At 42.2% G+C, this 72,089-nt stretch overlaps 1 long non-coding RNA gene and 1 pseudogene across 2 annotated transcripts; both read right to left on the reverse strand.

The window, feature by feature from the left end:
* Positions 1 to 10,453: 10,453 nt before the first annotated feature.
* LOC133737791 ((-)-kolavenyl diphosphate synthase TPS28, chloroplastic-like) lies at positions 10,454 to 41,932 on the reverse strand (annotated as a pseudogene).
* Positions 27,620 to 32,482, reverse strand: LOC133738062 (uncharacterized). 2 transcript variants are annotated; one of them, XR_009859952.1, is made up of 8 exons: positions 31,918 to 32,482; positions 31,042 to 31,319; positions 30,130 to 30,183; positions 29,951 to 30,046; positions 29,703 to 29,831; positions 28,857 to 29,042; positions 28,477 to 28,600; positions 27,620 to 27,945 (listed from the first exon to the last, which is right to left on the reverse strand). It is a non-coding gene; the product is annotated as an uncharacterized LOC133738062 (long non-coding RNA). The 2 variants fall into 2 exon arrangements; XR_009859951.1 differs by having other exon boundaries at positions 30,134 to 30,183; positions 31,918 to 32,478.
* Positions 41,933 to 72,089: the final 30,157 nt, after the last annotated feature.

A 72,089-nucleotide genomic window follows, 5' to 3' on the forward strand; every position in this document is an offset into this window, starting at 1 on the left:
TCAACAGTCTACGACGGCCCTGATCAGGCACGTTGACCCCCGTCATTTGGGTACTAAAGCTTGGGCTCGCTACCCAACACCCTCTGCTCCGTGCAGCTCCCCCTCAACAAACAATTTGCCGACCATCCGGAGGTCTATCTTAGCCGGGGAGTGGGGGACTCCCTGGGGGGCCTAGCAGGGGCCCACCCGAAAGGGTATAAAGCGTTTGCTCAGTAAAACCAACGGTTGACAACGCACTGACGCTAATTATGCTCTTGCAAGTCTAGCAGAAGAAAACGCTTCAAACCGCCGAACAACTCCCCAACCAAGATTGCCCTCCTTGACTGGGGACTTGGGGGACTTGTACATACATGTACATTTGCAAGCATAATTAGCTCTAATAGGCTACGCTCATTGTACCGCCAATTGTACATTCCAACCAAAGGAATGACATGCAGACACACCGCCAGGCGGGCTACAGCCCAACGTTGGACCACCTCCAGATCGGCGGCGACGCGCCGCCACGCGCCACGCCAAGATGGCATCAGAAGCTTCTGTAACTGGGAACTGAAGCATATCAGTCCCACATCGAAAACAAAGAGAAGATCAACCTCTTCCTCACCTATAAAAGGTTCTCACCTCTCTCCTCATTAATGACGCATTCAATACTTACCTACTGTTACTTTGTCAACATAAATACATTGACTAACTTAGGCATCGGAGAGTCGAAGACCGCCCAACGCGGTCTCCCTCTGACGCCCTTTGTATTTTACTTGACAGGTAACGGAGGCTTTGAAAACACCACAAGTATCGATCCGCTCACCGGATCAGCGTTAACTAAGGTTCAGCTACCGCCGGACTTTTAGACATTAACATAATCAATCCCATAGCGTTGTGTATATCCTTTGGCAACCAACCTCGCCTTGTATCTATTAATAGTTCCATCTGCATTAAGCTTCACAGTAAATACCCAACGACATCCTACAGTCTTCTTTCCAGCCGGCATAGATACTAGCTCCCATGTTGCATTCTTTTGAAGAGCTTCCAATTCTTCATTCATCGCCTTTGTCCATTTCGGATCCATCAATGCATCCTGCACGTTACTAGGAATAGATACAGTAGATAATTGATCAACAACAAGTGCATGTGACCCAGAAATCCTATGGTTAGACATAAAATTAGCTATAGGATATTTAGCTTTGGCTTTGATATCTGGTTCATATTGTTTCTTAGGAATTCCCTTGGTAACCCTTTGTGATTTCCTAGGTTCGATACTTTCTAACCCAGAAGACTCATTAAAGTTTAGGGGTACCTGAGGTGGATCATTCTGACCGGGATCTTCAGTTGGTGATGCAGAAGGGGGAATATCTTGTGTGTGAGCTTCAGATACATCTTGATTTTCATTCAAACTATCCAGAAAAGTCGTCTCTTCTATCTCGGAATTCACAACGCTCTGTTCGGCAGTTGCATTCTCTGTTTCGAAAGTTACAACACTCTGTTTGACAGTCGCATTCTCTGTTTCGGAATTCACAACACTCTGTTCGGCAGTCGCATTCTCTGTTTCGGAAGTCACAACACTCTGTTCGGCAGTTGCATTCTCTGTTCCAGAATTTCTACCTTCAAATTGTTCCTCCAAATTTTCCAAGTCTTCAAAGACATCAAAGTCAATAATAGAACAAGGATTCCCTTCACAACCTTTCTCCCCCTGAAGGGAAGACTGAGAAGCTCCCCCTGAGTAATATGGCTCAGATTCACGGAATGAGACATCAAGAGATATATGTATTGTATTAGTGAGTGGATCATAACATCTGTAGCCCTTCTGGAAGTCAGCATAACCAACAAATATACACTTACGGGCACGGGGATCAAGCTTGCTGCGTTGAGGCTTGGGAATATGAACGTAAGTTGTGCACCAAAACACCCGGGGCTCCAAATTAGGCATAGAAGGGATGGTCAAAAGTGTATGAAGCTTCTGATGAGGATTCTGAAACTCAATCACCCGTGAAGGAGTACGGTTGATAAGATATGCTGCTGATTTTACTGCTTCGCCCCAATAGGACCGAGGTACATTCATGCCAAACAAGGAAGCACGAACAACTTCCATCAACTGCCTGTTCTTCCGTTCTGCTAAATGATTCTGTTGAGGAGTATAAGAATTCACTAGTACAAAATCGAAAATAGATAACGGTTCTGCACCGTTGTCTGATAAAATATATTTTCGTTGTCTAGGTGAGTGTTGTCTTTTTACGTTTCACTACACAACGGTACTTCACCGATGTTGAACATAATAAAGTACAACGGTTTTTAGTCAGAAATCGTTGTAGCTATACTTAGCACATACCGTTAGCACTAAATACACCGTTGTGTATGTAATTATTCAATAACGGTTTTTGCTTAGAAATCGATGTGGTAATATAATTTACACATTACTTTTGGCCTTCAACTACTTTTATATACAACGGTTCTTACCAAAAGAATGTTGGCTTTGAGGATTGTATACATCAGTTTTTAGTTGAAAAATGTTTTCCAACTTCACTACACAACAGTTTCCGGTCAAAAGCGTTGGCTTTGAGAAACTGTTGCATCGGTTTCTAAATTGACAACGTTGTCGGTGACGATGAAGATAGTAATTAAATTACAATCATTTCTATAATAAATCCAGTGTCTACTAGCCAAAGAGACGACGATTTTTTTCAACCATGATCTAATGCTTCAATTCAAGAAATTGAAATGAAATTGCAATATATTAATATATAGAGAACTACTTCAAGTAATCACATTTACAATGCTTTGGCAGTTGAAATTTTTTGGGTGAATTTTATAGAATTAAAAGAAACTTATATAATACTAGTTGTCATAAAGGTACTTAGCTCTGATATAAAGGAAAATTTAAATTTTGCTACAAATTAAAGAAGTTTCACTAGGTACATAGTTAAACCATAGAACTAAAGATCCACATTGCAAAAGTCTAAAGGTACTTATCGCTAACGAATTCTGCCCACTCATCATGGACTTCATCGATTTCTTCTTGAAGATATGTGATCTCCATAGTTCCTTCCCACTAAGGAAAAAAAAAATTAATAAACATTGGAGCATAAAACCATATGAATTAGTCATCAGTCTGCTAAATCAAAAAAGTATTGTGAAATTCAATTGTGAATGCACACATCGGTCATATGTTTCACTAAGAATTGATTAGAAGGAATCTGCTCACATGCTAAAAACATCCAACTTTACAAAAATGTATATTCTGTAACATGAAACAACAAATACCAAAATCATGAATACCGTTTACACATAAGAATTTCCAGCTACCCAGTAGTTGGACATGAACTCATCAGTCTCAGACTCTCCACAACACGTTCTTGTCAAGGTTAAACTTGTTAAACTTTCATTGTTACCATCACTGATCCACTGGAGACAGTGACTTAGCTAATAATTCAGTAGTTTTTTTTTCCCAGATTTATATATGTTCTCAGGTTGATATAACTAGCAAGATAATGGTGCCCATTGGAGTAGTGGTATGAGGACCACACATATATCACATATGCACTTTGCTTAGATAAACTTAACAATACTCCATATTAATTTCCTTCTTTCACTTCCAAGGGCCATAGATATATGGAGACCACGGTATAAACCAAACCACAAGAATCATATATAGACCTTCCAAGAAATGATGATATCCATATCCAACCTAAAGGGACACCATTGAATGCCATAGACATAGATGTTAGTTTTTTCAATTTTGCACCATTCCTCACCAAAATTAAAACAAATGCATGTGCTTTGAGCAAAAGGCATTTATCAACACATTAATTTTATGTCCATGAAAAAAACAAAGGATTAATGTTACTGTAACCAGTACATATATGTCAATGGCATTGTGGATTAATGTTTGTGTAACCTATACATATATGTCACTCTCTGCCAACTATTTTCCCTAAAGATTTTATTTTATTTTCGCAGTTGTTTAGAGCAGAATTATTGTCGCTAGGAAGGGTGAGCAATCAGAAAAAGAAAACTTTAAAATCATGAAGCAGCTAGATTACCACAAACTATAGCTAAATTGTTGAAGCTGAGAATTGCTTAAAATTGCAGGGCTACTGGGCATATATATATTTTTTTTTGGAACATGGTACAAGGTATTTAATACAATACAATACGATGTTATATAAAGTAGTGGGTAATTGGAAAATGCACTTCTAAAACTATAACAGGACAAAAATTACATGCAAACACCTTTCCTAGATGAAAACTGTATATTTACTAAGCAGCAAAATATAGTCATTAGACTAGACTATGTTCAGTGTTTTAAGAATCAGTACCCAAAATGTTTTCACCTGAAGCAAAAGCGAAGTAAGTGATCCAAATCTTTTTACGAACCAATTAGCATCCCCAAATAGCAGACCCAACAGATAAGAATCATACCTGCCCAAGACAAAGTGAATTGATCAATTCCAACAACAACAAAAAAGATAATCTATTTCAATGTACAAAGAAAATTATCAAAGAGAGAGAGGGCCAATTATTAAGGAAAAACAATCTCAAGCTAAGTACTTCCTCTATGAATACATAGAATATGTTCCAACAAAAAAAAAAATCTGGTTAAGTGTTATGGATTTAAGCTTTCGAGTTTCAATAAGAATACACTATAATAAGAAGTTGATATTCCCCCAAACCATAATCTTATATCTTTCTTATAAAATCACTAGGATTACCACATAGATTACTATCCCAACCCATAACCTTATATCTTTGTGTTGCTTTCACATTAGCTTGACCGATAAGAGCTAATATATAACTAAATAGTTTTACTAAATGCAAAAACTGAATTCAGCCGCTGAAAAAAGCTAGTATATATCTAGGGTTTAATAATAATATTAATGCAGTCATATGAGTCATCTCTACCTCATGAGTAAGACTGTCTAGAAGCTAAATGAGGCATATAGGATCGTGGGCAGTTAGTCAATTTCAGAATCAATTAAACTTAATTAATCAAGCTTTGCCATTTAATTGCTTGGTTAAGGGAACCTCTCTCCTGTTGTTCTTTTTCAAACTTGAGGTTTAGGATCACTAAGAATAATTAGTCGACTAACAGAGGCATACGTATAAGTATATAATCTAGTAGCTTTATGAGTTTTTACTATTTTGGCCATTAGAATTATTAGAGAGGTGTTTGATGCTTGCATTGCTATAGAGGTGTATTGAGAAAATAAAGGATTGGAATTAGAAGCAACACAGAAAACAATCAAAGTAACACAGAGCTCTAGCTAGATCAAGCTAAATCAAGCTTTTGCCTTGGATTATAACTCGTAATTTTCAATCGAGTATATATAATTAAGGATTCTAATTAAAATGCACTTCATTTCATCTGATATTTGAAAACAAAGGTATATATTTTCTCGTTATTTTTGTAAAGGCCACATGTTTTGTTATGATAATAAAGGTCAACAATATCAAGCACGCCATACCTACCTGAAAACAATACCAGTTTGTTCTAAGTTTGTAAAACCTTGAATTATGAACAATGAAAATAAGGACAACTTAAAATATCATTGTGTAGTAGCTTACAATGGGTGTTATCAAACCAGTAAGAGACGAAAAATTAGCCTCAGAGTACAAAGGCTATTAGCCTCCAAGTAAGCGATGTAACCCACTTAGAAATGAAGAGACGAAATAATGCTCTCCACACTCCCAAGAAGATTGACATATCATTATATTTCAATTTTTCACCTATGCTTAAAATGTATCCAATAGATAATATTAAAATCTAAAAGATACTTTAAGGCTAAAAATTTATGCTGAAGTGGCAGTATGAAAATAAAACATAAGAATAGTCCAATAAGAAGTTAGTCACTTTGACTGGCTTCAAGGAAAGCATATTTATTATGTTTAGTTCTGCTATTAACAGATTGTTTGAATCACACCTCTGCACCTTAAGCCATTCGCTAGTAAGATTCCATCAATTCATCAAACTAAATATACAGCTGTCATATCTCTAGATACACACATCTTAGTTATTAAAGAAAAAAGGTTTACTTATTAGTTTCATCAGTTAAAATCATATTTCAGATGATTTTGGAGTGCTTTAGATTAAAAAATTTCTATGAAATTTCTATGCAGAACATAACAGTAACAGCCACGCAAAGAGTATGTAATGTAACAAGGCAAGAGTTATCTAGAACTTCTTTTCATATTGTTACTGCTTACTGTAAAAAGACAGGTAGGATAACCAAAATAAAGGTAAAGTCAATAGACCTCAGAAGTCCATCTTGTACTGATGGGCATTCTAGCCAAATTTACAACACCCGTTGAACCTCGAATTCTATCTTTCCACTCTGGCTCCTCTGCAATTACGATTCCAGGAAAGTCCTTGACTACAAATAGCAAGGAAACATTCATGAAAGAAACCAAATTAATCAAAAAAGAAGCTACAGACAAGACTAGATTCATATTACCAGAAAAATAAAAGCGGTGACATTTAACAAAGGTACAATACTTTTATTGTCCCAGTAGTTTAGACAATACTTTTGGGCCTAAATGTCCAGATCACTGGACAACTAAATTTTATAACTTGTATCCAAACTGGTACCTCCCTTTTCTATGTCATGAAAAGGGACCAAACAGCCACTCAAAACTCTTTCAGTTAAGTTTAGTTAAACACTCTATAACCAAAATGTACTTTGGACTCACTTCTGCCAGGTATAAAAAAAAAGATTACAGCTTAAATTACATAATCAAAGGTTAGTCACTGATAGCAGGCTACTCAACAATTAGACTACTATGGACAAACTTTGAGAGAACAAAACAAAACTTATCCCAACTACTGCACAGTACCTAGTTGATTTCGATGCTCATCAAATAAAGATGAGTGACACTCGTGAATAGGAAAAGGTCTGATATATAAATATAGGTCAATTTTCAACAGAAAGAGAGAACATCCTTTGCCCCAATCTTGTTCGGCACTACTGTAAGTCAGTGACTACATTAAAATTTCCAACCAAACAGGTTTGATCAAAGAAAAAATTATCACCAGCCTTCATAGTTAACATAAGATTATTAATCACACACCAGTATATTCTGCGCATAGCTACATAATCTTATAAATCAGAAATCTAAGAAACACTCCTTCAATTGCAGGGGATTTCTCATGACCCACTTCAACTGAAAAGCTTTATTAAAGAAAGCTAATAATTATTAATGAGCAATAATCTAATAAACGGTTTAATCATTAATCTAACTACTCGCAAGATGATTCCTATTTCTACTGAAAACTAAAACAGAAGAAGACCTACCAAGCTAGCTTTAATGAGTGTATATTGTAAGTGAACTACTCTTCAGTACTTCAGTCACAATCTACCACATACAACGTTAATGCATTATCCGTACAATTAATAGATTACAATTACTTCTGATATGAAATTTATGAAGTGCAAACCTCAAGAAGGCAATATAGGATCTTACAAACACACAACCAAAGAACACAAGGACAATAAGAAATCCGAAAGCAATTGCAACAGTTCAAGAAAATATGTCCAGACACAGTGCCTATGGCTAAGAAAACAATCAAAAGCAAAACTGAAGGGAAAAAGTTCAAGAAAAAAAAAAAAAAACAGTCATCAAAGCATCAAAATTGAATCACAAACTCTAAACATAAATACCCAATCCCAGATTAGCCTTCAATTGAAATACAATTACTCGGGTCTTGAAGAAAAAGTAGGGAAGAACTTTTGGTTCAGACGATAGATTTTTTTTTTTTTTTCCCGTAACTGACAGACAAAAGGAGCATAAAGAGTAGTACTGTGTTTGATCGTGTTTAGAAACAGGGAACGGAAAAAAAGGGAGGGAACTAAACAGATGTGGAGGGAAAATTTCAGTATATATATATATCTTCAATCAAAACAAGTTTATATAAGTATTGCCTCACATTTCATAAGAAAGCAATTGACCAAAAAAAATTTGAGAAAGCAAAAATTCTTACACAATTAGGGAGGTCTTGCAGGCCAGTGGCTGACCTTCCATGGCCATTCCTCGAACATTAGATAACGAATTCCCAACCTCAGCCCTGAACCCATCCTTCTCTTTAACGACGTCGTCCAATTGATTCTTAATCTCATCCTTCTACTGCAAAGCCTCGTCTTTTGCTCTATTAGCTTCGGCCAATTTCACCGCGACCATCTCGATTACTGGCTCTGGAAAGTTCTTCCTTCTCATGCAAGGGCCTCGTCTCTATGCACCCGCAATCGTCGTGCTACTTAATCTTAACTTGCAGGTCCGATTTCAAATCTTCCACCTCCTCGAGGATCTAGCACGGCGAGGAGCTGGCGAAATCGGTCGCCTAAGAAGGAAATTGCAGCGTCTGTTTTGTTTTTTGTTTTTTTTTTCTTTCTAATTAAACAAAACGCAACACTTCCTTGGCTTTGATATATGAATTAAAATAAAAGCTTTTAAATAAAAAACATTTCTAATCAAGGACCCACCTTTTAATATTTGTAGATCGATAACGGTTTTGACTGTACCGTTGTATAAGTTAAATTTACAAATTTCTAACAAAAGGACCAACACTTTGTTACTATCTATTCATAACGGTTTCAACAACACCGTTGTACAAATTAAATGAGAAAACTTCAAACCAAGGGGCCAACACTCTGTTAGTATCTATAGATAACGATTTCGACTATACCGTTGTAAAAAAAAAATCACAACGTTTTTCATAAAACCGTTATCTAAGTAACGTTGTCTATTTTCGATTTTGTACTAGTGATTGGAGGTTTGATGACGAATTCCATGTGACCGGCAAAACTCAATCATAGGGCCATTTACAAACTCTCCACCATTATCAGACTGAAACACTCTGATGGATTGTTGATACTGAGTTGCCACCATTTTGTGAAATTCGGTAAACATTCCAAATACATCACTCTTATTCTTCAGTAATGACACCCATGTCATGCGAGTGCAATCATCAATAAACGTTACAAAATACCGAGCTCCAGAAAGAGAAGGAATTTTCGCAGGACCCCAGACATCGGAGTGAATCTTCATAAAATGAACAGGACTTTTATTAAGACTTGGTGAATATGAAATACGGTGACTCTTGGCCAGTTCACAGATGTCACAGTGGAAATCCAAATCACTAACAACTGAAAACAATTGAGGTTGCAACTTCTTAAGATAACGAAAGGATAGATGACCTAAACGGCGATGCCATAACCATACAGCTTCCTTCGCATTCTCGACCCCGTTGATCTGATTAGCTTGTCCCAAAAGATGCTTCTGTTTCTTTCCAGTCTCGGTCAGATCCAGATAATATAATTTCCCCCTTCTAACACCATAACCAAGAATCTGTCGAGTCAGAATGTCTTGAAACACACAGAAAGACGGATAGAAGGTCACAATACATGCAAGAGCTAAAATAACTTGACCAATAGACAGGAGATTATAAGCTAGTGATGGAACAACTAAGACAGATTCAAGGGTTAAGGTATCAGATAAAGCAATAGAACCTTCTCTGGTGACCGGAGTTGGTGTACCATCAGCAGTAGAGACAACGTCTTGAGGAGAATGTCTAAGGTTTTTCACAAGACTTGGGTCATTGGTCATATGGTCAGATGCACCTGTATCAATTATCCATGTACTATTAAAAGTAACCTTACCCTTCATACCTGACTGCGCGACATTAGCGGAGGCATTGTCTAAGTAAACTTCCTCTTTAGTAGCAACAGCGGCCTTGCCCAGATTCTTTCGCGGTTTCTTGGTGAAGTCCCACCAATCAGGGTAACCAATCACTTCATAGCACCGCTCCTTGCTATGACCTAATTCCCCACAGATAATGCACCTTGTGTTTGCATATGGATTTGATTTACCTAGAGGAGGGTGTGGAGAAGGTCCTGAGAAGCCTGGAGGAGGACCCTGTTTGTGTTGAGCCATAACAGAAAATTCGGTAGTTACCGAATACCCCATAGCCTGTTTCTCTGATTGCATCATTGAGGAATTCATGATTTTCGCAGGATTGAAATTTCAAGGGTTTCAAGATGGATATGAAAATTTTTTTTTTTTTTTTTTCGAAAAAAAGGTAGGGTGATGGTGGTTTGAAATTCAGGATGGTTTGATTTCAACGGTGGTGATACGCAGCGGTTTGTGGTGTTCTTCGGGATTCAGGATTCAGGATTCAAAGGATGCAGCGCAAGTTCAAAGGATTGAACCTGCTCTGATACCAAGTAGAAAAGAATACTTCAATTCAGGGTTAATTCAATTATTCTATTCATCCCACAATGAGTGTATATATACAAGTACAAATGAGTAGTCTAACTCTAATAGGAAACAATCTTTCTATAATTGCAGGATATCCTAATTAAATAAAATCCTAATTATATACTGATTTACAGCGATTCTACAATCGCGGGAATAATCGAAGACATGCTTTCTCCCTATGAAAGATCAGACGAATGCAAGAATTCAAAATGTGGTATTATTGAATGATCCAATTTAAACAGAAAGATACATGTAGAGTCTTGCCAATCCAAACACCATCTTCACCACCATATTGTTCAATGTAATATCTAGCCTCTAGTCGAGGTAAGCTCGTATACCATGGAAAATCCAGCGCGTAACCCACCTGTACAGTGTGTTTTACAATATTTCCCCTCTCTTTTTAGAATCTCATTTACAATCACAATATTTAATTGAACAGGAGGAGAGCCTGTCCTTATGATATGAGGCGAGGGACCATGAATGTGTCTCTGTACATACATGTACATTTACAAGCATAATTAGCTATAATGGGCTACGCTCATTGTACCGCCAGAGGTACTAATTCCCGCCAAAGGAATAACATGCAGATACACAGCCAGGCGGGCAACAGCCTGAGACTCGGATCACCCCCAGATCACTGCCGACGCGCAGCCACGCGCCGCGCCAAGATAGCATCAGAAGCTCCCAGAGCTGGGGACTGAAGCACATCAGTCCCACATCGAAAACAAAGAGAAGATCAACCTCCTCCTCACCTATAAAAGGTTCTCTCCTCTCTCCTCATTAATTACGCATTTAATACTTACCTACTGTTACTTTGTCAACATAAATACATTGACTAACTTAGGCATCGGAGAGTTGAAGACCACCCAGCGCGGTCTCCCTCTGACGCCCCTTTGTATTTTACTTGACAGGTAGCGGAAGCCTTGAGAGCATCACAAGTATCGATCCGCCCACCGGATCAGCGTTAACAAATGTTCAGCTACCGCCGAACTTTTAGACATTAACATTGGCGCCGTCTGTGGGAATCCTTGAACAAAAGGTCATCCCACCACAATCACCATGACTAGCGGTAGCTGGGGAAACGCTGAGGAGCAAGCAGATCAGTCCGCCATTCCCCAACCCCCCGACCCAGCGGTAGGCGTTAACCGCGCACTATTCACCACCCCAGCCAACAACCTCGGCGGTGAGGCTAATCCAAGCAGCAGCCGCCCGCCTGGCCAAGATCTCACCACTATGTACGAGCTAGCACTGGCGGATCTTCATAAGGCAAACAGAGAACGTGAGGAGGAGCGCAAGGAGAAGGCTGAGGCCCAAAGACAGTTGGCTACGCTGATGTCACGTTTTGAGGAACTGAAGAGGACGCTGGAGGCCACCGACAATCCAGCGCAAAGCGAACAGTCACGTAGCACCAGGCGTAGTCGACCCGGCACTGGCACGTTGGTACCAGGGCCAGTCATACAGATGCAGGTACCGCTGGACCCACCTGAGTTGTTGGGGATGAGACCACCGCCCATCCCCCAACTAATGTTAGAGCAGGAGGCGAAATCACTACCGCACACTGACCGCTCGGAAGTTAGAGCGAGGACTGAAGGCAATCCGCCTGCGCCGAGATTGAAAAGGATGCAACAACTGGAGCAGAGATTGATCCGGGCGGAGTCGGGCGCCCCAGCGCCAACTCAAAATCCACTTTTCACTTCCAGACCTGGGCCCTTCACCGCTGCGATTCTACAGGCTATCAGACCAGCGTATGCAAAAACCCCAAAGATGTCACATTACAGCGGCATGTCTGACGCCTTCGTCCATATGGACACCTTCAAGAAGGTCACCAACAACAAGGGATTTGACGACGCCACTCTGTGCCACTTATTCAGCGAAACGCTGGATGGTGAGGCAATGAACTGGTTCTTCGAATGTCCGTCGGGGTCCATCAGCTCATTCCATGCACTATCACACGCCTTCCTCTCTCGGTTCATCTTATTGTCCGCCGGACATCACAACACAAGTCAGCTGTTCAGCGTCAAGCAGGGAGAAGACGAATCACTGAAGGCATTCGTCACGAGATGGCGAGCGGCAGCGTCTCAGTGCTGCGACCTAGACAAAACAATGGCATCGGCGACCTTCAAGCAGGGACTCCTCAAGGGGCCATTCCTCTATCACCTCAACTACAATCATCCAAATGCGGCATATGACCACGTCATGAGTGAGGTGGTCATTCACGCCCAGGTGGAATTCATCACATATGGAGAAACCCCACCACCACCAGTAATTGCCAACGTTGAGACCTTGGGCCGCATCAACACCATCGATGGCGGTGCTCCAATCACCAGCATGTCTCACAGGGCAAGAAAGCGCTATGCACGCGCTAATCATCCAAATGAGGTCTACAATATCCGCTACGAGAGGTCCGCCAAGCTCCCAAAATCAGGTTGGGAACCTAGTACCTTCTCAGAAGAGGAGGAGCGCGGGGTGCATCTACCACATGACGACCCATTCTTGGTCGATGCCATTCTTGGCAAATTCTCAGTGGGGAGAATCTTGGTGGACAGTGGGTCCGCTGTCAACGTCATCTTCAGCGGGTGCTACAACCACCTCAAGCGGAACAAGAAACTACTCCAGGATCACGAGCCACTGCTCAGCTTCTCCGGCGACGTCACACAACCGCTGGGGTCGGACTACATGCGGCTGGTTATTGGCACTAGTCCATGTATGGCGGAGGTACACACGGAATTCATAATTGTCGATTGCTTCAGTTCGTATAACGCCATCATTGGACGGCCGGCACTCAACAAGCTCAAGTGCATCATCGCCGGATACATGCTTCTCATGAAGTTCCCTACGCCCAACGGCACGGGCTGTGTGAAGGGAAGCCAGCAGTTGGCACGAGAATGCTATTCAACGACTATAGCGCGGTCAACACGCCGCCATGAAATTCTGATGGTGGGTAATCAGGCACCGCCACCAAACATCTTTAAGGATCCTAGAGATGAGGAGAAGAAGTATGTCAAGAAGAAGTCGGTCAACCCGGAGACGTCGTTGAAAGTTGTCTGCATCTCGGACGAGCACCCTGAGCGGACGGTCCGCATAGGCGCCCAACTAGACCCAAAGGTGGCGGCAGAACTCACTCAATTCCTGCGCGATAACGCCGCCGTCTTTGCATGGTCCTACGGGGACATGCCAGGTATCTCTCCTGAAATTATCACTCACAAGCTGACCATCAAACCCTCCTTTTATCCCATCAAGCAGAAGCGGAGGGCCTTTGATGAGGAAAAGTACCAGGCAATAGGAGAGGAGGTTGCCAAGCTCCAGGGCATTGGATTCATCCGACAAGTCATCTATCCCCAGTGGATCTCCAATTTGGTAATGGTCAAGAAGCCCAGCGGCAAGTGGCGGATGTGTGTCGACTTCAAAAATCTCAACAAGGCATGCCTAAAGGATAGTTTCTCGCTACCTCGTATCGATCAGCTAGTCGATGCAACTGCCGGACATGAGCTCCTCAGCATGATGGACGCTTTCTCCGGATATAATCAGATCAAGATGCACACCGGCGACCAGGAGTGCACTACCTTCACCACCGACAAAGGCCTCTACTGCTACAATGTCATGCCTTTCGGTCTGAAGAACGCCGGTGCAACTTATCAGCGGTTGATGAACGCCATGTTCGCTGAGCATCTGGGAAAAATCATCGAGGTCTACGTGGACGACATGCTAGTTAAGAGCATAAAGGCCAGCGGACATGTGGCAAACCTCAAGATCATAGTAACCATTCTCCTGGCCTATGGTATGCGCCTCAACCCAGAAAAATGTTTCTTTGGAGTAACCGCCAGCAAATTTCTGGGTTACATCGTCAGCGAGCGAGGCATCGAGGCTAACCCGGACAAGGTACAGGCCATCCTTGACCTGGCGAACCCCGAGTATAAGGTGGACGTCCAATGCCTCCAGGGCAAGTTAACCGCCCTTTCTCGATTCATCTCCAGGCTCACTGATAGGTGTGCCCCATTCTTCAAACTCCTCAAAACGACTCACAAGAAAGTCATCAACTGGAACCCAGAGTGTCAGGCGGCGTTCCAGGGCCTAAAGGAATATCTAGCGGCAGTCCCTCTCCTTTCTGTCCCTGTGCAAGGAGAGACACTGTTCATCTACCTAGCGGTCTCTGTATCGGCGGTAAGCTGCGCCATTGTCCGGCGGGAGGGCCAAGACGAGCTCCCAGTGTTCTACGCCGGCAGAGGCATGAACGGAGCAGAAACAAGATATCCTTCCTTGGAGCAACTAGCCCTCGAACTCATCGTTGCCGCCAGGCGCCTCCGCCAATACTTTCAGGCTCACACGATCCATGTGTTAACCAATCAACCGCTGAGGCAAGTGATGCAGAACCCTGAACACTCGGGGCGCCTCAACAAGTGGGCCATTGAGCTCAGTGAGTTCGATATCGATTACAAGCCAAGAACCGCCGTGAAGGGCCAGGCAGTGGCGGACTTCATCGCTGAACTCACCGAGCGTCAGCCAGAACCCGGTACTGAGACAGAACCCGGAACAGAAATGGTAACCGCTGAGGAAGCAACTCCCCCACACTCGGATTGGAACCTGCATGTGGACGGCTCCACTAGCGCCAAGGCCAGCGGCGTCGGAGTCATCTTAACAGGACCCGGGGGACTGAACGCGGAATACGCGTTGAAATTCAACTTCAAAGCTTCAAACAATATGGCGGAGTACGAAGCACTCATCGCCGGCCTACTCCTTGCCATCGACTCAGGTGCTGACAGCGTCAACATATTCAGCGACTCTCAATTAGTCGTTAACCAGGTCAACGACAGCTTCCAAGCCAAGGACCAGTAGTTAGCGGCATATTTGGGGTACGTCAAAACGTTGCTCAAAAAGTTCAAATTTCACACTATCACACAAATCCCCAGGGAAAAGAACGCCAAGGCTGATTCACTGGCGAGACTGGCAACCGCCCAACCACATCAAAGTCCAGCAGACACAAGAGTGGAGTGCCTTGACAGACCAAGTATCACAAAGACCCTGGCGGAGATCTTCAACATTGAAGTCAATCCCAGCTGGATGGACGAGATTATCGCATACAAGCGCAACGGGACATTACCGGCAGACAAAACCCAGGCGCGACAGCTCAAGCGTAGAGCAACCCGCTACAACATCCAGAATGGCAAGCTTTACCGCCAAGGATTCACCCATCCCAACCTCCGCTGTCTAACCCCAGAGGAGGGAAAGGTCGTCCTAGCGAAAATCCACGGCGGAGAATGTGGAAACCACTCAGGCGCTAGATCCTTGGCCAATCGTACAATGCGACAATGCTACTTCTGGCCCACACTCGGTGATGACGCCCGGCGGATATCGAGATCTTGCCACAAATGCCAACAGTACGCTGATCTCCCACATGCACCGGCAGAGCCACTGTCAATCATCATCGGCCCATGGGTTCACTCCACGTGGGGCCTCGACTTGATGGGAAAATTCCAGACCGCCAAGGGCCAGTTCAAATACATCATTGTCGTTGTCGACTACAACAGCAAGTGGATAGAGGCAGAGCCACTGACGGCAATAACCACCGCCAAGGTAATTCACTTCCTCTGGAAGAACATTTACTGCCGCTATGGTGTCCGGCATACAATCATCACAGACAACGGCACGCAGTTCAACAACAAAGAACTCATCTCTTTTACCGCCAACCTTGGCACCAAGTTGAGTTTTGCGTCTGTCGCCCATCCCCAAACCAACGGCCAGGTCGAAGCAGCAAACAAGATAATCAAGAAGCTTTTTGATGGAGAAGCTTCCAAGAAGTTCTATGGGCCATCCGGACAACTCCAACTTCCGCCACTGGCGAAACCCCTTTTTGTATGATGTTCAGAACATAGGCTGTCCTACCTGTTGAAGTAACTCAGCCTACAGCTAGGATCGAAGGCTACTGCCCAGAGACCAACAGCGATGGCGTCAGCCTAGACAAGGACCTCTTGGAGGAAAAACGACACAAGGCCCATTTGCACAACTTGCAAAACAAACAGCGGGTATCGCGTTTCTACAACGCCAGAGTCAAAGCCCGGAACCTCCAATTGGGGCACTGGGTAATGAAGGAAGTCATTCCACCGCCAACAAAACTTCGCCCAACTTGGGAAGGTCCATACAAAATTGTGGAAGTCGTTAGCCCAGGCACCTTCTACTTAATGGGCAAGGATGGCGTCACAACGACCCACCCTTGGAATACCGAACACCTTCGGTATTACTACAAATAGTCATGCCGCTACCCAGGAGCATCTTGACTTAGCTAAATTTTTGTTCAATATTTAGCTAAGGGAAGCTACCCAACGGGTACTACCCCACTTTTGTACACGCTGATCAATCAGCTATCAATGAAACGAGGAATTATTTAAATCATTGTTCCCAAGTCTAGCACCGAGGGCAACTGGCAACGCCAGCAATCGTCAGCGGACCACGTCCGCTACGCGGTGCACTTGGACCAATCTTAATCCCTTTAATGTTTCATTGATTGGCAAAAGAAAATCCTAAGTCAAGACCCTAGCGGTACAGCCATATCATGACAAACACCAAAATTCAAAATTTCATTCCATATAAAAATGTTCATTACAAAAATTTGTTATGCCTCAGCGGCTACAAAATAGGAGGGAAGTTCCAACATCTCAAGGGTTGGCCTCAGCTTCTTCACCTTCAGCGTGCGGCGGCGGGTGCGTGCGGCTTGTTTGGTCAGACCCTCGGGCGGTGGGACTGGGAGTCTCTATGGTACCGTCCACCCGAGTATGAGCCGCCAGGAAACCAGCACGGGACACCTCCGACTGGGTAGGAGGAGGAGTCCGCTGGGAGCCATCCGCTGGACTTGCGCTGCTCTCCCCACTTCCCGAGCGAGCGCCTTCCGCTGGGACAGGAACCACACCCTTCGCCGGCGGGGCATTCTTGGCTGCCGGCACAGTGGGCTGGGCCGCCTTCACAAAGTCAATGGTGCCCTTCTGCTTCAACATCTCCACATTTGCCAAGGCCCCAGCCTTCATCGCCTCAGTCATGGCCTTGTTATACTCCGCCGACTGTTTGAATGCCTCAACAGCGGCGGCTGCAGCACTGCTCCCTTCAGCTTTCAGGCGGGCGACCTCACCCTCCAGCCTCTTCACCTCGGCCAGTCTGGCGGCGGACTCCCGCTGCAGGATATCGATCTTCTTATCCTTCGCGGTTACCCGCTCCTGCAGCAAGGCCTTGTCCTGCTCCAACTTGGAGACGCGGTCATTCCTCTCCAGGTCCCGCTTAATGGCCACCGCCAGCTTACCGCGGGCGTCCGCGGCGTCGCAGTCCGCCTTTGTCAGGCACCGTTCCACCTCCGCCAGCCTGTCTCTCGCCTCCGTCAACTCCCTCTGAAGACTTTGCACCTCCTCCCTGAGCTCCCGCTCAACCCGGGGCTGCTTCGACGCCGCCAGGAACATCTCATGCAGCCAAGCTGACAATTGACCAATGGCCGAGTTATAGGGCGACTGGTCAATAGCCGTAGGCCGCGAAATCCCCGCTAGGCCGCCAAATCCCAGCCGCTCACAGAGATGGTAGAGAAACTCCCGTTCACCATCAGTCATGAATTCGACATAGGCGGCGAAAGAGTCCAGATCACTCGCGGGCGTCTCTCTCTCCACCGCAGGAGCCTTGGGCGGAGCTTCCCGAACCTTCTTCTGCTGGCGGACCCTGATGGTCTCCACATCGTCCTCCTCTTCCTCGACGGGGGAGTCAACCTGCCAGCGCTTTCTCTGGAGCACCCCTGTGTTCCCGGCAGTTGCTTTCGATCCCTTCGCCGGCTGATCCTCCCTTGCAGTGGTGACAGTCTCCGCCGGCTGCACCACTCTCTCCTTTTGAGCACCACGCCTGATGGCAGGCACCCACTCCTTCTGCGGCGCGGCAGTAGCGGATCCCTTCTTCCCGCCAGCCATTTGGGCCCCCGCCTGAACGACCGGCAGGCCGTCATCTCCAAGATGGGAGTGGTGCGGCATGGGTAGCACCACCGGAACCTCGGACGGGCTCAGCGCCAGCGTCTCGGGGTTCACAACAGTCTGCTGGGCCGCCAGCCCCTCGGCGTACATGGACTCCAGGAAGTTTTCGATCTCGGCGCGGTCCATGGCCTTGTCGAAAGCGTTGCTGCTCGCTTTGTTACCTGGCAGAGTTTCTAAAAAAAAATAAAAAATTATTATATACAACCAGTTAGCCTGAGATACTCTGATCGAAGGAACAATGTGGCAGATATTTCTTACCAAAGGCGCGAGTTAGTCGTTGATCGACCAGCAACTCCCAACCGGTAAGAAGACGGAAGTCCAGCAAATTGCGATTCCGCCAGCAGCCTCTTATATGTGCCACGCGGCACTCTTCTTCACGCGTTAGGTTATACCGCAATCCCGCTACACAAACACAATAATCGTTAGTAAAATTTTAGGTCTACTCGTTGGAGATACCGCCAGCTATGTTCAGCGGAGTCCGGTAGACAACCTCGGATGTGTTGAAACTCCGACTTAATTCTAAACGTCGGCTCTCCCTCGTTGGACCCAACTTGGTACTCCCACCCCTCCGTCGCAACGCAGAAGGTTCCCCGCCAATAGGACATGGAATCCCGTAGGTTCTCAATCAGCTTGGGTGCTCCTTGGCGGCGGCTCAAATTCACCTGCCCTCTGCAACCCTGGCGCTTCACATACACCAGCTCGTAGAAGTGAAGCACCTCCGCCACAGTAGGTCCCTCACAACCGGACAGCCGCCAAAGTGAGTTCAGCGCTAGCATTAACCGCCACATATTGGGGCAAATTTGCCCAAAGGAAAGGTCAAATTCGCACACCAAGATCTGAAGATTTGGCACCAGCGGGAGTGTCACTCCTTGGCGAAATATCGCCTCATGCACGGCGGCAAACCTCTCCGGGAGAATTGACGTCTTCTCATCCACCGTCGGCGGGCGCAACTTCACCGAGCCCGGCAGCCGGAACATCTGCTTCACCCGATTAACGGCGGCAACATTCATCCGCCCTCCTGCCTCGTCAACAGGGGTGCCATCCTGGAGGACCCACGCTGACTCGTCATCCTCCCCCGCCATCTCTCCCCCACCAGCGGAGCCACTGGCGGCACTGTTACTTGCCAACCGCTCATCACGCCTATTTTTGGCAGCGGCGGCCTCTCCGGCCCTAGAACTCTCCGGACGTGCGGCACGACCCATAACTACTTCCCAAGGTATAGTCTGTAGCGGTTCAACCTCTAGCAGTTCTGGCAGTGAGGTTCCTGCATGGGCAGACGGACGCAACGAGTCAATAAATATTCTATCCGCCACGCCGAACGACACATCAGACCCGGAATCCTCACTGCTCGAAATCTCTACGACGCTAGCCATCCCAAACCCTAAAACCCAAATCAATTAGCTCAAACAAAGATCTAGCCCAGGCCCATAGCAGTTATAGCCAAGAACACCAAGAACAGTTTACCCAGAAAAAGCCAAAACAAGAACAAACACACGCAACCCAGATTCGACCATCTGCCAAACACCATAACCCACCCCCAATCGCACTTCACACCCTCAAAGCATACCAAAGAAGAGCAGAAAGCATCCCAAAAACCAGAAACAACAAAACCCAGAAAGTATCAGATCCAATGAAACAGGGAAAAGGGAATCTAAGTACCAACCTCAGTGGTGAAGCCTACAGTATGATGGTGCGCAGTAATCTTAGGTGGGTGCGATCGTCGTGTCTCCGGGAACGATATCTCCAGACTCCGGCAGACTCTTTCTTCAGTATCGGACGAACAGAGCGTGAAGACGACGACTGTGAGTTTGAAGCTTTTGGCAAAGTGTCAAATCTCGCTGAGTTCCCCCCCCCCCCTTTTATGTCAACATCAGCGCATTCTAAGCCGTCCACTCAAAAACGACATCGCCCACCAGCCGTACACGTGTCCCACGTCTCCACTTACTCTCCGGTTACAAAATCCATAATTACTAGCATTTATGGCGAGAAGACGGCTAGACTTAAGAGACAAAACTACAGACGCTAACCCTCTAGGGGTTGGACACGTGTCGACCAGCATCAGACGAAGCGTCTAATGGAAGTAACCACTTGGGAAGAATTCGCCAAGCGGCGAAGTCTCCGCTGAGCGAAACCCCGCCAGCGGAACTTCTCCCTTGTCATCTTCCAAGAGTCGAAGTCTCCGCTGAGCGAAACCCCACCAGCAGAACTTCTCCCTTGTCATCTTCCAAGCGGCGAAGTCTCCGCTGAGCGAAACCCCGCCAGCGGAACTTCTCCCTTGTCATCTTCCCAGAGTCGAAGTCTCCGCTGAGCGAAACCCCGCCAGCGGAACTTCTCCCTTGTCATCTTCCAAGAGTCGAAGTCTCCGCTGAGCGAAACCCCGCCAGCGGAACTTCTCCCTTGTCATCTTCCAAGAGTCGAAGTCTCCGCTGAGCGAAACCCCGCCAGCAGAACTTCTCCCTTGTCATCTTCCAAGCGGCGAAGTCTCCGCTGAGCGAAACCCCGCCAGCGGAACTTCTCCCTTGTCATCTTCCAAGAGTCGAAGTCTCCGCTGAGCAAAACCCCGCCAGCGGAACTTCTCCCTTGTCATCTTCCAAGAGTCGAAGTCTCCGCTGAGCGAAACCCCGCCAGCAGAACTTCTCCCTTGTCATCTTCCAAGCGGCGAAGTCTCCGCCGAGCGAAACCCCGCCAGCGGAACTTCTCCCTTGTCATCTTCCAAGAGTCGAAATCTCCGCTGAGCGAAACTCCGCCAGCGGAACCTCTTCCTTGTCATCTAGCCAGCGGGGCAGCTTCCGCTACACACCTCTAGCGAAACCCCTTTCCAGCTTGCCAGCTGCGTACTTTGTTCAGCACAGTATCGCTCAACAACATACCGCCAGACAGGTCTACTGGACACTGTCTCCTGCTACAGTCAGCGGGGGGATATCCGCCAGCGGCGAATCTCGAGGCCACGCCTCACTCTAACAACGACCGCCACGCGGCGTTACCGTCAGACCGTCCCTACGGGACACGGGGACTTGTCAACAGTCTACGACGGCCCTGATCAGGCACGTTGACCCCCGTCATTTGGGTACTAAAGATTGGGCTCGCCACCCAACACCCTCTGCTCCGTGCAGCTCCCCCTCAACAAACAATTTACTGACCGTCCGAAGGTCTATTTTCGCCCGGGAGTGGGGGACTCCCTGGGGGGCCTAGCAGGGGCCCACCCAAAAGGGTATAAAGCGTTTGCTCAGTAAATCCATGGTTGACAACGCACTGACGCTAATTATGTTGTTGCAAGTCTAGCGGAAGATAACGCTTCAAACCGCTGAACAACTCCCCAACCAAGATTGCCCTCCTTGACTGGGGACTTGGGGGACTTGTACATACATGTACATTTACAAGCATAATTAGCTATAATGGGCTACGCTCATTGTACCGCCAGAGGTACTAATTCCCGCCAAAGGAATAACATGCAGATACACAGCCAGGCGGGCAACAGCCTGAGACTCGAATCACCCCCAGATTACCGCCGACACGTCGCCACGCGCCGCGCCAAGATAGCATCAGAAGCTCCCAGAGCTGGGGACTGAAGCACATCAGTCCCACATCAAAAACAAAGAGAAGATCAACCTCCTCCTCACCTATAAAAGGTTATCTCCTCTCTCCTTATTAATTACGCATTTAATACTTACCTACTGTTACTTTGTCAACATAAATACATTGACTAACTTAGGCATCGGAGAGTTGAAGACCGCCCAGCGCGGTCTCCCTCTGACGCCCCTTTGTATTTTACTTGACAGGTAGTGGAAGCCTTGAGAGCATCACAAGTATCGATCCGCCCACCGGATCAGCGTTAACAAAGGTTCAGCTACCGCCGAACTTTTAGACATTAACAGTCTCTCTGTTAGCTAAATTGATGATCGTTAAGGCATTCATAACTGTGATTTACACTTATAAGCATGAACGGTTCAAGTTGGATAGATTTGATTCATCATTTGATTTAATCTAGTTTGATACTTTAACGGTCATCTGAACAGTCAAAATGCCCATATGTGATAAAAAAAAAAAAAAAAAGTGGATTCCACAAAGGATTCTCTAAAATGACCCAAAAAAATGATCCCTTACAGGGCGGCCCTATATATATACCTCTCCCAATAAGTCCTTAATTATCATCCAATATTTGTACAAAAGCTCATTGCAAGCTTGTATCTCTCTAAGGAATTTAGTAGCAAACTCTTTAGCATCCCCAAGGATCTTCGCTCCCAGTAATGCCACCTGACTTGCCCTATATAAGCTGTATATTCCGGTCACAGCTTGATTCGACTGTCCAGGATAGCAGAAAACCTCACTCCCTTTCTTAAAATACTCAATACACCTCTGCATGAACTCATATAATTAACTACCATATTAATTGGTGGATAAATCTAAAATCTTTGTCGAGAGCGTCCGGTGTCCTACACAAACTTACGGTACTTACCAGCCGACACCTTATGCCCATGCAACCGGAGCAGTCTGAACCCCATTGATGTGTCATCGATGTCTGGAACCTCCGAGTTTCTCACCCAAGAAATTCCTTTCTCCGTCCAATACCTTCATAAATATAAAAACTAGCTAATATTCGTACAAGTATACGTATCTAACACTCCTTAATCTCTGGCTCCAAGTATCTGGACAGTCCTAACCTCTGCAACCGATCAACAGCCCACATGCGTTCGAGCAAGTCGACTGGATACACATTAGGGACTGAAAAGCAAAAAATAAATAAATAAATAAATAAGGCACAGAATTCCTTTACTTTAAAATACTGAAAAAATGACAATTAACGTTGATCTTGGATGTTTGGCATGCATGTGAACTGAATTAAGAACCGATCGATACCTCCTCCATTGAACTTGTGGACTATTCTTGACAGACACGACATGCAGTTTCGATCCTTAGTCTGCTGGAATGCGTAGGCGCGCAGTAGACGCCGGAGAAAAGAGAAACGACCCGTCTCTGGACTGGAGTTTCAGAAGGTTTTCCCAGTCGAGACTGAAAGCTAAGCATGAAGAAGACGAAATAGAGAGAGAGAGAGAGAGAGAAAATATCTGTAACTAATTTCTGGAAAAATAGTTTTGGACAGTATTAGATGTTACAGCTGGACTAGAGATATTTATAGCAACAGAAACCTAATCTAATGCACAGAATTGTGACACTTGTCACTTATCTGGACAACATGATGAATTCCTCTAACAACCCTTCTAACTAACTTTGCTTAGCTACGTTTTACACTAACAGCCCCCCCTCAGCTGGATGGAGGAGAAACCACCATCAAGCTGTTACAAAGATATACATGCTGAGGAGAACACAGTCCTTTGGTAAACAAATCAGCAAGTTGTTCAAGTGTAGAGACAAACTGCAGAGTAATGGAACCATCTTTGACCTTATCTCTGGTGGTTCTAGTGAAAGCGATGAAAGTATAGTTGTGCTCCAGTTTTTCGGGTAAAGGTTATACGGCGGTCAAGGCGACCTTATTAAAGATAACATTCGATGAATATCAACTTCTACATGCTTGAGCTTGGAATGATGCACAGGATTTGAAGCCAAGGCTAAAGCAGAAATGTTGTCATAGTGAAGAGTTGGGACACGAGAAAGTGGAAGCTGCAAATCAGTGAGTAAATGCTTAAGCCATTGAAGTTCTGAAGTGTATCAGCCATACTTCGATATTCTGCCTCTGTAGATGATCGAGAAACAGCATTTTGTTTCTTACTACACCATGAAACAGGAGACTGATTCAATAAAATAACAAAACCAGTTGTAGACCTTCGATCGTTGGGGTCTCCAGCCCAATCAGCATCACAGTAGGCTTGCAAACATAATGGTTCATTGTGGGATTGTCTTTTGAAGAGAATTCCATGACTCAAGGTACCTTTGACATATCATAATATCCTTTTAGCAGCATTGAAGTGAGCATCAGTAGGAGCATGAAAAAATTGACAGACAGTGTTAACACTAAACGCAATATCTGGTCTAGTAAATGTTAGATATTGCAGACAACCAACTAGGCTTCGAAAATGAGGAATGTCAGAAGAAGAAAGTGGAGTGCCACTATCCTTGAGAAGTTTGATTCCTGATTGCCAAGGTGTGAGATGAGAGTGACATTGATCCATACCAGCTTTATGCAATAAATCTTGGGCATATATCTGTTGAGATAGAAAAATACCATTTGTACCATACTTAATTTCTAGACAAAGAAAGAAATGCAAATCCCCCAAGTCTTTCATGTCAAACTCATGCTGTAAGGCCTTCTTAACCTCAGTAATCATAACTTCATCATTTCCAGTTAATATAATATCATCAACATACAGTAGAAGGTAAATTTTGGAGGCACCTGAATGTTTAATAAACAAGGATGGATCTGCATGAGAACACTTGAAACCAATGGGTGGAAGAAATGAAGTGAATCTGTCATTCCATGCTCGAGGTGCTTGTTTTAGACCATACAGGGATTTCTGTAGTTTACAAACATGAGATGGATAAGAGGCATCTTCAAAACCTCCAGGTTGAGACATATAAACCTCCTCATGTAGCTTACCATGCAAGAAAGCATTCTTAACATCCATCTGATGTAGTTTCCATCCATAGTGTGTAGCTAAACCAAGAATGAGTCTGACAGTTGTGTGTCTCACCACAGGAGAGAAGGTTTCTTCATAGTCAACACCATACTCTTGACTAAATCCTCTGGCCACTAATCGTGCTTTATGTCTAGCAATGGTGCCATCAGCATTTCTTTTAATTTTGAAGATCCATTTGCATGACACAAGATTTTTGTCAGGAGGTAGAGGCACTAGAGTCCATGTTTGTTGTTGCATAAGGGCATCATACTCTTCTTGCATAGCTTGTTCCCACTGAGGAATCTTGAGAGCAAGTTTATAACTGACAGGCTCAGTTTGACTTGGATCAGTGGAAACTATAGAGAAAGAAGAAACTGCAGAAAGAAAACATTTTTTCTTGGAAATACCTCTTTTCCCCCTTGTGAGCATAGTATGATCATTGTGAACTGCATTGTGTAATCCTTCAACAGGATGAAGAATATTGGCCTCTGAGATCTGAGTTCTAGGTCTTGAAGGACTGCAGTCAAGAAAGAGAGAGATATTGCCAGCACCAGGTTGAGCATTAACATTCAAGGTGCCATTGTCTTCACCAAAATGAATCACAGTGTGTGTGTTAGGATCAAAGGGAGTAACAGCAGGAGATGATGGAGATGGTGAAGCATTGAATCTGGCAGATGTGCTTGTGGATACTGGAGTCAAAGAATGAGAATCCTGTGGACTTGAGAAAACCCTGTTCAGTAGGAGATGCTAAGTCTGAAGTGTGATTAGAGAGAGACTGACCTGAATTTGATGGTGTGAAATGACTAGGTGTGGGAGCAGGATACTGTGTTATGGACTGAGTATGAGTAAAGCAAGGCAAAGGAAGGGAACTGTCACTTGATGTAGGCATCCTAGTCTTGTGATGTGAGGTTTTCACAGTTGCAGAATAGGGAAATTGTTCTTCATCAAACATGACATGCCTGGAGATAATATATTTCTTAGTTTGCATGTTGTAACATATGTAGCCCTTGTATCCTGTAGCAAAACCAAGGAAAATGCACTTTGCAGTCTTAGGTTGAAGCTTATCTGTTCTGTGAGCTAGTAAGGGATAACAGGCACAACCAAAGACTCGGAGAATATCCAAAGATGGCTGAGAGTTGTATAGCTTCTCAAAAGGTGATTGCATCTTAAGGACTTGTGTTGGCATTCTGTTGATAAGATAGGTACTAAGAGCACAAGCATGGTACCAAAAAGGATTTGGAAGAAAAGCAGTCTGAAGTAAAGTTACTGCAGTTTCCCTTATGTGTCTGTTTTTCCTTTCAGAAACACCATTCTGTTCAGGTGTATAAGGACAAGAAATCTGATGAGCAATCCCTTTGCTACTAAGAAAACTCTTGAAAACATTGTTAACATATTCCCCACCACCATCTGTCCTCAAAGTTTTGATAACACTTGAAAATTGAGTTTGACCAAAATTATACAAAGCCTGGAAGCAAGCAAAAACTTCATTTTTATTCTTCATTGGAAACATCCAAGTGTACTTAGTACAATCATCAATGAAGAGTACAAAATATCTAAAACCATCAATTGAAGCACAGGGTGAAGGTCCCCATACATCTGAGTGGACAATCTCAAAAGGAGCATCACTCTTAGTCTGTGAATCTGAAAATGGTAACTTGTGGAATTTTCCTAGAAGACAACTTTCACAGATGGATGATCCTAATTCACTCTTGAATGAAATATTACATTTATTCAACATACTACTAACTATCTCATTGGATGGATGCCCAAACCTTTGATGCCAAAGAGACTGCTTTATACATTTTCCTAAGAAGGCTGAAGCACCAGAAGCATCAGTTATAGCTGCAGAACTTGTAGAAGTCTTGAGAGATGGCAAATCAAATGGAATGGGATATAGACCTTGTTTACTCAGTCCTTTGTACAGTATCTTGCCCAACACCTTGTCCTGTATCACACACATAAATTCATCAAACCACACAGAGCAGTTATTATCCTTGCACACACTACTAGAATTATGGCCTCAGACATCGGCCAAAAACGGATGAGAAAAAGAATTCCGACCGATGTCTTAGTGGGTGATGAGAAAGGTCCGGAAAATCCAGACATCGGTTTTTAGCCGATGTCTAGTATCATTATACACATCGGTTCCTCATTATAAATCGATGTAAATACGTGTAAATGATAACAAACTTGTATGTTTATATATTGTTAAACCCTCATCTTATTGCCTGTAATGCTTAAAGAAATTAATATAGATCCTACAGCACAACTATGCATTTTAACATCGTTATTCATTTAAAAACGATGACTGATACTGTTTCACACATCGGTTCCCATGAACGTTTCTTGTTGTTCATGATTTTGACGCGTAATTTACCTCATATCCCACGATTTCAGATTCAGTATACACAATTTAATATTGTATAAACCGATATAATTACTTACATTAACATCAGATTCTAGGAAAAAAACGATGTCAATCATCTTATAATACATCGGTTATGGTAAAGTAACGATGTCTAATACCTTGTAATATATCAAATCATTAAAAAAAACGATGTCTATAGATTTTCTTAACATCGGTTTTCTTGTCTTCATCGATAGCAATACTTATGCTAGACATCGATCTCTATCTAAAATACGATGTGCACTAGTTTGTGGCACATCGATTTCAACATAGTAATTCGATTTCCAATGGTTAATGGGACATCAATTTCGTTTTTAGAACTGATGTATTTCTCTTAGTAGACATCAGTTTTTATTGTTACAACTGATTTAAACTTTATATATAGACATCAGGTTGGAATGAGAGGATTGATGTCTACAAAATATATAGCTGCTACTATAAAATGCAGTACCCACAGTTGACAAGAGTGAATATTTGAGTATTGGGGTATTCTGTTCAAAATCATCATCCTTGACAATTTACAAAATAGGCAAAATAAAACCCCAATTAACCTACTACAAGGCTAGCCTACCAATTACTAATACTTCATCTACTACAAAAAGGTTAAACGAAAGCTAGTCTTACTCAAAACCAAGAAACTAGTCAGAATCTACAACAAAGTCTGTAAGTAGTCGGCCACTTCAATGCGCACCTCGTCAAGTTGTTGTCAGGTGTATCCTTTCCGAGCCTTTACCGTCCACTACAAATATATATAACAATGTAAGACGTCATATAAATTAAATCACATCATTATTTAATCAAACTGACTTTAATTGGCACATCCTACAGTTGCAAAATGAAACTGATCCTACTAAATCAATATCTTGAACAACTCACACTCCATGCAAACAACAATATGCAACCAACTATAGGTCCTTACCTACTAAATCAATAGTAAGTCTGCCTTAGTAATTCTATAAAACTAATTACCATACTATACCATATCGCCACAAGCAGAAAACATAATGATCAAAACTTACTTTGAATATTTTATAAAACTGAAATGATCTACAGCAATTAAGCTACTTGCTGCAGAGTTCGTAGTCAACTCCTTAGTTCGTTTATCTATTATTATTTTGTAGAAACAAACATCTCCCTTTTTTTTCTTTTTCTTTTTTTGGTGGTGCAAAACTATGTATGTGCTTGTCCTGCACGTGTATATTTTTACTTGGATAAGAGAAGACTGAGAATTATAAACCAATAAAGCAGCACCAATCTTGGTTGTACATACCTCAGATTTTTCACAAGATCCGGTGCCTCAGCAGAGAGCGAAGTAGAACACATGAGGAGGATTTCCGAATCTGAATAATTTTGTAGGCACAACGCAATCTGCAATTGACGGAGGCTCCTACCTTCTATAATTTCCCAAAAACTCAATCCATTATATATATCATACAAGGCACAGAAAACTGTACAGACAGCCCAGGATGGAAAAGAATATTCCAAGTTTGAGTTAAATAGTTTCCACCCTGGGATCTGGATTTCAAGGGTGATAAACTAAGTCTTTTCTGATCAATTACTGACCAGGAGAACACTATTAAAAAATAAATATAAGTAGTAGCATCTGAGACCTTAAATGATAATCTGGTACATGCTACAACTAAAAGTTACCTGACATCTTGAAGGTTGCTGGACCACCTTTTTGGATCCCATTGCTGCTCCCTGATAACTTGCAAGGTCAGCAAGAATGCAATCTAGTGACCACAACACGAAGGAACCAAGGGCTTCAGTGGAGCGATGGCCGATCCAGTCAACTGATGTCTTATAAACATTTTCAGATATATGAGAAAGAGGGATCTGCTTTGGCAAATAATATAATCATTAGAAACTAGGAGACCCTGTGCAACATAATTACAGAGTTCCAAACACTTAAAAAGCATAAGTTACTGAATAATATTCAGCAGTTGAGATCATGCCAGTAGAACCATTGCATAACCATATAATTGTCACATTCAAGTTATCTGAGGGTGACTATAACAACCACACTCATACATCATGATTCTTTGACATGGATCTGACCTCAATTCAATCTATCATATTCCTAAAGAAAGGAAAACAAGAGTAACACATAGAAAGAACCAAATAATATAACAAAACTCAACATGCACACCAGATTTAACACGCAGGATAAACAGATAAACAAATACGATCAAAGGCTCCTTTTCAGTTGTTCAATTCTCCAAAAGTTTGATCCTATAGAGCCTTTTATGTTTTCCTTTTCCCAGCACAAAAATTTCAAAGCGTAATTGCAGCTCCAATCTTATAGCCACAACAACCTCATTCAAGGCCACATCTCAAGCATTATGTGATTAAAAAGCAAATTTCAACTATACCCTTAATATGAATATATAAGTTCAACAATATCACCATATGACAAATCCTACACATTCAATGCACACAACCATTTCAAAAGCACAACCATTCAAAAGGACAGAGTCAAAGTATGAAAGCACTCACTTAATTCCAAGATCGATATGCTCCTGAATACCGAATCCAATGCAACCAGTATCACTGAAGTTCTTAAGCAAAAGCTCATACTCCTTCACCTTTAGCCCACTCTCCAACAGTGACATTGTCTTCTCTCCCCTAACAGTAACATAGCAAGTGATCTTCTCATTACGCCTGATTTCAACAACCCTAATAACATATGTCTACAAATACTATGTTTTCCCGACACTAACTACGACAAAACAATAATAATATACCTGATTGGCTTTACGCCCTAGGCCCATTAAAAAGTTGTCAGGTTTTATATCACGATGAAGGAAACCTCTCGAGTGCATGTACTCGACTCTGTTAATCTGAAAAGATGAAATGTGGAAGAAGGAAAAACAATTATAATCCTGGCCATTTTCAGCATATGGTAAAGGATAGCCAAACGTACTTACTAATTGATCTGCAAGCATCAAAACTGTTTTCAATGTAACCAGCGATAGTGCTGAAAAAAAACAACATCAACAGTACAAAATGAGCAATAGAAAGCAAAAAATTCATATTAGGGGAATATATCTAGTTTTCAAATTACAAGGCATCAAATAACCCACTTGCACAAAAGCATATAACAAACATTTATAATAGCTAATCCAAAAGCAGAACTAGAATAATAGTAGTTTTAACCAATTCAATGGGAAATATCACATTCCTGCAAAGCAACCAAATACTTTAACTCAATTTTAATTGGAAGTTCAGAACTCAATCCCTGCCACTCTCTGCCAGCAATTAATCAAAGCTAGAAACTCTAAATGCATCATATTCTTTGTAAATATACTAGTCTTGGCTCTGGTTTCCATTCTCAACTCTTTTATTATTCTTCATATATTTGATCAAAACACTAAACTTCCAGACCGCAACTAGATCTTCCACTAAACATTACTTATGAAATTGACTTGTCTAGTACATAGAAAGGGTATTACTCTTGCAATCTCATCAAGTCAAAGTAGCAAAACCAAAAGCAAAAGTTGGGTTTTGACTTTTGACATCAACAAAACCTCCTGCAACATCCATAAACCCAAACTAGCAACAACCCAGAGTGGACTTTCAGATCTAAAATTAGAACTACGAAAAGGACAGAAACACACACAATAAAGAAGTCGCAGCACCCAATTCAGACAAATGGGCTATTATCAATCAACACATATAAGGATCTACAAGTAGAAGACTTTAGCTAATTGGTTGTTGCTGTAATCAAACAGACAACCACCAAAAATGAAGATTATTCAAGAAAACAGAAAACGGGCTCAAACCCATGAAGGGTAATATCCCACAGATGAAAAAGAGTCCAACTTTGTAACCATACCTTCATCTTGTAGAGGATTTCCTTGCCTGTCATGGCTGTCTTGATGTGGAGCTTAATATTATAATAACAATAATAACAACAACAAAACAAAAAATGGGGGATTGGAATTGGAGCACGGTGGACAAGAAATGGAGATGGGGTTTGTATGGAGGCAAGTGTGCAGAGACGAGGATGAGGAGGATGATGATGGGTTTTGTGTTGTGTTGACACGCTCTTCTCCTTCTTCTTCTTTGTCTTTGTTTTCTTTTTTCTTCCAATTCTGATTTTTTGCGCGTTCTCTGCATTAATCAAAGACAAGCACCTTGCTAATTAAGCGTTTTCTGCCAATAGCATTCTAATCAAAATTTGAAAAACAAAAGCAATGTCATGCTCCAAACAATGAAACGAGCATGATAAAAACACAGGTATATTGAAACGAAAGATTAAGAGCACACATTCAAAGAGCCAATTGAGACATGCAATACGCTTAGCAAGCACCAAAACCTAACTTAGACATACAAAATTGCAGAGACTAAGAGAGACAGCTTCGAACTTGAAAAGAAAACGAGCAGTGAAAACAGAAGAAGAATTGGATCGCGAAACTGGAATTACAGAACCCAAGTATGCTGAGAGCAAGAATAGCAAGATCGGACAGAAACCCACCTGTCGTAATCATCATTATCACCAACATCACCAAATTTAGAGGCAAAATACAAAAGAAAACAAAAATTAGACCTCTAAGGTCACATGGACAGAAATTCAGAGAGGATGGTGAATCGAGGACTTTCCCTAACCAAATCAACATTAGCAAAAGTCCCAAACACAAGTAAAAACCACAAGATTTCATGAAAAACAAACATATTTCTCAAATTAGCAGTCTCAAGATTAGAGCAATACCTGGACGCCGGAATCAGAGGCTCCATGGACGCAGTTCTCAGGAAGCATCTCAAGCTTCCGTTTTTCGAGGATTTAATGGCTGTGGCCGTGGCGGCAACAGACTATTCAACTTGGTCGCCAGCGAAAGCTTCAAATCCAAGGCCGTATAGAGGAGATCTGAAGGCGGAGACTCGTTCTCCTTGGAGGCTTTATGCTTTTACGGAGGCTTGCCGGACTAGGGTTTGTTGACTGGGGTGGCTCCATCGTCTCCCGTAAGAAATTGTGGAGCAGCTACATAGACTTCATCAACGTCAGTTTCAGAGAGAGATGGAGAGGGTTTTAGAGAGAGAATGTGAGATTCAGAGACAGAGAGAGAGGGAGAGGGAGAGGGAGAGAGAGAGAGTCGGGTCTGGAAAGACAAGGGAGCGAGAGAGATAGGTGATAGTCGAAGGCGGAGATGGAGGAGGAGAATGAGTTGAGGTCAGGGATGCGAAGAAGGGGAGAATCTATTAGGGTTCGAAACTTTCAGACAAAGTGACTTAGTGTTGGGGGGAATGAAAATTTGGTCCCCGCGCCTCTCAAACTTTTTAAGTTAGTCCCTCCGCGTTTTTTCAAAATTTTTGAACGAGACTTTACATATCGGTTAATTTAACGACCGATGTTTATAATCACAATAAAAATCGATATTTCATAAACTGATGTTAGGATGTATTTTTTACATCGCGTGCAATTCCGACCGATTTAATAGTGGTGATGTCTGATGGCATAATTCTAGTAGTGACAGTTGATAAATTGATAACAAATGAGCTGCTAATTCAGGTATTAAAAGCACATTCTGCAATTGTACATACCTCCAACAATATGGAGTATTGGCTATCTCACCAAGCATAAGTAACACCCTCTTTGGGACACCCACAAGCCATGGTGAGGCCCAACCGCTACTTGCATCTTGTAGCCCTATGTTCAAGCTACGCTACGGTATCCGGAAGTCGCAAATCCGTCGCCGGGAAGCCACCTTTCCGGCCTTGCAAAGTTGCCCTCACAAACTAGGCTTTCTACACTAGAATAGTGATTTCTAATATCCCACATCTAAGAAAATGTAAAGGAGAAGCATTCCTTCACCTATAAAAGGAATGCCTCCTCCCACTTAAACAACACTCCATTACAACACACTTTGTAATCATGTTAGGCCGCAAGGCTCAACACACACTAGTTAAGCTTTCAAGTGGACGTAGTCTCCCGCTAAGGCGGGAGGTGAACCACTATACTTCGCTTGTGTCACTCTCTCTCTCTCTCTTTACTTATCGTTAATTAGATCCCCACGGATCCAAGCATTAACATTGGCGCCGTCTGTGGGAAGCCGGCACACAAAGGCTTCATAACCTACCACGAGCTTTGGCCCGTCAGTGTTCGGTCAACGCCCGGCGGGGTCGGTCAACGCCCATCAAGGCTTGGTCAAATTTTGGTCAACGCTGACATGTTTGGTCAACGCCAACCACAAAAAAAAAAAATTTGTGCCAATTCTCTCTGGACACCCAGAGATCTCCTTTGGCCACCCTCCTTCTTCTTCGTTCCATCCTCCGCCAGCAAGGTTCTTCCGCTAGCAATTCATCCGCCGAGCTCATGGTCAGCTTTCTCCACCGCACTGAGCCTCCGCCGCTAGCAAACAACATCACTGTATCCGCCGGACTGTGCACCGCCGAACTGGGCACCCATGGCCATACTTCAATGATCATCAGCGGCAAACCTCCGCCGAGCATTACCGCTGGCCATACTTGCTGGCTTCCTCCGTTGGCCACCACCGCCGACACAAACTTTCGTCAGCGGCACTCCATCAAGTTGCTAACACATGATGTCAAGCACTAACGTCAACGACAACACCAACCAGCGGCAAAACGCCGGCATGCCAACAATGGTCTCAATCCGCCGAGCACCATGCTCCGCTCCGCCGGGCAACCCGCTAACCAGCTCCGCCGAGCACCAGGCTCCACACCGCCGGGAAACCTCCGCCGAGATTCGCTGCCGGACAACCTCCGCCGAACTTCCCCGCTGAGCAAGTAAGCAGCCTTCGCTGAGATTCTCCGCTGGACTTTACCGCTGGAACTCAACAATGGGCTTCACCGCTAGGCAGCTTCCACCAAGATTTACCGCTGGGCATCGTCAGCGGCAACATCCCGAGCTTCTTCCGCTAGCCACCTCCGCCGGCAAAAGCTCCGCTGAGATCTAACTCCGCTGTTGAGCAACTCCACTGAACAACTCCTCCGCCAAGCTTCGTCAGCGGCAACCATCGAGAACCTCCGCTCAGCGGCACTTTTTCCGCTCATCTCCGTCAGTGGAAAGGCTAGGCTTCTGAGCTTCTTTCAGCAGCACCGCCGCACTCGGCCAGTAGCAGCACCAAACTCTCACCGCCAAAGGAGGTCAGCAGAAGCACTGGATTTCTGTCCTCCAAGCACGGCAGCGCGTCGGCACCACCAAGCTCCATCCTCGTCGGCGTCGAAATCTGGACAGGCGGAGCTCCATTCCCAGCGACCAACGGAGCTTTAATCCTCCCAGACCTTCGATCTCTGGCAGAGTTTCAAGTTTCCCGGCGGCCATTCAATTTTCCGATCACCCAGAAAACTACTTTGGCCACCCATTTAATCGTGCAGTCCCTCCTTGCTGTTGGGTTTTTACTGGCGGCCTCATGATTTCGATTGCTTAGTGCAGCTCATCACCTCAACATCGATCAGTGGCTTAGATGCAGCTCAAAGTCTTCTATTCTGCTAAAAAAAAAAAAAAACTGGGCAGCAGATAAGTTCTCTTTCGATGCAGAGCAAAAGCATATACATATGCCTATTAGAATAATCTAAAGCATATATATAATATACTCTCATTGCTTGCTACACGTCCTTCACCAAGCATATATATTATATTATCATTTCTTCCAAAAGTTGGTGACTTACTATATGCAACACATGTGAACGTTTCTTGCACATGCCATGCATTTAAAATCTGCAGCTTTATGATATACATGCATATGCGTATACCAAGGTGATTTTTCTCACTTGGGCCTTATACATTTACATGTAAACACTGCCATCACGGCCATGTTTCATTTTGCTTATACACTTTGTTTAATATTTTCGCAAAGTACACATGCAAATTATTGGTGTCGATTTTATAAATCCACATATTAATCATCTATTTTGTCTTAAGGAAATTCAACTATTTCTATGGAGCACTCAACCGCACCTACGACTTAACAGACATTATCGGAGTACTTTATCCGCCACAAGCAATGGACCGTCACGCTCGGCCAACTCCGCTAGCCTCCAAATCGGCATAAGATAAGTAACTATATCTTATCTTTTACGCTCTTTCAAAATTGAGCTAGTGCCATGCCAATCACATGCTTTTACTACTTCTAAGCATGACTACAATATATCACACTTGACATGCTTTTACATACTTCCATAAAACTTTTGAGCATGCCTAAAACATTTCGTAGATTTGGCAACATTTTCTAGGCCTCACATGCTAGATATGCCATGCTTCACATACCGATCTCAATGATCCTTTAGCATATCTACAAAAATGCAAAAATGATATTAGCATCCACATTACAAGTACATGCTATACACATATGTCATGCTTCTATTTTTAATTGCAACTCAATTAAATAAACATGCGACACTTAAACAAAATATTATTACTCGCTTTATGTGTTTATCATTTTTCATTCAACCGCCAAGCGGTAAGGCAACGCCTCATAATGACAATGACCGCTACGCGGCATTGCAGTCAAGTTTCTCCTCTGAGAAATAGCAAAGGGACTAGTTAACACAGCCTACGGCAGCCATTGATCCGGCAGTTAACCCCGACGCTTGGGTACCAAAGATTGGGCTCGCTACCCAACACCTTCTGCTCCGCGCAGCTCCCCTCATCAAACAATTTTCCGACCATCCGGAGGTCTATAGCCAGGAGTGGGGACTCCTCGCAGGGCCTAGCAGGGGCCCACCCGAAAGGGCAAAAGCGTTCGCTCCAACCAATTCTAGATGGACGACGCACTCGCACTAATTATGCTTGATATACGGCACAAAGCTACGCTTTGGTATCAACCCGCAAGAACACCCTCCTTGACTGGGGACTTCGGGGACTTATACATACAGCCCAGCATAATTAGCACGGCCACGCTCATGCCTCAGGGCGTCATCATCGAGCTACCCGTTAAAGCCTCATGGCAACACCGAGCTCCGGGCTCGTGCCTCAGCGGCACCGCCAGGCTTTCGCGCTCGTGCCTCAGCGGCACCGCCGAGCTTTCGCGCTCGTGCCTCAGCGGCATGGCCGAGCTTTTCGCGCTCGTGCCTCAGCGGCACCGCCAGGCTTTCGCGCTCGTGCCTCAGCGGCACCGCCGAGCTTTCGCGCTCGTGCCTCAGCGGCATCGCCGAGCTTTTCGCGCTCGTGCCTCAGCGGCACCGCCAGGCTTTCGCGCTCGTGCCTCAGCGGCACCGCAGAGCTTTTTCGCGCTCGTGCCTCAGCGGCACCGCCGAGCTTTCGCGCTCGTGCCTCAGCGGCATCGCCGAGCTTTTCGCGCTCGTGCCTCAGCAGCACCGCCAGGCTTTCGCGCTCGTGCCTCAGCGGCACCGCAGAGCTTTTTCGCGCTCGTGCCTCAGCGGCACCGCGGAGTTTTTTCGCGCTCGTGCCTCAGCGGCACCGCCGCGCTTACCGCTCATGCCTTCTCGGCACCCTTGAGCTTCCGCTCACGCCTTCCAGGCACCACGAGCTTACCGCTCATGCCTTCCCGGCAACCCTTGAGCTTCCCGCTCAGGCCTTCCAGGCACCCTGGAGCTTCCGCTCACGAGCTTACCGCTCATGCCTTCTCGGCACCCTTGAGCTTCCGCTCACGCCTTCCAGGCACCACGAGCTACCCGCTCATGCCTCCCCGGCAACCCTTGAGCCTCCGCTCATGCCTCCCCGTCAACCCACGAGCTTCCGCTCATGCCTTCCCGGCAACCCTTGAGCTTCCCGCTCATGCCTTCCCGGCACCCCGAGTTTCCGCTCATGCCTTCCCGGCACCCCGAGCTTCCGCTCATGCCTTCCCGGCACCCCCGAGCTTCCGCTCACGAGCTTCCCGCTCATGCCTTCCCGGCAACCCTTGAGCTTCCCGCTCATGCCTTCCTGGCACCCCGAGTTTTCGCTCATGCCTTCCCGGCACCCCGAGCTTCCGCTCATGCCTTCCCGGCACCCCGAGCTTCCGCTCATGCCTTCCCGGCACCCCCGAGCTTCCGCTCACGAGCTTCCCGCTCATGCCTTCCCGGCAACCCTTGAGCTTCCCGCTCATGCCTTCCCGGCAACCCTTGAGCTTCCCGCTCATGCCTTCCCGGCAACCCTTGAGCTTCCCGCTCATGCCTTCCCGGCACCCCGAGTTTCCGCTCATGCCTTCCCGGCACCCCGAGCTTCCGTTCATGCCTTCCCGGCACCCCCGAGCTTCCGCTCACGAGCTTCCCGCTCATGCCTCCCCGGCAACCCTTGAGCCTCCGCTCATGCCTCCCCGGCAACCCACGAGCTTCCGCTCATGCCTTCCCGGCACCCCCGAGCTTCCGCTCACGAGCTTCCCGCTCATGCCTCCCCGGCAACCATTGAGCCTCCGCTCATGCCTCCCCGGCAACCCACGAGCTTCCGCTCATGCCTTCCCGGCAACCCACGAGCTTCTGCTCATGCCTTCCCGGCACCCCCGAGCTTCCGCTCATGCCTCCCCGGCAACCCTTGAGCCTCCGCTCATGCCTCCCCGGCAACCCACGAGCTTCCGCTCATGCCTTCCCGGCAACCCCGAGTTTCCCGCTCACGAGCTTTCCGCTCATACCTTCCCGGCAATCCTCGAGCTTTACGCTCCTGTCTACTCGACACACCACACGTTAATGGAACATTGAATTTTTCTACCATTTGTCGTTTACCGACCGCGACAAATCAAATTCTTTTCGAGTTCCATCAATACGAGCGAAAACCAAACAGACACAACCATACGCGCGGTCATCGTTCATGAGTTACAAATGCATACCTTCGCCGCACTCATGCAACTTACACCTCACGAGCGTAACCCCGTCAAAATCGACCTCGTTCGTCTCCTTGCGCGCGTCACACATTTATCATATGCAATCCATATGCTCACACGACCATGTATCACGCACCCCATACGTTCATATATGCCAACGCATATCGGTGCAACTCACATTTGTTGCCCAATGCAACGAGCATTCTACGTACGCCTGTTTTTTGTCTTTGTTGTGCAGGTTAACGAGTCCCTTCTTGCTTACGGAGTTCGGGGACTTGTAGGGGCTCCGTACCGCCCGGTTACTTATGCTTGGTGACATCGTGTGTATAACTCCCCAACCAAGAAGCTCCTCTTACTTGGGGACTTCGGGGACTTGTACATACCTCCAACAATATGGAGTATTGGCTATCTCACCAAGCATAAGTAACACCCTCTTTGGGACACCCACAAGCCATGGTGAGGCCCAACCGCTACTTGCATCTTGTAGCCCTATGTTCAAGCTACGCTACGGTATCCGGAAGTCGTAAATCCGTCGCCGGGAAGCCACCTTTCCGGCCTTGCAAAGTTGCCCTCACAAACTAGGCTTTCTACACTAGAATAGTGATTTCTAATATCCCACATCTAAGAAAATGTAAAGGAGAAGCATTCCTTCACCTATAAAAGGAATGCCTCCTCCCACTTAAACAACACTCCATTACAACAAACTTTGTAATCATGTTAGGCCGCAAGGCTCAACACACACTAGTTAAGCTTTCAAGTGGACGTAGTCTCCCGCTAAGGCGGGAGGTGAACCACTATACTTCGCTTGTGTCACTCTCTCTCTCTCTCTTTACTTATCGTTAATTAGATCCCCACGGATCCAAGCATTAACAGCAATTGTAAGAACCCCAACATAGCTTTACCAATATGAGTTATATTAAGCTTTTTACCATTACCAACTTGAACTGCATCTGCATGAGGATAAGGAGCAACATTATTGAGCAATTGGACTTCATTGGTCATGTGGTTGGTGGCACCTGTGTCTGCCAGCCAGTACTGAGGAGCAGCTTGAGTTGCAGCAGCCAACATTGCATTTCCAGTCATCATGCCATTTGCTTGAGGTGCCACTGCTTGATTTGCCTGATTTTGAGTTTGATTTTGTTGGTTTGGAAAGCCTATGATGTAGTAGCATCTTTCTGCAGTATGATTGATCCTGCCACAAACTTGACAACCTCCCAAGTTCTGATTAAAAGTTCCTTGTTGTTGATTCAGGATGTTGGGTAGAGACCTGCAGGTTCTAGCTCCATGACCAATTCTTCCACATATCTGGCATGTGATGGGATTTCTGAAACCGGCATTGGTATTGTTGAAACCTGCATGATTGTTATTGAAGCCTGCATTGTTGTTAAAACCTGCATTGTTGTTGTTGTTGAAGCCTGCATTGCCTCTACCAAGATTATTGAAACCATTATTGCCATTGTGAGCATAGCTGTTCCTTCCACCATTAAATCTTGGAGCTCCCCTTCCAGCAAGAAAGCCAGTCATAGGCATATTTGGATCAAACACATTGAAGGATGGAAAGCCATATGGCATAGCCGGAATTGGGATGTACTGAGTCTGTGATGAAATTGGTGTGAAGCCAGGAGGAACTGTGGGAACAGATGTGGTCTACTGGACAGGAGCAGCTGAGGTAGATGCCATATTCTGAACAGGAGCACATGATGTGCTAGCAGCTGATGTAGAAGCAGGAGCATGTTGAGCAACCATTGCAGACAATGGAACATTTAGGCCAGCTTGAACTTCATTCTCTATGTCTATCTCAGCAGCTTTTAGCAAAGTCTTTAACTCTGGCACAGAGCAACTGACAAATTGAGCTCGATCTTATCACTGTTTTAATAGCAGCATACTCAGATGGAAGACCTCTTAGAACTGTGACAACAATATCTTCATCATCAAGAAACACTCCAACAGTCTCTAATGCATCCCTTGCAGCCTTAATTTTGTCAAGATATGCCTCAATGTTATCACTTCCCTTCCTTAGGTTTTGTAGATTGGATTTTAACTGCAGGATATTCTGCCTATTAGGAGCTGCAAACTTATTCCTTAGGTTAATCCATAACTCTTGAGCAGATTTACTACCAACAGCACATGACATAGCAATAGGACTTAAAGTTTGACCAATCATATTTACAATGCTTTGATCCTGTGTTTTCCAAGCTACATATTCACTTGAGACAGATCTAGTAGAACCATCAGCAGATGTAATATACTGAGTAGGACAGGGTGTGGAGCCATCAACAAATCCATATAGATTTTGACCTCTCAGGAATGATTCAAGTCTAAACAACCAGGTAGGGTAATTGGACTCATCAAGAAGAATATTTGGTAGGTAGACTGTAGTCTGAGTAACAGTAGTGGAAGCCATGAGTAGATCTAGAGGATATGAGCCTTAATACTTGTAAGAGAAGTAACACAGAATTCTAAGTTGAGCAATCGTCGAGAACCTGAATCTTGTAGTAACAGTAGCTAGGATTTGACCTATTTCTTCAACTTCTTCAATTTTTTTCTCAAAATCTAGAGTTTCTGAGTATGAATCAACAAGTTTTCCAGAAAATATTGCTCTATATGTAAATCCAAGTCTTCGATGATAGTATTAACAACAAAAGCTTAACTATTCGTACTGTTAGATCTGAAAAATTTGATGAACAACTTCACTTATCTCGAAAAATTTGCAGAAACGAAGTGTGAATCAACACTGGAGAACTAAGCTGATGAAGATGAACGAGCTTGAGGTCACCGATCGACCTGAGCTGCTGATACCATGAAAGCTAAGCATGAAGAAGACGAAATAGAGAGAGAGAGAGAGAAAATATTTGTAACTAATTTCTGGAAAAATAGTTTTGGACAGTATTAGATGTTACAGCTGGACTAGAGATATTTATAGCAACAGAAACCTAATCTAATGCACAGAATTGTGACACTTGTCACTTATCTGGACAACATGATGAATTCCTCTAACAACCCTTCTAACTAACTTTGCTTAGCTACGTTTTACACTAACAGAGACCTGCCATTCCTTCAAGGCTATAAAGCAGTGATGTGGCCACATTGTGCAGCATGTCCCTCGGTATCCTACTCCGATCGACATGCATTATTCATTGTTTCATTATATTACATGTGCATGCATTGATAAGGCTAATTTACATTTCAAAAAAAATATATAAATAAATAAAACTGAAAGTTCAAACTTACTTTGAGAGTTTCAGGTTTCTGCAGGCATAGATCTCATGCAACACAGGAGCGTCATCAGGAACTTCCAAGGTTTTTAAGCTCGGAGCTATATATTTCCAGGACAGAAGGGAATGTAACTTCAAAGTTCAAATTAACCCTGGGCTATAGGCATGTGCTCACTATTCTCGTCTTCAATTTTGTCTAGGTTTTCCCGGAAAAACCTCATTCCTGATCGTAGAAGAGTAATATTTAATCAATATATTATTTCTTTTCTGTCACGAATAAAAAATTGAGAGGCGGATAACACAGCAACTAGCTGCCTCACCTTTGTCGCATTTGTCCTGGTGAGATTCCACGATTTCAACGCAACGATGCAGGCTAGGGTGCTGATGATTCGATCTTGGGCAGAGAAGACGTCCTCGTAGCCCCAAGAGCCATCTTCAAGCTGGCCGGTTGTTGGCAATCCATTCGAGGCTGTAAGGGAAATGAGGTGAACAAATTCCATCGACGTCTTCGACCAAAGCAACCCATGCTGTATCGTACGCTGATATGCTGATCGATCTCCCCATCCTCCACATATAGAAGACAGCATGGACTTGACGGAGTCCACAAGTTCCTTGATGATCTGGGTCGATGCAGAGTTGTCATCCTATAACTTTCAACTTTCAATTAATTTTTGGATCAAGAACTGCATGTCTATGTTAAATTTAAAGAAAATTGAGCACCTTAGTAGGAGGAGTTTCTTCATTTTGTTGTGTATCATCTTTCACAATCTTATGCAACAAGGGTGCATAATCTGTACAAAGAATGAAGCAATGTAATTTTGCTTCATAACGGTAAAAAAAAAAAAAAAAAAAAAGAGGCTAAACACTAAGGTAATTTGTTGAGGAGATAACGCTAGATTACATGTGTAAATTTTCTTTTCTTATGTGTGTAAATCTCGTTTATTGTGTAGAGAAATCGATCCTTGGACCAACTAGATTTCTTCGACTAATTCTCCAAAAAAAATAAATAAATAAACAAGGCAAAACGCTCAAAGTCAAAGATACGAGAGGAAAAAACCACGGGAGAAGGAAAAAACCCTAAAACGTGTTAGGCTCCCTTCGTTGCTCCGTCGTGCCTTGTCCGACGGCATGCCCTTGTGGCGGCATCGTTGGACGGGCTTTTCCAGGTATTGGGGCCGATCTGGGTTGGTCCTCAAGGTTGCCCAGTCGGAGTGGAGATTGGGTGCTTCTAGTATCGGGTTTTGGTTCGCTGGGATCCGGATGGGAAAGTGAGAAAGGTTGGTTGTGGTTTAGTGGTTCGCATCTCCTGGCCGAGATCTGGTTGCCCATTTTCTGTGGGTTTTGGCGGTGGGGATCGATCCTGGCTGCCGGAGTGGGTGGGAGGCAGTCATGGGTCCTAATCGCGGTTGGTTTGGCCTCGGTGTAGTCCACGGTGGCGCATCGGTGGAAGGTTGGCAAAATCAAATTCTCAACATGGGCACGGAGGTAGGGGTGTGGACGGTGGAAGGTTGGCGGCGGTATTCCAATCGAGCTGCTGGTCCGGTGGCATCTGCAGATCTCAACATGGGCTTGGGCTAAGGTTTCTATGGGCCTGGGCTTTTGCTTTGGGCCAAAGCTATTTTAATTTTTATTTATGTTATTTGTTTTTGTTAAGTAGAAGTGGCTTTACGCCGGTAATATGTCCCTACAGATTTGTGTTAGGGCAACATGTGCTTTGTCTTGGACTGCACACCTTGTGTGCCTTATCTGCCCTAGTAAGAGCAAGTCCACCCGTAGTCAAGAAAAGGCAAAGTCGAGAAGTCAAGAATTCGACCAGTCAAGCTACTATTCACTGCCACTGGACATGGGTTTGCACCCGTTGTTTTTCTTGCCCGGTCAACACTGTTCACCCTTTCACTGTTCATACTACTGTTCACGTAATTCACTGTTCATCGTGGGTTTCACTATTTAAATTCACTGTTCATTTACTGAAATTTTTTACTGTTCATAGAGTTCTTCATCGTGAGCTATATGAAGAGGAGGAAGGTGTAACTATGAAATCAGATTTTTTGGGTGTGAGATGTTAGAAAAAATTGTAGGTATTTATAGAAAAAATTTTAGAATTTTTTTTCTTACCGTTTTGTTACCGTTTGATTTAATATATATACATATTAATTGGTTTCCGTCAGATCTGCAAGTTAATTGAAACAGACGGCTGAGATGACTTGACCGTTGCTTTCAAATTTACTATTTGCCCAACGGCTAGGTTCCACGTGGCCTTTCTCTTCCGCCATTTCTTATCGCTAGGCGACAACCAATTGCAGATGGGGTCAGCAATTGCGGCGCGTCTTCTCCTCTCTCATTGGTGCGTTGCCTCCACGCGTCTGCTGCTCTCTGTCTGCTTCTGCTTTCGGTCGCTGTCGTCAGCTCAGTAGCATGCTGGCAGCCAGGCATGCTGGGTCAAGAAATTAGTCATGCAGTTGGCTTTTTTCTTGCCCTGGGTCATCGAAAGGCAAAGTATAGCTGGGCAAAAACCAACCGGTGGAGGGATGAATCTCCACATGCCCGGTCACCACGTCAGAAATCCATGCTTTTGCCCGGTCAATACCAGACCGGTGGACTTGCTCTAAGGGAACGAATTCTTTGCTTCATCAAATGGTTGCAACCTCGTAGTGGTAAGATGAAACTAGGTGTCATCGGATTTATATGTCGGTGGTAACATCGTGAGAAAGTTGATCTTATTAGTAACTTATATATGGCTTCGAGTAAGCATTTATTTTCCGGTATGTCACCACCTTTGGAAAGCGAATGGAATAGTCATACGTGCACTCTTCGCTAATTAGTGCAATTTGGAATACATACTCTATGTTGAGACTCTTGATATTATTTCAGGATATTCTCCTTATTGTAATTTGGAGTTCAGGTATCATGTCCCCCCACCATCCCAAAAAAAAAAAAAATGTATTCTGCAGTTTCATTAATGATCAAGGTCTTTCAAAAAAATAAAAATAATAAAACAAACAAACAAAAATAAAATTCAACTATTTCATTAATAAATTAAAAAACAAAAACAAAAATCAAACCATAAAACATCGAGACTAAACGATAAAATAAATGCAAAACAAAAGAAGCTCTGCATGCCATGCATGCAACTACTAAAAACGAATTCTAGAGACCATTGATGGTGAGCTTAATCTATCACAAATCTCCCGAGTTCTCGAGATGAGAAGACATAAGATTTTTTTTAGTACTTCACGGGGACTAATTAACTTTACTCCAAATCAATCCATGTGCTCTTATATGAGAAGAGGAGTCGCAATACAGAAAATGCATCTAAACCACACTTGGAACAACCAGGAGCGATCCAGGATTCAATTGTTGTCTAGGCTACTTAGAAGTGCACAATTTTTTTTTTTTTTTTGAGGTTTGGAACCCAGTGGGAGGCTCATCCTCACGCCTTTATTATTGAACAAAACATACAACGGAGGGAACATAAAACCAAACCCCGTAAATTAAAAACTACAAGCATACATTTGTTGTAAAACAACAATAAATTAACTAAATCGTACCCTCCGAGACCCACTTACTTCAAAGTACCAAGGTTCGAAAAATCGCTAGGCGTTAGTCGGGCAGTGGGCTGGGGAGGAACGCCCAGGCGCCTAGGCGGTTTTTGTTTTTTTAATTATTTATTTATTTATATAGCATGTAAAAAGATATATAAGTACTTATTATAAGCTATAAATAAATATTCCAATAAAAAAGGTATAAATAAAGATATTGTAAAAAATATATATTTTATATCAATAGATTCTAGTCAAAGTGTCAAACACATGACTTGAACTAATCCATATTCATATTATTCAACGCAAACCCAACACCACCCAGCAATTTTGCCTTTTTCAATTCCTTCTTATCTAAACCACCTCCTCTTTTACTCACCTCACCCACGACTACACCACCAGATTCATTCTTGCTCCCAAACAACGACCAAGACCCATTCATTCTCTTTCTTTCATCTTTGATTTGATTCCGTCAAACTCGACCACCATGGCCATCAACCTTCAGGCCATTCTTGCCGCCACCAGATTATCAATTCAAGCAAAGATGAAAACTTTTCCAGATTATCTTTTTCTTAGAACTTACCGTGGATAAGCTAAGGGAGGAGATGTGGAGCAGAGGGGCGAAGAAGCTGAAGCAGCTGCCGGTGGAGGAAGAGTCGATACTGGGAGAGTACGGAAACTGATATGGTTTGAGAGTTCAGCCGCTCGCCGGAGACACAGAGAGAGAGAGAGAGAGGCTCATCAGTGCAGAGAAGCGATTGAGTGACGGAGGAGAGACTCAGACTGAGCGACAGCGGCGTTTTGGGTCTTTAGATCTTCAGTCTTCTATCGCGAATTGGGTCTTGTATCTGGAATTTAAAAAAAAAAAAAAAAAAAAAAAAAAAGGAAAACGCCCAGCCAGCCGCCCAGCCGCCCGCCTAAAATCCCAGCGCCCAGAAGCTCCGATTATGCATTACTCGAGGCGGAGAGGTGCCGCCTAGGCGGGCTGGGCGGCCGCGTTTTAGAACACTGCTTCAAACTCAGCAATCACAGAATCATTATCAATGCTATCGGCAAATTCTTTTTCGATGTAGAGAACCATCAAATCATCAAAAAAATCATCTTTCATCTTATTTCGAAGTTTGTTTTTTATGATGGTCATAGATGAAAATGCTCTCTCTGTTGTTGCTGTAGAAACTGGCAGAGTCAGCACAAGACAAATCAATCTATAAATCATAGGAAAGAATGCTGACTTTCTTGATTCAACTAACCGCCGACACAAATCAGACACAGTAGTTGTGTTGGCAAATCTTGGATCCTTCTGAATATCTGCTAGAAAATACCCACACTCCATATCTAGAGCAAGCATATCATATGATGTAAAATATATCATGAGGATAAAACTTCAAAGCAAGATTGCAAACATCTTCACATTTAAATGATCGAAAATTATCACGTGGATCTAATGTAGCACCAAGAATAATGAGCTCCAACAAATTATCTGCAAATCTACTATCCAACTCTGCCAACTGAAAGTCTATCACAGCATTAAGTGTATTGACCCGATAATAATGCTCATTTGTAAGATTTTTGTACCTCTTGGGTTTCCAGTGATCTGTCATTATATTCAATACCTATAATATTATATAGATACCACCATTAGAATTATACAACTACAACTAATTATACATTACTATTAGTTACTAACTAGCAGCAGACTTTAATGTCTAATGGATTTAATGATGCAGAGAGGATGGCGGCTCAATTTGAACAACAGTTAGACCGTGCTAAAGGAGGAAAACGAAAAGTGACTAGTAGACAGGAAATGGCAGTTCGGTGTCTGATTGGGACGCACCTTACCTTTCCGGAAAGGGAATCGCGCCAGAAACAAGACTCATCGCTTTTCCATGAGCTGTAGCATTTTTCGGGCTTTCGGGATCGTTTAGGGCCTCAAAACGGCATTTTTCTATTTTACCCGTTTTTTGGTTTTCTTAGTTATTTTTGGATTGTTTTCGTTTTTATCCATGGGCCTTAGGGTTTCGTTGTTACGCCCTAGGATACTTTTCTCTTATTTATGCAGCCGCAAGCGGCTGCAGAACGCATCTTTCAACTTTTAATCAATATAATAGAGATTTTCTCTTTTATCTCTGGTGGACTCCAGAATCTTTTGCTTAGGTTTATTGCTGGTAAACCTAGTTATCAATCCGACTGCGTCAGGTGGTATCAGAGCAGGTCTTCCCTGTCTCTTTTATTTGCCTTAGTAGCAATGGGTGAAGTTACGAAATCTGATATTGAAGCTCTTACAGCAGCGTTTACCGCTGCCATCAATTCCATGAATAATCAGATTGGAGAAATTCGTGGATTGTTGGGTGAGAGGAACAACAACAACAACAACAATAATCGGCGTAGAGATTGGGAAGGAGGCCAGCGAGTTAGGGCTCCACGTGGTGAAGTTGTTGACAATACATCAGAATCTGAGCCTGAAGAAGAAATTTTACAACAAGAGCAACATGGACAAGCTGACCAGGATTACAAAGTCAAGGCCGAAATTCCTTTCTTTTCGGGCAATTTGGGTGTAGAAGATTATTTAGATTGGCAGCTTCAGGTGGACAGATTCTTTGAGATTATGGAAGTGCCTGAACACAAGCAAGTTAAGCATGTTGCCTGGAGATTAAAGAGTACTGCTGCAGTATGGTGGGATAAGTTACAGAACACTCGAAAGAAACAGAGGAAGCAGGGTGTTAGAACATGGCGAAGAATGAAGCAGTTGATGATGGAGAGGTTCTTGCCAGATGATTATGAGCAGATTCTATATAGGCTGTATATTGAATGTGTCCAAGGAACTAGGACGGTGGCTGATTATACGGCTGAATTCTTACGCTATTCAGAGCGTAATGAATTGGGAGAAACTGAAGGCCAGAAGGTGGCTCGCTATATCAGTGGGTTGAAGCCTTCCATTCAGGAGAGAATTGGGTTGCAAACTGTTCATACTATGGCCGAAGTGACAAACCTAGCATTGAAAGCAGAGTTGTTGGAGAAACCTTCACGAGCTTCTTCTTTCCAGAGGTATAACTACCAAAGGAGTGCAGATTTGGTTAATGCTTCAACTGCCAAGGGTACAACTACGCTGCAGAGAGCAGAAAACGCCTTTAAAGCTTCTAATCCTCCTTTTAAAGGCGCGGGCAGTTCTAACAATTCTAGTGGTGTTCAAAATAGAGCCCCGAATCAGAGGATCAATAATCCTTATGCTAGACCTACAGGAGATGTCTGTTATCGATGCAACAAGCCTGGGCATAGATCTAATGTGTGTCCTGAGAGGAGACAAACTGCCCTTATAGATGATTATGATGAGGATGAAGAAGAAGTTAGGAGGGATGGCGATTATGATGGAGCTGAGTTTGCGGAGGAGGAATCCCCTGAGAAGGTTAACATTGTGTTGCAGCGGGTTCTACTATGTCCTAAAGAAGAGGGGCAGCGGCGCAATATTTTCAGGTCACTTTGTTCCATTAATAACAAAGTGTGTAATTTAATTGTGGATAATGGGAGCTGCGAAAATTTTGTAGCCAAGAAACTGGTGGAGTATTTGCAGTTACCGGCGCAGCCTCATGAGGCACCTTATTCCCTCGGGTGGGTCAAGAAAGGTCCACAAGTTCGAATTGTTGAATCCTGCAGAGTGCCGGTATCCATTGGTAAGCATTATAAAGATGAAGTTTTGTGCGACATTATTGATATGGATGCTTGTCATATTTTGTTTGGCCGACCTTGGCAATATGATGTGGATATTACTTATAAAGGCAGGGACAATGTGATGTTGTTTATGTGGAATAACCATAAAATTGCTATGGCTCCTGTGTGTCAATTTGAGAAATCTGGTGTGAAGAAAGGGGAGAGTTTCCTGACCTTATCTAGCAGTGAACTTGAGATGGAGAGGGCCTTTAAAGAATCTGAGGTTTTCTGTCCAGTGGTGATAAAGGGGTTGTTGTCTGCAGAAAAGGAAGAAGTGGTGATTCCCAAAGAAGTACAGGACATGTTGGGAGATTTTGAAGAGTTGATCTCGGATGAGTTACCCAACGAGCTGCCACCTATGAGAGACATTCAACATCAGATTGATTTGGTGCCTGGAGCTAGCTTGCCCAATCTGCCACATTACCGATTGAGTCCCAAGGAGAATGAGATTTTGAGAGAGCAGATTGAAGACTTGTTGAAAAAAGGGTTCATTCGAGAGAGTATGAGTCCTTGTGCAGTTCCAGTCCTCCTTGTTCCTAAGAAGGGCAATCAATGGCGGATGTGTGTTGATAGCAGGGCCATTAACAAGATAACTGTGAAGTACAGGTTTCCTATTCCTCGTTTGGAAGACATGCTTGATGAGCTAGAAGGTTCCAAAGTGTTTACCAAGATAGACCTTCGAAGTGGATATCACCAGATTCGAATCAAGCCAAGGGATGAATGGAAGACAGCTTTTAAGAGCAAGGATGGCTTGTACGAGTGGATGGTTATGCCATTCGGGTTGTCTAATGCACCCAGCACTTTTATGAGGCTTATGAACCAGGTTCTTCGCCCTTTTACAGGTTCCTTTTGTAGTAGTGTATTTTGATGATATACTGATCTATAGCAGGACCAAAGAAGAACATCTGGTGCATTTGAAGCAGGTTTTGGAAGCTTTACAGGAGAATAAACTGTACATCAACTTGAAAAAATGTACATTCTGCACCAGCAAGTTATTATTTCTGGGATTTGTGGTTGGAGAAGAAGGCATTCAGGTTGACGAAGAAAAGGTACGAGCAATAAGGGAATGGCCAGCTCCAAAATCAGTTTCTGAAGTGCGGAGTTTTCATGGTTTAGCTACTTTCTACAGAAGATTTGTGAAGAATTTCAGTACCATTACTGCCCCTATTACTGAATGTTTGAAGAAAGGCAAATTCCAATGGGGAGAGGAACAAGAGAAAAGTTTCGCTTTAATCAAGGAGAAACTTTGTACTGCACCAGTTCTTGCTCTTCCTAATTTTGACAAGATATTCGAGGTTGAATGTGATGCTAGTGGCGTGGGAGTAGGTGCTGTGCTGTCACAAGAGAAGAAACCAGTAGCATTCTTTAGTGAAAAGCTGAGTGAAGCTCGTCAGAAGAGGAGTACTTATGACCAAGAATTTTATGCAGTGTTCCGGTCATTGAGGCAATGGGAGCACTACCTGATTCAGAGGGAATTCGTACTGTTCACCGATCACCAAGCCTTGAAGTACCTCAATAGCCAGAAAACTGTGAATAAAATGCATGCAAGGTGGGTGAGTTTTCTGCAGAAATTTCCTTTTGTGATTCAACATAAATCTGGTACTCTTAACCGGGTTGCAGATGCTTTGAGTAGGAGGGCGTCCTTACTGGTCACTTTAGCTCAGGAGATTGTGGGGTTTGATCTCTTGAAGGAGTTGTATGAGGAAGATGTTGATTTCAAAGAAATTTGGGCCAAGTGCAGCAATAACAATGCAGTCGCAGATTTTTATGAGAATGAAGGATATTTATTCAAGGGCAACAGACTTTGTATCCCTAGTTCTTCATTGAGGGAAAAACTGATCAGAGATCTGCATGGAGGAGGATTGAGTGGGCACTTGGGCAGAGACAAGACTATTGCTAGTCTTGAGGAGCGGTATTTCTGGCCACAGTTGAAGAAGGATGCAGGAACTATTGTGAGAAAGTGCTACACCTGCCAGGTATCTAAGGGTCAGTCCCAAAATACAGGTCTTTATCTACCTTTACCTGTTCCTGATGACATTTGGCAGGACCTTGCTATGGATTTTGTGTTGGGCTTACCCCGTACCCAAAGGGGAGTGGATTCAGTGTTTGTGGTAGTTGACAGGTTCTCTAAGATGGTGCATTTCATCGCATGTAAGAAGACTGCTGATGCTTCTAATATAGCTAAACTGTTCTTTAGGGAAGTGGTTCGTTTGCATGGAGTACCCAAGTCCATTACATCTGACAGAGACACCAAGTTCCTTAGCCATTTCTGGATTACTTTGTGGAGGATGTTTGGCACATCTTTGAACCGTAGTAGCACAGCCCATCCTCAAACGGATGGTCAGACAGAGGTTACTAACAGAACTTTAGGTAACATGGTCCGGAGCGTTTGTGGAGATCGACCCAAACAATGGGATTATGCTTTGCCCCAAGTGGAGTTTGCTTATAACAGTGCTGTGCATAGCGCCACAGGGAAGTCACCATTCTCCTTAGTTTATACTACTGTTCCTCAACATGTGGTTGATCTGGTGAAGCTTCCTAAAGTTCCTGGAGTTAGTGTTGCTGCTGATAGTATGGCTAGAGATGTACAAGCTGTTCGGGATGAAGTTAAGGCCAAGCTGGAAGCAACTAATGCTAAGAATAAAGCTGCAGCTGATAAACATCGCAGAGTGAAATTGTTCCAAGAAGGTGATGACGTGATGGTATTTCTGAGGAAGGAGAGATTTCCTGTTGGTACCTATAACAAGCTGAAGCCCAGAAAATATGGTCCTTTTAAGGTGCTGCGGAAGATTAACGACAATGCTTATGTTGTCGCTTTACCTGATTCTATGGGTATCTCTAACACTTTTAATGTGGCTGACCTGCATGAGTTTCGTGAAGATGAGGTTCTTTATCCAGATGAGAACTCGGGGTCGAGTTCTTCGGAGGTGGAGGAGACTGATGCAGAGAGGATGGCGGCTCAATTTGAACAACAGTTAGACCGTGCTAAAGGAGGAAAACGAAAAGTGACTAGTAGACAGGAAATGGCAGTTCGGTGTCTGATTGGGATGCACCTTACCTTTCCGGAAAGGGAATCGCGCCAGAAACAAGACTCATCGCTTTTCCATGAGCTGTAGCATTTTTCGGGCTTTCGGGATCGTTTAGGGCCTCAAAACGGCATTTTTCTATTTTACCCGTTTTTTGGTTTTCTTAGTTATTTTTGGATTGTTTTCGTTTTTATCCATGGGCCTTAGGGTTTCGTTGTTAGTCGCCCTAGGATACTTTTCTCTTATCTTGCGGCTGCAGAACGCATCTTTCAACTTTTAATCAATATAATAGAGATTTTCTCTTTTATCTCTGGTGGACTCCAGAATCTTTTGCTTAGGTTTATTGCTGGTAAACCTAGTTATCAATCCGACTGCGTCATTTAATATGTGCCTCCTTAACATATATATAATTCTAATGGGTTTGTGAAAGAATATAAAGTTAATAACACTAACCAGAAGGAAAGGGCATCAACAGCAATCTTGGTATTATGTATAAACCCAGACACTATCACCAAAACTCTCAAATAAAAATTCTCCAATCTGCAACACAAAATGCACATCTTTAAATAAAAAAAAATCACAACATAATCAGAAGCCAAAGAAAGCATCACTGCATCAAGAAATCCCAAAGCCCAACAAAATTACAAAAGCTCATTCACTTATTGGTACTTGATTTTTTCTTTTTTTTTAGCCAGTAGCTTATCATCAAAGACATCAGTCATTCAGTAGGTAATTCTAACTAAAAATAGTTAAAATACAATCATCAATTCATCAAAGCCTCATAGGCTATCCACCGACTCACCGAGACCGACCATGATCAAGAATTCAAGATCCTCAGTTCGGCAGTTCCTCACTCCTTAGCGGCTCAGCTAACATGGAAATGATGGAATCTCTGTCTCTGTCTCTCTCCACGACTCCGCCACTGGTAGCACCGTAGCAAACAGATTCGGCGTCTGGCGAGACTCTCGATCTGGGCAGACTGGGCGAGAGGAGATCTGGCCTCTGGGAATCTGGGATTTCTTTGAGAAAGTCAGAAAACCTGTGTGAGGCACTGAGGTTGGTGTGAGTCAGTGAGTGTGACTGTGTTATGCACTAAGGCTGCGAGCGGTGAGCCTATGAGCTGCTGTGATGGATAATTTTTTTTTTCTTTGGGATGGTATGGGCTGAAAGGTAGAGATATATATATACCTATGGGTTTTTAGCCCAAAATCTTGTTTAGGCTTGAGCCCAGATAGCCTTCCAAGTACATCCGCCCCTGGGAACAACCACTGAAACAAGCACCCATGACGTGTGTGTATGAGAGATCTCTCGAGCACTCTAGGTTAAAGAAAGTATTGGTTGAATCGTATATATATCTTCAGCCATGAATTTGCTACTTCTTTTATAGAGGGAGTAGTACGTACTTCTTATTTGATAAGTATATGTTGTTCTATATATTTTCTTCTGTTGGGTTGATTTTCTGTATCTGTTTTTTAGTTGCGAACTACTATTAGAATTCTTAAGAATATAAGAAAAAAGTTTAGATTCATACTGTAGAATATTCTGTAAATATTTACTTTCCTTGTACATATAGATTTCGTCTCTCTGTATAATTGTAGGAGATCGTTTCCTATTAGGATTACTCTTGTATCACTTTATAAACCCTATTCTTGGGGGTGAATTCTTATTTTCTACTTGGTATCAGAGCAGGTTCAATCCTGTGAACTTGCACCGTACTTTGAAACCCGAAATCGAAAGCCGAAAAACACCCAAACCTTGAAGTTCGAAATAAGTCTTGAAGGTCACCATCAATTGCCACACCATTTGTTTAATTAAAAGGTGACGTACCCCCTTATTTAATTAAAAGTTGCTGGGGGCATCTTTTGTTTGATTGAACACCAGCCAACAAGACTCCTGCTGCACCATTGCCCCACTGACAATTCTACTGCAGCCAACAAACAAACCAAGCTATACGGACCACCAGACCAAATTTATCCTTCCACCCAAATTTATCTTTCCACCTTCACCTTTACAAAGTCAGTTTCGAAATTGTCTCCGACAACCTTGGAAAGCAACATCATGTGCAGCACTTGACCCATCCTTTAAGCCTAGCCGACAAGCTCTGCTGCAATCTTGCTGAAGCCGCCAAGCCGTGCCACTCTAGCCGACAAAGCCTGTCTTGCTGCGCTGCTGCAGCTCCATTTTTTGACTTCGTACAGGCCTTTTTCTGCTACATGGAATACGACCCCACCACCTTTGCACTCCACAACAGGCCTCCACCACGCCACCTTTCGGGTAAAATAAATCCATATTATTATTCTATATATAAAGGGTGAGTTTACTGTTACACTGTTCATAAGAGTTGGAAAAGGCTCTTTTGTCCTCACTGTTGGAGGAGAATATCACGAAACCATTCACGACATCAGAAAAAGCGAAAAAAGAGAGAGGTATCACGATCGGGTCTGGAACCACTCACAACATCAGAAAAAGCGAAAAAAGAGAGAGGAAAGGAGGAGATCTCGGTGACAATAGACCGGTTGCAAGGTATTGGATTTGTGGCTTGAATCGTTCTGTGTTTTTTGTTATTTCGAAATAGATCTCATGTAAGAAGCTTTTGATTGTGAATTGATCTGTTTTTTTATTTTTATCATCTGTTCAGTATTTGGGGTTTCTATTCTGATGTTGTTTACATGCTTAGTTGATTGAATATCTACAGAAGAATAATAGAGATTAAAATCGATAAGGTTCCAGAATTTGAAGCTTTGATTAACCAATTTTTCAATGTTTATGATTGAGATGACTGAAAAGTCTTCCTATTTGTCTGTTTTCTTAACCAAAACAAATTCGATTCAATTGTTTCTGTCCAGAGTGTTATTCTGTATCATAATCTTTGTTCAAGATGCGACATATTGTTTTGGAAAAAGAGGCAAAGAGATGTGGTGGAAACATTTTAGGTAATATAGAGCAGTTGAAAATTAGTTGTAACGTTATAATAGGTTACAAACTGCAGACACAGTGTTCAGGTAGAAGGACTGAAAAGAGGGTCGACACTGAAGGATTTTATAAATCCTGGCAGGAGGTTGATACTTAATTAGGAATACATGAAAGAGTGAATAAAAAGAAAAAATGAAGATGAACAGAAGAGGTTGAATGCATAGAGATGAAAGGAAGGTTTTACCTGTAATTGGTATCTATAAAATCCTTCCATGTCGATTTTCTTTGAGTCAGTTTCATTTGAGAGCCATAGACAACATAAAGGAGTATTAGTGTTATGTTGAAGACAAATTAGATAAAGGACAAAGAAAGCAAAAAGGAATAGGTAAAAGAAAGCGAAAAGTAATGGAATTTGTTAGATATATTTAGTCAATGTAATGTAGACTAATACAGGTAAAACCTTCCTTTCATCTCTATGCATTCAATCTCTTCTGTTCGTCTTCATTTTTTCTTTTTAAGATAGCTTACTAATGAATGTTGCTGCTCCTTTTAATAACATTGCTGTAACAATATTTTTTATTTTTATTTTTACTTTTGAACAGGTGTAAAACTCGGATTGTATTGCTAATTTCAGAATACAAAGTTGTACTGAAAACAAATAGAACAGGTTTGATTTGTAAAGAAAACCTGTTTCCACTATTGTACTCCCAATTTTTATGTGCTGCAATTTTTATTGAATTATTTGTTGTTCTTAGTTTTTAAGTAATATCAATTTTTATCTTCTGCAGATTCTGTGGGTTCTACAGTTTGAGATCCAGGTAACTCACTGGCAGAACTTCAAGGTATGCTTTTTATCTTTCATAATTTGAAATCATTCATTAATTTTTATATGAATGTAATTGTGAATGATATGAATACAAATTTAATTTATTTCGTATACTATGATATGACAAATTATGGTTGAAACTATATGTAACGAAACTGTTGACATGTGAACAAAAGTATTAACATTGTTTATGAGCATTTCTTTTTGTGGAAACAGATATTTATCAGGGAATTGCAACTTTAATCAGTCTGTTGGAAGAAAAAACAACCAGGTAATCACTCTTTACATACATCTATTTCATTATATACGCTGATAAAAAAATATGGAGTAATTGATAACTTATGTACAAATGATAAATGTTGTGTGATTGAGTGATAAAAATTGGGAATTCATTTGGACAAATTGGTTTTTGGTTTTCTGTCAGAGTTTTAGCTGAAGTTACTATTTTTGGGAATGTCATATAATAGTTTAGGTTTCATAATGGAGTTACGAAGAATGGAATTCGGATTGAGCTCTCAGATATTTCTATCCTTTGTGTAAAAAATTGTTTGTTTTTCCTTTGTATTATACATGTTTTAAAAAAATGGTGGCATGATGTTTCTGAATAGGTAGATTCTTCGGTTTAGATTGATCAAGTGTACCTTCTTTAGGAGTAGAAGCATATACAGCTTAGGACTCAGTAATCTGAAGAGAATTTTGTTTTGGACTTGGGGAAAGGTTCAGAAAAGTTGAGATCAAGAGTTATGCAATTAATACTATGATTACTATCAATGCAGTTGACAATGATAGTTGGGATATAAGTCTAGAAAGTCCCATCTTGCATCAGAATATTGTGTTATTATGGGTTTTTGGTTTGATCTGTTCTTTGGTTGTATTCCGATTGGGTATGAATTTTGTTATGTGGATTTTTTGTTTTGTATTGAATTTCTTAATAAATGTGGTTAACTACTACCGATATGGTAAATTGGTAATCCTTCACCTTCTCAGTTTTCTCTCTCTCTCTTTTTTTTGCGTTATATATTCCGGGGTTTATTTTTTTTTTTTGACCAACTGCTTTTGTGCAGGTTTAAAACAGAATAGCAACTAAAGTGTCAAAGCTGCAGAGTTTCAAATAAAAGGTGGAGCATTTTTTTAATATTGCTTTCTTGGATTGTGACAACCTTTAACGATATGATTAATTGGTTTTTACAAAGCTGCATTTTGTTTTATATTTTTTTGTTGCATCTTTTGTGCAGAGCTCTAGAGTCTAAAATCAAGAGTGAAACATTTTGTTTTATATTTCTTTCTTGCGTTTTTTCTTTTGTTTGTGTTAGTACTTTAGAAAGAGAAACCAGACATTGGGATAACTTTTAGTGATATGATTTTGGGGTTAGCAGTATATGGGTGTTGATTTTTGTATTGTCTTTTCAGGTGACGTAATTGTTTCACTAAATAAATGCCCAAAATCTTCACAATATATAATCCTATATATATATATACGAATGTGTTTCCAATGAGTATTAAAAATTTCATCATTGGGCACACTTTGAAGGTTTAGGTTAGGATGTATAAAGTATCTATTTGAATTATTCTTTTAAGTTTAGTCTTCTTGGTTTTGGATATAATTTAAACCAATGAAGTATAGATTCTTTCTGGGTAACATAACTAGGCTATACTTCTATAAAGTATAGATCTGGTATGTCTATAGTAACAGCAAAATATTATTGAAGAACATTTTCGATATAATATGTTAGTGATTTGATTGCAATATTTTGGTGGTAAGCTTTAAGTGTGCTTGAGGTAAACACAGTTGTTACATAATCAAGATCAATGGCATTTTGAGGATATTAAGTTGGCTTCTTTGGCCTTTAAAGGTTAGACGTTTTAAAACCAAATGCAGTGATTGGTCAAATTTAGTATAGATTTGCAATTTCTATTAGTGAACATATTTCCCCTGATGATCAAGGGAATGAGAAAATTTTCAGATTGGTCGAATTAATCGATGCAGCAGCATTAAGATATTTTTGAGCAGATAGTTTTTGTAAAATGTTGAATAAAGTAGAATATTGGATTCGGATAAATTTACTTTATGAGTTTATGAGCATTTAACATAGGAAACCACTATAGTCTTGATGTCCTGTGATTTCATAGATATTTTTACTACTACTCTTTTTGTCATATAGTTGAGGTTTAGAATGTAAGATTTTAAGGTACTACCTCGACATTTTAGACATTCTAAATGTTATGTGCATGTCTAGGATTGAATTTTAATAGCAAGAGTATGATATATCTCAGAAGTTAGGTAGTTCAGAGTTTGGCTATCATCCAGTATTCCAGTTGCCCCAATTTGGATGGCATTTCATTATTTTAGGTACCCACTATATTATTGAGAATTTGTGCTGCCACTTGCTGGTTTGGAGTAATAAAGGGTCCCCATTATCATATGAGAGGTCACCTGTTTTTGGTGAAGGTAGTCGGAGAGAGGAAAAATAGAAAACAGATAGATCTGAATGGACTTCTCTTTTTGTTTTGTTGCTCTATTGTATATGATCTGAAATCTGAAGTGGGGCTTCTCTTTTTATTCTCACACCTCGGTTTCAACATCAAGACTTCAGTTTCTGGAGTTTACCTGATTTAATTCTTTGTTCTTTTAACGTGTTTCTAAAATCTTTCAATTTTTGTTGGCGTGATGGGGTTTATTTTCCCCTTCTTCATTTTGACCTGGGGCGTTGTTCATTTTTCATGTTGCTGGTCTGAGAGTTGGCTTCTTCTATTTAGTTTGATTGACTACGGTTTAATTTCTTTACTGTTGATATTGATAGATACATAAGGAACTTCTTAATTGTTTCTTCATTTTGTCTAAAAATCCATGGGCTGAATGAAAGAAAAAGAAAATTTCCCTGGATTATGCAGTCAAATTTTAGCTGTAATTCACTGTATTACTGGACGGTAAAAGATTTGCATTTTATCGATGTTTGTTTCTAGATGAGTGACACAGTGTTATCAATGTTTATTTAATTTGATTTCCAACATTGTTTTAAATCGACACAATGTATACATTAAATTTTTTTGGCTTTTATTTTGATTGAGTGTGCGAGGAAGTTTTCAATAGAAGAAGAGGTATGTCTTTGATTTGGATTTTGTCTCAAATTCTGTGTCTACCTGCTTGCTATGTAACATTTTATTTCAGTGTCTAAATGTTATTTATCATTTGTATGTATCATTTCAATTTAGTTTTAGGTAATCATATTTAGTTTCTTTTGTATCTTTTTTCATGTCAAACTTGATTTTTAACCGCTGCCTTATCAAACAGGTTGTGATTAATTGTAGAGGATGTTACGCAAGGAATCTAAGCATATAGAGTGCAGGTATGTGAAATTTTAGATAATTGGTTAGTGTGGTCTTTTCAATTATTCGCTTTTGAAATTCACAATGTCTTGACATTGCCAAACGGAGCAAACTTTTCTAACTATGAATGCAATACAAAAAGTTCATCTTCTTTGTGCTATTTCATCGTCGTACTCCAGCTTCTGAATAACCCTATAATATGACCAGCGATTCCTAAACCCTGAACTTGGCCTTTGAACATTATATGATAATTAGATATTGTGCATGGAGTAACAAAGCCAGTTAGTATACTTGAATTCAAAGTGTGAACTTAACTTTTCTATTTTTGGAAACACCAGGCCACTAATTTAGGGTACAATCACTATTACTTTCTGTTGTTGTAATACAGTACTGAACCTCTAATGTAAGATATTTTCTGTATTAGAGATGAACTGTTTTCTATTTACATTTGTTATCATTTAAAAATAGGGAAATCAAGGTCTGAGAATAGAGATCAAGGTTTGAGAATAGAGTGATTGATACAAACTTCGTTGGCTCAATCAAGGCATGTAGGTAAGGCTTTTCTCTATGTGCTTCGATCGAGCCAAAGAAGAGCTTGGTATAGGTTACAGTTTCTTTTTTTTTTTAAATTGAAAATTTTAAATTTATTTATTTATTTATTTTTAACTCACAGAAACTTTGTATCAAAGTTATTGTTAGTAGATTTACAATTAATTTTAGTGTTTCATAGTTGTTTTATTTGATTTCTGCAGATTTTATGCAAAAGAATTTTGGTACCATCTTTCTGCAATGTTCCTTTGTCTATTGCTCGGTTTCATCTTGCTTGCTTATTCTTATTCAGGTATAAACTGTAAAAAAAAAATTTAGATTGCTTCTGTATTGAGTTTATAGTATGTATACCATGATAACATCAAATTATGTAATTGTTGTCATTTGATTTTGTAGATTTTAGGAGCAGTTTGCAGGTGGATTGTTCAACTGTCTTGAATTCAGGTATATATATTTTCAAAGAATGTGAATTTTGTATATTCTTAGTACAGTAAAACCCATGAGCAAATTTCGTGTATTTATATTTAGCAAATTATTGATATGGAACTATTTATGCTTTGTTTGTTGAGTTTCGTTTTTCAGTTTAATTGCTTTTTCCTATATGTAGGAATAATATCAGCGATACTACAATTTTGATTGCACACGTGTTTAATGTTATTTTCACTTCCAGTTATATAATATGATATAAAATCTTGGTCGGAATTGTCCCTCCAACTGTCCGCTTCATTTGGCAGCTACTGAAGACTCTCTCTCAAATCTGAACTCTCAATACTGCAGAAGAGGGAAGAAGGGTAAGAGGAAATGAGAGGAGACGGAGATATCGAGGAGGTTTTGATCTGGGTTCTGTCGACAGGAGGAACGAAGATGCAGAGGAGAGAAAGGAAAAGAAGATGAAGAGGGAGAGCCTTCAGCAATTAGATACGCTCTGATCGAAATTCCAAGGTACGATTTTCACATTGAATCCTGTCAATTGTATGATGTTTGATGTGAGAATAATTGATTGGTTAGCTATCAAGAAGTATATCTATCAGTTGGAAAAGGTATTGTTTTATTTTCTTCCATTTGATTTCTGTTTCTTTTCATTCCTGCATGGTTCTTCGTTCTGGAGGTTTGGAGTTGGATTTGAGTGGGATCTGGAATTGATTTTGAGAAATTGGGATATAAAGTAGGGAATTGGTTTTGATTTTGATTTTGATTGAGATTTTATTGATTTGTATAGGTCATTGAAAGGGTTTTCATATTTTTATTTTTTATTTTTAGGGATGAGAAGAGATGAGTTTTGCAGCAGAATCTCAGCCAAAACAGGTTGGATTTCTAATTCCTATTGTTGTTTCTGCGATCTGTTTATGTGATGTGATGTGTGAGGTACAAGTTTATTTGTGATTGGTCTTTCAAAGACCTTGAGAATTTAAGATGCTGTAGTGTACTATTTTAGCTTTGAAGAATCCAGTCTTTTTATGAACAAAAGTAACTGCTGCTAAGATCGATGACAGTAAACGAAATATGATTTATACCTTTCAATTACGAGACTATAATGTAATTGACCATCCATCACATTCTTTTTCTGAAAGGTAGAAATGTGCCTTTGAATCAAGTCTTACGAATTTGTCATATGGAAAGCATGAAATATGCATTTGATGATGCTGTAAGAAATTTGTTTGGTGAACTGCAGATGCAAAATTCAAAAAATTAGTCATTTTTCTTCCTCTAGATGGGAGATTAACAGTCTACAAACTATTTGTATGTCCCAAATCTGTGTACATTTCCCTTCACTGATTTCGGCTACCAAATAATATGAAATTGATGAATATCTTATTACCTTTTTAGCAATGTGATGACCTATTAAGTGGTTAAGTTTTCAAGTCATGGTCGACTCTTATTCAGGCCGATATCGCATATATCCCATTCGTTGAGAGATTCCAAAGTGTCTTATCAAAGGACTTATTATAATGTTTAGTTTGCTCCATTATTGTCATTGCAGGGAATGCCTTGAGAAATGTAAGGAAGCTGTTGCATTACTGATGATTGCTGCAGCTAGATTTTCTGATTTACCAGAGTACGTTGTCTGACGTTAGGCAACTATTTCAAGAGAGATATGCGAACGCTCTGGCTTATTGGGTGGATCAAAAGGTAATTTTCTATGGACCTTCTTATGGGACATTTTCAAAGCTCCAACTCTGAATTCATATATAAAGTTGCCTTTTATCTGCATATGGGATTCACCACCTCCATGTATTTATCTTTGTGCTAGCAGTTTTTCATGTGCTCTACTGCATCACAACCTCAACTTTGGGAAGGCACAGGGTACTCTCTCTCTCTCTCTAGCTAGACTGCTCAACAAACTTATCTTCAGTCATCTCACACAATGTATATGCAGGGGCTTATGACGAAGAAGAATCCACAGCAAAAGCATATGAGTTGGCAGCACTCAAGTAGCGGGGAACATCAACTTTTACAAATTTTCCGGTGTAGGATTATGAGAATGAAATTGATTTGTTGAACACTAACAAAAAGAAGAGTACTTGGCCTCTCTAAGAAGCTATTATTCATCTTCAAATTAATAAGCAGTTGACCAGCCTCCCGTAACTGTTTTAAAAATTTCAAGAGATGAATTTGATCTATCTATTTACTAATTATTTGATAGCTTTTTGTTTAAACCTGTTAAATATCAAATTCATACTAAATTGCTCTTTATAAATGAGTGGATGCAAAATGACACATATTCAATTTTTCGTTTGTGTTTGATTAATTATTTACTAGCAATATATAGCTCTCCGTGTTCCCTTTCAAATTCTAAGGCAGTTGCAATTTCACAGGAATTGGAAACGAAAACCCATTTTAATGTTTGAAAAAAGAAAAGGTCATCTCAAGGACCCAGTAGTGGAACAAGAAGAGGAAGAAGAAGCTGCATATATACAAAGGAAAAATGGTAGCGAAATGGGCCTTCACTCACCCGCAGCGGAGCGGGGGCTGCATTCTAGTGCAAATACAAAGCGTCCCCTCTTAGAAATTTGGGTCATATCAAACAACGGTGCTATGAAGTAATTGGCTACCCTGCTTGGTGGGATTTCACCAAACAACAGCGAAAAAACCTTGAAAAAGCTGTCGTGGCTACTACAGAGGAAGAGCAACCATTTAATGCCTCCGCTAACGTGGCACAGTCAGGTATGAAGGGTAAGGTCTCTATGAATAGTTCTTGGATAATTGATACAGGTGCATCTGACCATATGACCAATGACCCTAGTCTTGTAAAGAACCTTAGATATTCCCCTAAAAATGTTGTCTCTACTGCTGATGGTACTCCAACTCCGGTCACCGGAGAAGGTTCTATTGCTTTATCTGATACCTTAACCCTTGAATCTGTCTTAGTTGTTCCATCACTAGCTTATAATCTTCTATTTGTTGGTCAAATTATTTTAGCTCTTGCATGTATTGTCACCTTCTATCCGTCTTTCTGTGTGTTTCAGGACATTCTGACTCGGCGGATTATTGGTTATGGTGTTAGAAGGGGGAAGTTATACTACCTGGACCTAACAGAGACTGGAGAGAAACAGAAGCATCTTTTGGGACACGCTAATCAGGTCAACGGGGTAGAGAATGCAAAGGAAGCTGTATGGTTATGGCATCGCCGTTTAGGTCATCTATCTTTTAGTTATCTTAAGAAGCTGCAACCTCATTTGTTTTCAGTTGTCAATGATTCCGATTTCCATTGTGACATTTGTGAATTAGCTAAGAGCCATCGTATTTCATATTCACAAAGTCTTCATAAAAGTCCTGTTCCTTTTATGAAAATTCACTCTGATATATGGGGTCCTTCGAAAATTCCTTCTCTTTCTGGAGCTCGGTATTTTGTAACGTTTATTGATGATTGCAGTCGCATGACATGGGTGTCATTACTGAAGAATAAGAGTGACGTATTTGGGATGTTTACCGAATTTCACAAAATGGTGGCAACTCAGTATCAACAATCCATCAGAGTGTTTCAGTCTGACAATGGTGGAGAGTTTGTGAATGGCCTTATGATTGAGTTTTGTCGGTCACATGGGATTCGTCATCAAACTTCCAATTCTTATACTCCTCAACAGAATGGTTTAGCAGAACGGAATAACAGGCAGTTGATGGAAGTAGTTCGTGCTTCCTTATTTGGCATGCATGTACCTCGTGAATATTGGGGAGAAGCTGTGAAGTCCGCCGCTTACCTCATTAATCGCACTCCTTCTCGGGTAATTGAATTTCAAAATCCTCAGCAGAAACTTCAGAAACTTCTGTCACTTCCATCGCTACCAAATCTTGAACCTCGCGTGTTTGGATGCGTAGCCTATGTTCATATTCCCAAGCCTCAACGCAGCAAGCTTGATCCCCGTGCCCGTAAATGTATATTTGTTGGTTATGCGGGATTCAAAAAGGGTTATCGATGTTATGATCCTCTTTCTGGTACTATGTATGTTTCTCTTGATGTTGCGTTTCGCGAATCTGAGCCTTATTATTCAGGGGGAGTTTCGGAGTCTTCCCTTCAGGGGGAGAGATGTTGTGAAGGAAATCCTCGATATTTATTTGCATTTGAAGAATTTGAAGAATTAGAAGCATTGGAATCACGATTTGGAGTTGGGAATTCTTCTTCAACTGAAATTCTAACTGAAAGCGAAACAAGAAACGAAAGTGAACAAGGTGATGCTACTGTGGGGTCCGCAGGAGAAGAAGATGGGGTAAGAAATGCAAAAGCAACTGATGGTGAAGTCAGAAACGAAAAAGCTGGAGAAGAAAAAGCAACTGATGGTGAAGTCATCATGGGGCCTGCAGGAGAAGAAAGTGGATTGATGGAAGCTAAAGAAAGTGGAGGTGCCGTGATGAGAAATAAAAAAGATGGACAAATGGATGGAGGTGAACCCATGATGGGAGATAAAGAAGCCATACCCGTGGGGCCCTCAGAAGGACAAAACTTTGATTCCTCCAGCCAACGGCTTGGCTCCAGCCGACCATGTGGCTCCGGTCAACAGATTGACAACGATGCATCAATGCCCAGTGGTGATGCACTCAATGAACATAATATAATTCAGAGCCCTCATTTATCAGAGTTTTTCCCCCTCTCTACATCGTTAACTGAAGAATCCGCTGCGAGTGTTCCTTCTCAGGTACCTTTAATTTCGAATGAATCATTTGGAGTAGATAATATTGAGCCTAGGAAATCACAGAGGGCTACCAAGGGTATTCCTAAGAAACAATATGAACCAGACATCAAAACCAAAGCTAAGTATCCTATAGCTAATTACATGTCTAACCATAGGTTGTCTGGGTCACATGCACTTGTTGTTGATCAATTATCCACTGTATCTATTCCTAGTAGTGTACAGGACGCTTTGGCAGATCCTGAGTGGACTCAAGCAATGAATGAAGAATTAGAGGCTTTGCAGAAAAACTCGACTTGGGATATTGTGAGTATGCCGGTTGGAAAAAAGACTGTTGGATGTCGATGGGTGTTTACAATAAAACTTAAAGCTGATGGGAGCATTGACAGGTACAAAGCCAGATTAGTTGCCAAAGGTTACACTCAGCGCTATGGAATTGATTATGAAGAAACGTTTGCCCCTGTAGCAAAAATCAATACTGTTCGAATCTTGATTTCACTTGCAACGACTAAAGACTGGCCCCTACATCAGTTTGATGTGAAGAATGCGTTCCTTAATGGAAACTTGGAGGAAGAGGTGTATATGGACATACCGCCAGGAGTAAAAAATATGCCTGGTGATATTGGCAAGGTTTGTAAGTTGAAGAAGTCTCTTTACGGTTTGAAGCAGTCTCCGAGAGCTTGGTTTGGAAGATTCTCTAAGTCCATGAGGGCGTTTGGATATAAACAAAGCAACTCAGATCACACTTTGTTCATCAAACGTCGCCAGGGGAAGATTACCACTCTGATTGTATATGTCGATGATATGGTTGTCACAGGGGATGACTTAAAAGAGATGGAGGCTCTACAAAAGTATCTTTCTAAGGAATTTGAGATGAAGGACCTTGGGCAATTGAAGTACTTCCTTGGAATTGAAGTTTCAAGGTCTAAGAAGGGGATTTCTTTGTCCCAACGTAAGTATGTACTTGACTTGTTAGCTGAGACCGGAATGCTTGACTGCAACCCTATTGAGACACCGATCGAGATGAATCATAACCTCGCCATCTATCCGGATCAGGTTCCAACAGATAAAGGAAGGTACCAACGTCTAGTAGGGAGACTTATTTACCTTTCTCATACTAGGCCTGATATTGCTTATGCTGTGAGTGTGGTCAGTCAATTTATGCATTGTCCCAGTGAAGAGAATATGGATGTAGTGTATCGTATTTTGAGATATCTTAAAATGGCACCTGGAAGAGGTTTGTTGTTTGAAAAAAAAAAGAATGAGTTGGAGGTTGTGGGGTACACAGATGCATACTGGGCTGGTGATAAGACAGACAGGCGGTCCACATCTGGGTATTTTACATTTGTTGGAGGAAACCTTGTGACTTGGCGCAGCAAGAAACAGAAGGTTGTTGCTAGGTCAAGTGCTGAAGCTGAGTTTCGAGGTATGGCACATGGAGTTTGTGAGATGTTGTGGATTCATAATGTGTTGAAAGATTTGAGTTTTAAGCTCAAGAAGCCTATGGATTTGCATTGTGATAGCAAGTCTGCTATTGAAATCGCTCATAATCCTGTTCAGCATGACCGGACTAACCATGTGGAAGTAGATCGGCATTTCATTAAGGAAAACCTGGACAGAAAGATCATTCGTTTCCCTTTTGTGTATACAGAAAATCAATTAGCAGATGTTCTTACGAAAGGAGTGTCAAGGAAAGTGTTTGACAACTCGATTGACAAGTTGGGCATGATTGACATCTATGCACCAACTTGAGGGGCAGTGTAAAATATTCTGTAAATATTTACTTTCCTTGTACATGTGAGCCCCGGAAAAATTTATCGAGTTTAAATTGAGATCGTTCGACCAGTTATTTATTTACGATCTCGGTAATTGTCAATTATTTCAGAATTTTACATAAAGTGAAATCCTCAATTTAGGAGGTGGATGGTAAAGTATACGGCACGACGAGTTCGTGGAAATTTTCGGAGAATTTTCCGGATAACCGATCTATTTATCGTGATTTTCCGAACTTTTGGGATTTTGGGAAATTAATTCCAGAAAGAGGAACACGTGGCGCGATTCTAGACCTCTACCTTTTCCACCGTTTGATCCTAGCCGTCCAGCATTAATTGGACACATCTATATAAGTTGTGAACGGTGGGAAGCCGCAGGAACATTCGAGAGAGAGAGAGAGAGAGAGAGAGAGAGAGAGCTCGGTGCTCTCTGACCCGGACGCCACCGACCCGAGGAAGAAAACCCGGCTAGAACGCCGTCCTCCGGGCACGACACAGCGGCGGACCACCAGAGGTAGATACGTCTCGTCTTCGCCGTCACGCAGGTTGCCTCTGATCGTCCATGCACCTGACAAGGAAGAAGAGCCGACGGTGAAGGTCCAAGCCTTCGCCGGCGGTTTCTGCAGATTTCGGCCACCGATTAAGCTGCAAATGGTTCCTCAACGCCGGCGACTCTTCCGGTCCTTCTGGGTGTGCTTGCTACACGAAAGACGATCAGGTATTCGAGCTCTACGCGTCTGGGTAAGTGGTTTCTCCAATCTAGTTAAAGTTTCAAGCTTTGGCATTCTGGGTTCAGTCGATCACCGCCGGCGTTGCTGTGCGTGACGACCGTTTTAGAACTCCTTGTGAGACTACCATTTTGAGTTAGGCTTGAATCTTGGAACTGAACCTCAGTTGTATTTAATCTCAGAAATTAGGAGGTGGAACACGGATCGTAGCTGGTCGAATCGAAGCCGAAGTTTCGTCTACGAGTTGTACTAGCAAAGGTAAACTCGGGTTCTGGACTAGATGCTCCTTGTTTTGCTTACGAGTGCAGAAAATAGTTGCATGGTTGATTGGGTATGGTGTTGCTTGTTTGAAATTGTGGCTGTTGTAAAGAAATTGTGTATTGATTGTGAAATATTTGGAAATGGTCAAGTTTGGGTGTCCATAGTAGTTTTGGGCACACCTTGAATGAAAATGGAAAGAATTGGGTGTCCATAGTAAATTCTGTCGAATTACTATGCGATAAAAGCTGTTAAGTAAATGTGGGATCGTTCGTTGGAAAAATCGTTATTGGTGTGTTTGCGTATTTTACGGTTTGATAATAAGTAAGGAAAAGAAATTAATGTGTATACATGTATTGGGTGGCCTTAGTAAATCGGGTGCACTCAATATATGTTTGGTCGATAACGTAATTTCAAGTAAATGTTCGATAATTTAGGTAATTATAGAATCTACCTCGATTGGTCAACCATGGTAAAAGGGTCAAAGTGGTCAACCCTTGGTCAAACCAGGAAAAGTTGGTTTGGACGATATATTAATCGTCGAGATTTCCTATAATTGTTCAAAAGATATTAACTATCGAAATGTCGGAATCTAGGACTCCAGTTACCCGAGGAACGGAAAGTTCGCGACTCTCGGAGTACGTGAGAGAAAGCATTGGAATCCAGGTAGGGATTAAGGACTCTCCTCGGTTGGTGATTTTCTTATCTACGTAATGCATGATGAAAGTATATGTTAGTTCAAATTTAATATGTTTTCAAGTTAACGTGCGTATAAGATTTTGATGGCGGTGTGTGAGAGCGGAAAGGTGGTCAATGACTTCCTTGGGAATTAGCCACCCCTAAACCTCCGGAGGGTTAGCTACACCGGTCGGATGGTGCGTAATCGCAATGATGACACGGTTCCGTGTGTGTAGCTAGTGTGTTAAGTTTGGCGCTCTGTGACTGGTAAGGTCAGATGTTGGTTCTACGGAACCAGGCCATCAGGTAAAGCGCACGTAGTTTTCTAATCATGCATCGGGTTTTTAAAGTTTGTCGTTCTTTTAAATACTTGGTTTAAGCAAGTTTCATACTGGAGCTCCAAACATTTATCTGTTGATTTTCAAACCTAGTCGAGTTAGAGTTCCTGTTGAGCAGCGAGGACGAAAGCTCACCCCTACAACAGTATGAATGCAGGTACTGTGCACTGGTGACGAGACAATAGCGGATGGAGCTGGGTGTGCAGAACAAGTTCGGTAAATTACCGTGTGAACCTTATTCTAAATTCTATTTCTCGAACTTTGTGTTCTGGAACTTGTGGTTATCTAGTCTCGTGTCATCATTTAGTTGAATTCTCTTCAAGTGAAATTCAACCTTGTGTGAGTCTTTATCCAAGTTCTGAACGAGTGAAATAGATTTCAGCAACTCAAGTTTTTCACCTCAAGCATATTTGTAGCTTCCGCTGTGTTTATACAAAAAGTTTTTCAAACAAAATGCCTAGCGGTTCTCTAGGATGTAAATCGAGAGTTCGGTTTATGTTTTAGAGACTCGCGGCACTGTGACGTGCTTAAGCTGGTGAGGTGCAGCTTGGGGCGTTACAGTACATATAGATTTCGTCTCTCTGTATAATTGTAGGAGATCGTTTCCTATTAGGATTACTCTTGTATCACTTTATAAACCCTATTCTTGGGGGTGAATATTATTGAAGCATTCCAAACATATCGAATTCTTATTTTCTACTCATACCAGTTCATCAGACATGTGCATCTAAACTCTATTTTATTTGTTTAAATTATAAGAAAGAAGTTAACGATATTGATAGTGCTAGATTCGCTTTGCATAGAAGGATGTCCGGAATGCCAACACAGCGTTTAATATTGGATTAATTGTTGAACTTACCTCACCTCCCAAATTTCATTTATTTATTTTTTTGTTTGGACAAAATATTTGGAATGAAATTATTGAAATACTTGCTGTATGATCTTTCAACTATAGTTGCTTTTCCACGGCAATACGAACCAGCAAAGCATGTACAATTTCCCTACATGCTACAATATTTTATGAAAATGACAAGATAGAATGGTCTGCTCTCCACATGCATGCATACAAATCAGAATCAAAAACCATGATAAGGCCATATTTTTATCTTAATTTTTGAACAAAAAAAATTCAAAAATATTGCTGTTACGAGAAATTATACGGTACCTACATGTATGTCATGCACACACTTATAAATATGAGAACAAATTTGTTGTCATTGTGGTAAAGAGAATAATTGTTTGTGTAATTTTAGTTATACTAGAGATAATTACACCACCTACGACATTTTTACAAGTTCATGAACAAATTATTGTCAATGTGGTAACTTGGTTTTTTGAGAGAAGCAGAGTCAAGCTCCATTCAATATATCAACGACGTCACTGCGTCAAGCTAGAGAGATTCAAAAATCCCTCAAAATACAAATCGATCAAGTATGCACAAAGTAGATGTGCCTAAACTAAAAGTCCAAGCAGAGTACAAACTGCCCAAAGCAACCAAATTATTACTAGCCAACAAATCTAAAACATAAAGGAACTGCAGAAAATAAAAGCAAAAAAAATAAATCCCTAACCCTATCCTATCCGAAGATGGAACCACTGTCTTGAGCATCTTGACGCCTAAGACCCAAATGGTGTACGTCGCAACAAATCAACATAGCCACACAGTAACATCCAAGAGACAGTAATAGAGCTAGAAAAGAAACTGACTACCTCCCCAAAAGCCCAGACCAGCTCGAACTAGGTGAATAAGGAAGAGGAGAATTGGGCCCAAAATTAGACCCAAGTCACTAGGCTGTAAACCACAACCCAGCAAGGCAGAGGCCCAATCCCACTGCCGAAATCCATCTTCATCACACCAGCGGGACCAGACCAGCCTTCCGGGAAGGTAGCCCAGCCCTTCACCGTTCCCGCGGCCTCCATCGCTCCTCCACCATTGCTGGGTCCTTCTAGAGTCCGACAGCCTACTTCAAAAAGACGATCAATGGAGGCCCGGGAAACCTTCACTGCCGATTGAGAAAACCTGCACCCACTCCTCCTAAGATCTGAGACCCCGACTTGTAATCAAACAACCACGATCAGATCTCTACCCCCAAGCGAGCACGATCTGCCTGCACCCACTCTTAACCACCTCAGTCGAAAACGCCGCGAGTCGGGGCCCTTACTGCCTCAGACTTCAGTCGAGCAAGACCTGCCGGAACCAACATCGTCGACAAACCAAGAAGACACCACTGCCTCTCCGTATGCTCACCGCCACTATCCCGTCATCGCCTGGTTTGGGGACAATGAGATCACCACCGCCAGCACGCAAAACCCTAGGTTTCACCAAAACGAGGTCGCTCCGAATTCCCCGGAGGCCTCCTGCTCAATGTGGTAACTTGGTTTAATTATATGTAAAAGTGTAAAACGAATGTGGTAATTTTACTATCAATGTCGTAAATTTCATTCAATTAAATTGTAAATTTGGTTCAATTAGATGTAAAATGATTGTATGATAAATATCTAATTCTAACCATCTCCGGCCACTAAACCGGGTCTAATAGAAGCGCCTCGAGACATTGATCATTTTCCCTCAAGCTTCTAGTTTCAATTCACAGTGTGGAGAGAGAATCGAAGGAATTCCCGATTCTAGGGTTTGAAATTTCTGGAAAATTTTCACCGGTCAATCTTGAGCACTTCAAGGTAAAATTGAAATTTGTTATAGTTGACAAAAGTGTTGGGCTTGTTAAGTAGGTGTTGCTGCCAAAATTTGGTGGCCATCGGAGGTGGTGTCGGGTGGCGCGTGGACCCCACGCTCGCCACTGTAGGTGGCGCGTAGAGGCGCGAGGAGCAGGGTTTTAGTTTTTGTTTTTGGCTAATTAAATCCTATAATTGATATAGAACTTGTATATGTGATTTTGGTGAAGATTGGAGAAGTTTTGAGTCGATTATGAATTTCTGAAATTTTAGAATTTCGGTTATCGATTACGAGAATCCGACCGTCGGATTTCTCTCGAAGTTGTCTATAATTTGTAATCGGCGAATCGACATTGTGAGTGTAGTTGGATAGAATCCGATGTGGATTGAAGGAGACTTTTAGAATTTTGATTTCTAATTATCGTAAATTTAAATTCCTGTCCTGTAATTATATTTTTACGAGTACTATTCGTACAGGACGAGAGGAGTCTCCATACGAGGAGAATACCGATCGACAACAGGATTAGCCGAATACTATGAGTGGAATTTTATTTTAAGAAATGATGCATGCATTTACTTTATTAACTTAATGATTTACTAATTAGCATGAAATTTATCGAGCATATTATTTTAATTTCAGATTATCCCATTATTTATTTGGTTAATGCTTCTAGCATGATTTTGATTTTAAATTTTCTATGCTCGATTTGGATAACGTGGTTATTGGTTGTTTTTCGAAAAAACATTTTTCCTAGGTAATTTCCGGAAATTAAGCTAATTTCTTATAATTACTTTTCAAAATGGGATTTCGAGGGAAGAATAATTATGGTTTATAATTTAATCTTACAAATTGTTACCCGTTTGAAATTTTTGACGTGTGGGACACGTCGTTGCCTTATTCGGAATTACTACGAGATTTTCCGAGTACGGTTGGGAATTGTACTCATATTTTTTTTCTTCTTCTTTTGTGAGATTTTTGGGGAAGCTTTATGGATTTACTGGTTTTCGATTTTTATCTTCCACCATACTCGGGTTACTATATTTTCTTCTTCTCCTCCTCACTTACTTTGTATTTGTGGGTCGAAGTCGAGGATAGGGCCTAGGAGGCCCGACCCGAGCCTGGGAGGCTCCTTTATAGTATGGTGATGTTCGCCTTCCCCATATTAATTGTTTATTTAACCAGCGGGGCTGGATTATTTTTCTCTCTTACGTTCTTTTCAAAGTTAAGAAATAAGTTTTCTAAATCTTGCATGCATCGGGAATTTATTTTTCCAAAGTTAAATTGCGGGAAAGTATATAACTCTTTCTTTTCTTTCCTTCTGTCATAATTAACTTTTTGTCCACTCACACTAACGTTTTTAAATGCTTTCCCCCTGGGCCCTTCTGTTTCAAATGCCCAGTTAACAGTGTTGCTGCTCGGCGCATTAGGAGTGAGCCATAGTGACTGCACCTGCTTCCGTCATCTCATATTATAGGTTACCTGTTTAAC

Source organism: Rosa rugosa, chromosome 3 (genome assembly GCF_958449725.1).
Source record: "Rosa rugosa chromosome 3, drRosRugo1.1, whole genome shotgun sequence".
NCBI classification, from domain to species: Eukaryota; Viridiplantae; Streptophyta; class Magnoliopsida; order Rosales; family Rosaceae; genus Rosa; species Rosa rugosa.